Source organism: Triticum urartu, chromosome 4A, assembly GCF_056163025.1.
Source record: "Triticum urartu cultivar PI428250 chromosome 4A, HENAU_Tu73, whole genome shotgun sequence".
Taxonomy (NCBI): domain Eukaryota; kingdom Viridiplantae; phylum Streptophyta; class Magnoliopsida; order Poales; family Poaceae; genus Triticum; species Triticum urartu.
The window spans coordinates 75,530,266-75,601,745 of record NC_141876.1 but is presented as its reverse complement, the minus strand read 5'-3'; the positions used below and the strand labels follow the sequence as shown (position 1 = coordinate 75,601,745).

Here is a 71,480-nt window from a genome sequence, read left to right as displayed (position 1 = left end):
TCTTCTTTTATTTTGGTTCCGTAGTCGTACCTTGATTGTATCTAAATGATGTAATGCTTTATTCATGTAATTGTGTGAAGTGGAGATTGTAAGCCAACTATGTATCTCTTTCCCTTATGTATTATATGGGTTGTGTGAAGATTACCTCACTTGCGACATTGCTTTCAATGCGGTTATGCCTCTAAGTCGTGCTTCGACACGTGGGGGATATAGCTGCATCGAGGGCATTACAATGTTGTGGTGTTCCAGGTGGCGCGAGTTGTGAAACTATTTCGCATTGTTTCAAATGAAGTCCAAACTCATAACTCAAATATTCACCTCCACGATCAGATCGCAGAAACTTGATTTTCTTGTTACGATGATTTTCCACTTCACTCTGAAATTCTTTAAACTTTACAAATGTTTCAGACTTATGTTTCATTAAGTAGATATACCCATATCTGCTTAAATCATCTGTGAAGGTGAGAAAATAACGATATCCGCCGCGAGCCTCAATATTCATTGAACCACATACATCAGTATATATGATTTCCAATAACTCGGTTGCTTGCTCCATTGTTCCGGAGAACAGAGTTTTAGTCATCTTTCCCATGAGCCATGGTTCGCAAGTACCAAATGATTCATAATTAAGTGATTCCAGAAGTCCATCAGAATGGAGTTTCTTCATGCGCTTTACACCAATATGACCTAAACGGCAGTGCCACAAATAATTTGCACTATCATTATCAACTATGCATCTTTTGGCTTCAATACTGTGAACATGTGTATCACTACTATCAAGATTTAGTAAAAATAGACCACTCGTCAAGGGTGCATGACCATAAAAGATATTACTCATACTAATCGAATGCCCATGCGTTGCCACGGGACATAAAATATGATGTGAAACGATAACTCCACAGAGTGATAGCATGGACTTGGGTATTTAGACAAATGCTTCTTATGGACTACAACCCAACACCCGAACAATGTCAAAGATGATCCAACAGTGTAGGTACATTATTGTTGTTCTTCTATTTGTGTTACCCGCCATTTAATTCAACAGAACTAACTCTCTAACTGATTCAAACAGAAAAATAAAATCTATAATAAAATGGTATTTTCATTTCACAATGCATGCACACACTAGTTCAAATCAAGGTGTATTATCTCCTGCTACACACATCTTCATCTCATCTTCATACCTCTCACCTCTGTCCATCAGCCGACCCATCTCCACTCCAAATCTCCACCATCATCACTTTCTAGATATTCCCATCCTATCACCGTGTGCACATCCTACTTCCTTCCGGTTGTCTTCTATGGGTTCACTTTATTTGATTCGCTTCTCAAACTTTAAGAATTTCTTGCCGTCGTGGATGTTACTTGACAAATAATGGCAACATCTATATATAATGAATATATATACTAAATGAGGTGAGGGCTACGCGATAATGATGAAATACATCGGCACACCATTGACATTTGGTGATGATGAGCGGCAACACCACCCCCTAGGCTTCACCTTTTAGCTATAACAGTTACACTCCACTATCCTCGCCGGCTCACACTCTCAACGCTACAGTCCACCTCTAGGCGTACGTCTAAATAAATTTAACATTTTGTTTATCCACAAACTTGTAAATCTAGATGATTTTTTTCTTAAACTGGAAGGATGAACTACCGCTAGCATAATATACCAATTAGGAACATAAAAATGATTTTATGAACAATCAAGCGAGGAAAAGGGAGATTGTACAACTTGTTGATATAATTTGGTCTGATTAGGAAGAGGGTCACAAATCACAAATAAAATATTTCGATGCCAGTAAAAAATTTCAGTGAAAAGAAAAATAGCATGCTACATAACAGTTTGTTGAAAAGGCACCCCTTAAAGTATGATCTATTAGGTTGAAGAGATATATAATAAAAGAATTCAGACTAATGCTAGCAAAAGAAACACCAGCTTTGTCCTCACGTAGCACCTTCAAATGACAGTCTTATCTATAGATGGCTGCTATCGGAAAAAAGGCACAAAATATGATCAAGAAAAGAGCGAGAACACATCTTCAGGTTACTGTCTTACATTTAGATAATTGCTAGCTAGATACATGGTCAGACCATAATTAATTATCAGCACTCTTACTCTTCATATCCATGTACAACATATATAAACTCTCCCAAAAACATTTATAAATTCTAAAATGAATAAACTGAAGCACAATCATAACTCTTGACCAGATTCATTGCCGCTATCGTAGGGATAAAGATCCTGCCATCTGACTGACTTTAGTCACGCCACTTTATTCCGTTCATGATGCGGTTACTCTCACAATCATAGATCCATCATTTTTCTTTTTTTAAGAAAATCAGGATGGTGGTGCAATTACCCATGTCAAGAGAAAATAGATCAGATGACATAATCATATACAATGCATTGTATTGGAAGAGGCCTTTGTGATCACTATAAATATTGTGATACCTCAATTATACATCCATCCTCTATGTCATTAAGAAACAAATAACATGACACATTGTGCAACGGATTAAGATACTAATCTCTGCTATTAAAGCTACGACTACCTAGCCTTCTCCCATAGAAAAGAAAAATACTACCTAGCCTTATCTTGGAGTTATCTACCACCGAAGCGCTATGCTATCTGAGTACAGGGCTATGGCCAGTTTAGCTATAAATCATTATTAAAGTTATTCTACCTCTGAAGTGCTATGTTATCTGAAAACAGGGCACCAAGCATCTCAAAGTAGCCAGACAAAACTTTAATTCGTTTATGTTTACATTCAATGGCCTTGAGAAACATATCTTGGAAAAATTCACAGAAAATCTACAGGGAACATGCACACACTTTGTGAGATCCCTATACCCCCATGGAGTACATGTTATGCTTACCCACTCCTTTCTCTCATGAGTGTAAGGAGTCACGAACTCTTGACCACACAATATGATTACCCACTCCGTTCTCTCATGATCACATATTTCTCTACTATTGGCATCTATCAGAATTGGTCCGACGGTGAAGATAAGAATACTGGTAAATGTGTGTGCTCACCTGAAGGTGGTGTCTGACACCCTTATAGAGAAATCCATGCTGCCTCCCATGCTCAAGCATGTACAACCTTACATTTCAATCTGTAGAATTACACAATAAGCAATTATGTTAAGCCCTAAGACCATAATTCCCTCTAGGAGGAAAAATACTTCCTCTGCATAAAGAAATTGCATTATTTACGACCAGGTTCAGTGTCAAGAAAATGTCTTTTTTCCGAAACCTTAACCCTAGATAAATGATTTTGATGCATAGCGATCACGGCATATACTTGGCTCTAAGAGTTTGATGACCATTATATGCTACAAAGGTAAATGCTCTGCAAGGCCTGAACAAAAAGGTACACAAATTAGGGTAAAGCATAAATTGTTAACAAAACAAAATTTTAGTTCTAACATGCTTCCATGGCAGACATTTTAGTAAAATAAAACAGTGCATGTCTATTACTGTCCTTCTTTTGTTAAATAGTAACTGGCAAGTTTGATAAAGAAAAGAGAAAAATACAACACATGACATTTTACTGATCCAAATACACGCTCATCCTTTAGGGCAGCCTTATTTCTGTATCACCATATGTAATCAATAGCTTGATGAGAAATTAAGAAACAAACGTTATAAGTGTGCCCACAAGTTAATTTTGTATGTAAGGGATACTTTTCCACAACAGAACCATGCTCTGTTCAGTATTACCATTAACAAATAACAACAAATGCCCATTATTACTTCACTGTCGCATTTAATAGTTCGCATGCAAAATTGCATGAAATGCTAACAAGCATGATAAAGAAAACCAGCTAACAAGATCAATGTAGAAAGATAAGAATACTTGGTGGATAGCAAAATCAATGTAGTTCTTCAGCTCTTGGATTACGGCTGCAGATTATATATCAAATTCAAGAGTAGCTTCATAGAAGAAAATACCCAACATCTTTAAGTCAGCTGAAAGGAAATAGAGTTTAAGCAGTAGGTTGTGCCTAATTATTAATTAAGCTAGTCCCGTAGTTGCCCTGAACACCACATCAAAATCCGATTCCGTCAGCAAGTTGATCAATGTCAAACTCCAAGGAAATAGCGAGAGCGTGCCAGTTATCTACCTTTGTAGATGTCACCGAAGCCGTCGCCGGTCGCCGAGCTCTCGACTGTCGCTAAAGTCACCGATGGCCACCTCCAGCTCCTCGTAGGTGAATTGATGTGTCTGCAGCTTGTGGACGCCGCCGGACTGCAGGTCGCTGCTGCCTGTGGAGCAGGGTGTCCCGCGCCAGAGTTACTGTACTTGAGGAGCCTAGACAAGGAGCCTAGACAAGTTCTATCTCTAGTCAGACACGGCTTCGATTCAAACATAGTATGGAGTAGAGAATATGACAAATGTGGAGCATTTCAGGGAATTGTCCAGTTTACACTTCACAGTACTACCTTGTTTGTGTTTATGCCACTATCATACTTAATTCGTTCTGATTTCCTATAGACAAAAAGAGTCAGACGTACTTGTAGATGAAGTGTCAGCATCAAAGAAGAGAAGTCTTCCATCACCTGTAAATAGACTGGTCGGGAATTATCAACTATTGGGTACCTGAACCTGACGAATGAGTAGGAAACAACCTGCTAGCCTGACCGCCGGGTAGAAGAACATGTGTTATTCTGGCGCCCCGCTGGTCATGCCTGCAGCGCCCTTCGGAGGCCTCGCACACGCTGCAACATCCGTCGCCGGCCTTCTGCGGCACCGAGAACCCCGCCCCGACGGCGTCCCTGAGTGTGGCGTTCCCGGCAGCCAACATGTCCTCCGGCGCCAACGTGCCATTGGATAGCCTGCAGTACGAGTACGACCACCCCCGGCGATGCAGGCAAAGGCATTGTACACCAATGGAGAATTTCTTGATGGGACTCCTATCGCCGACGGCCAGCACCGCGACCATGCGGCGGAAGCCGCAGAAAAAAATTCTGGGGACCGGAGAGAGAGACGGGATCGGGAGCGACGGGGTGTGGGAGATGAGGAAGTCGCCTGCCCGTGGGACGTGCGTTCGTGGATCGTGGGTTTTCTTTTTTTTTTCTTTTTTCTCAGGCGGGAAGGAGAGAACCAATGGGTGGGACGTGGGAGGAGAGATCGTACGTGGGGTGGGAGGAGGTATCGATAGGAGGGAGATCGAAGGAGGTGGGGTATTGTGGTGGAATTGTCACGACAGATGTCCTAGTGTGAGGACTTAGTCGCGAGGCCAACGCATCTATGTGGTAGCTTAAGAGGGGTTGGTCGGGACAAGAGACGCAAGGCGGATTATCACACAAGACGAGGATTTAGACAGCTTCGGGCCCCGGGAAATATCATCCGGAATAGCCCTACATGCTGTTTGTGGCTAGCTCTCATTATGCTCATGAGAGAGTCGCCGCATAAGCCGGCTCCCCTTTGTGTCTAGCCCTAGATATTGTTTCTTGTTGCTTGTCCCTCTTTGGGGAGCCATACCCCTCCTTATATAAGTTAAAGGGGTGGGTTACATGTGGAGTCCTATTAGAATTAGGACTAGTCTATTACAAGTGAAATCCTACTCTGCCCCTTAAGAGAAAACTCCTTATGCCTTTCCTCGTAAACCGGCCCACCATAACATGAGTCGGCCTTCTGGGCCTTGGGCCTAGTCTTCTATCTGACCCGCCGTTAGGGCCATCCGTGAGTCGCCACTCCGGCGGGTTACCAATAAAAACGCCAAGCCCGGCCGGGTCATACCGCGGGGTATATCCCCGACATTAGCCCCCAGTTTAATTTGGATTTATCCATGTTAAACTGATCATGTAAAACAAACACAAGAACAAACTTGATAGGTTGTGCTTCGGGTTAAATATTTTCCTAAACCGGCACCTGATCATCTTTAAGTCCTTGTCATTTCCTCCTGGATGCATACTCAAGATCTTATAGCAAATCTCCTTTAACAGATATGTCCAAACCTTGCCAATGCAAAAATCCAGGCACTTCTTCTAAAAAAATCCGGGTCAATAGGCCAGCTTCATAACCAATTTGCTGACATTGGCTCTTGTAGAGAAACATTATAAGAAATAATCCATTTGAGTCGTCCTTCAATGCTCTGACTTGACAAAAATATGGGTCTTGAAATATTCAACTGATATTTAGCCGGCTTAAAGATATAGATCTTGTCGATTTATGATTGCCAAAATTGTTGGGTTATAAATAAATGATACCGGGTCATGATTGTTGCAGACACCGGGTTAATCTGGTCTACTCCAAACTGAGAATTTGAAGACTTTTTCCCTTTATATCCATATTACCTGTAGTCCCCAAGTCTTGAGCAGAACAAAGTGATGGCTTTAAGACTTGCTTCAATATAAATACTGCCACTTTGAAGAAATCCATGTTGTTCATCTCAGTCACCAGTAAATACTGAACACTCCATATACGTAGCCCCCAAGTGTCGGGTTGTCATGCTTGCAGCAACCTGGGACTTGTAATTGCTTTTAACTTATAAAAACTTCAACCAGTGTAGCCCCCAAGGGTCGGGTCATTATGCAATAATAAGCAGGGACTTTAATGTAGACTTGAACAGCAACATGTAGCCCCCAAGGGCCGGCTCAGTAAGATAATATTGAGCTGGGAATTTATATATACTTCATTGAAAATAACATCATATGATGTAACCCCCATCATAAGGCTTGAACCCATATCCACAAGGTTAAGAGCTTTGTGCTTTACCAACTGAGCAGTGGATCCTTTAATATAATGGACTGAGGCTTGTGTACTTTGAATTTTTGACAGGAGCAATTGGTAGCCCTCAAGGGCCGGCTCATTATGATGTGATGAGCCGAGTCTTCAATAATAAGGCCAGTAAAAAATGACTTTGCATTAGCCCCCAAGTGCCATGGTGCATGCTAGCAGTGACATGGGACTTGCATATTTGATGTAATCTCAACTTGAATAATATAGCTCCCAAGTGCCGGGTCGTAAGCCTGCAACGACTCGAGACTATTCCTTCCATTATAAAATAAATTATATCCATTGATAAAATAATATCCATTGCGCTGAAGCGACTTTGAAAACCTCATTCGTAATATTGGTTATTGATAATCATAATAAAAATCCAGCCATGTTGGCTATTAAAGATTTGAATAATATAACCTGGTTTGAAAAACCGGTTCCTATGATATTGAATCATACTGCCGGTTTAGGATACCTGTGCAGTAAGGCTGATAACCCAATCTTTAGAAGCCAAAACTTCCAAATGTTTATGATTGTCATATATGGCGACTTATCATCTAAAGTCAAGCCGGGTTAATCGAAACCACATATATGCTCCAGATATGAAGAAAAAGGTCTCAAGACAAAACCAAAGATTGTTTGCCAAAACTAAAACCAAATAAAAATCGAGGTTTTTGATTTGAATACGACCAGTAAACCGTTCCAAAGGGGTTAAGCTAGGATTCGAATATGATCATGTCACCCCCAGTGGCTTTGGCATTGCGCCGATCAAGAGGGTACCGACAGCTATGTTCTCTTTGGTTCGAATACAGCCTATGTTTGAACAGAAAGCCCCCAAATGACCTTGAGAGGTTTTTAACGACCCTGATTCGAATACGATCCAAGTCGGACCCAAAAGGGGTTAAGCTATGATTCGAATACGATCAAGAAGCCCCCTAGTGAGTTTGGCAGTGTGCCGATCAAGAGGGTACCGATAGCTATGTTCTCTTTGGTTTGAATACGACCTATGTTTGAACAGGAAGCCCCCAAGTGACCATATAAAGTTTGTCATCGCGCCGATCAAGAGGGTACCGACAGCTATGCTCGATGAGCAGGAAGCCCCCAAGTGACCATAATAAAGTAAGCCGTAAGGCAGGGTACCCATGTTTGAATCGCGCATCATGGCAGCAAGTTCTCTTTGGCAACCTTTAATTTTTCTGAGAACTCGAATCTTGCGAGAGATTAATTCTTTTTGAACCGGAACTTTAAACCGGATTTAAATGCTTCAAAACTTTGTGGGAGATAGATTGTCCTTGAGCCGGATGTTTGAACCGGATTTGAGAGATTAAAAGCTTTGTAGGAGACAAATTTACCTTGAGCCGGATGTTTGAACCGGATTTGAGAGCTTCAAAGCTTTACGGGAGAGAGATGTCTCTTGAACCGGATTTTAAACTGGAATCTTTATTTTAAACCGACAATTTTCTAACGGCCTTTAAATTTTCATCAATATGGCGGTGTCCTCCGGAACCGGGTTATCATTCCCTCCAATGACCCGGAGTTCCCGAGTCATGTCATTGTAGTCCCCGAGTCTTAAGATGACTTGAGGAGTTGTCTTGGGATTCTCCACATTTGACCGTGATATAAACCGGTACGAGTCATTCAACGTCTCAGTGATATAACTTGTCCTGCACTGATACGTCAGGTCAGTAATTATCACCGCGGAGTTGATGATCACCATGATGAAGCTGAAATCAATCACGGCCGAGCTGGCCGCGGGAGCCGATAGATGAGTCGGCCGTGGTGTTGTAAGACGGTGTGGACGAGCAAGTTGTCCTCCTCGTTGTAAGCCGGCGCGGACGCGTGAACCAGCCGCGAAAGCGGACGGGCGAGTTGTCCGTGGTGTTGCAAGCCGGTGCGGATGAGAGAGTCGACCGCCGCGTTGGAAACGGCACAGACGCAGGCGAGTAAGCTTTGTAATGAATAATGATTCTGTGAAAAAATATTATAAACCAGAGTAATTGTTTTCAAACAATTTAATATATATTGATAAATGAACTGAATGAATATCACCTGATGTATTTGGATGGGAGATGTCCGTATAGACTGATCAAATGGCTCCGTGGTCAAAATACAGGCTAGCGTACTAGTACTTCATCTGGTGATTTTTGTCCATCTTCATACGGGTGTTTGGTGCCGTTCCTTCTCCTTCATCAGTTACCCAGACCCGTTGAGGCAACCGACGGCGCGGCAGGCAGCTGGTAAAAGGTACTTCGGCGATGGCGGGTCACCGCGGTGGCGGCTGAGTGAGGCGGGAGCGGCTTGACGCTAGAAGGAAGGCGACTCAATGCGGCGCGGTCGCGACAGCGGAGAGGCGCCGGCGGCTCAGAAGGTCCTGGTGAGCCCGCAGCGGAGACAACGACGGCGGCCCTTACGGCAGGGGCATACAGACGGAGGCCACCTCGGCGGGTCACAGAGGCGGCAGCAGCGGCTCAACACCTGCTCTGGCGAGGGCGGCGCGAGGCCAAGGCAGAGGCCGGGTCAGGCCTGACGGCGGCGGCTTAGAACTGTAGCGACATGCGGCAGACGAGGTGACCCGGTGAAGGCGACTTTGATGACGGACGTGTTAATGGAGGACCGGAGCGGCCGCTTGTTGACGGTGGTCGTGGCCGGTTGAGCAAACCCAGTACAAATCTTAGGCCTGCGCTCGGCCGAGTCGTAGGAGGCTGGTGCGTAGCCCGCGGCCGTGGGTGGCGGAAGTGATAGACCAAGATGGCCAGTGACAACAACGAGTCCGGCTCAAGAACAAGGCCACGGTCCCCGCGGCCGGCGGCTCAATACACGTCGTCAATTGACTCCTCGGCAGGCAGGGGTTTGCAAGATTGTCCATCTCTCCGAGTCAACAGGAACACAAAGCGACTCCCAGGTTGAGAACCCCGTAGTGTAGTTTAGTCAATCCAAAGTCAATATTTATTGGCAGATACGTGAGTCCCATTGCAGCTTGCACCAAGCTCAACTAGCGATCTGAAAAAATCGGCTGAACAAGTTACAGGCGAGTGCAATGAGTGCAACGGAAGCCCGCAAGCGGCTCACAGCCGCGGGTTAAAGCAGTGGAGATCGCGGCGGGTCGAACGGGGCCAAGGCAGGCACAGCCGCAGAGGCGTGTGGCGGCTCAAGGCGAGGCCAAGGCAGGCACAGCCGCAGAGGCGTGTGGAGGCAGGGCCGGCTCGAAGCCGCAGCTTGTAGCCTCAGAGACAGTAACGGCGGGCTTAGAACGACCGCGGTGGCCCGAACGGCGGAGGCGTGCTCGGTGGCGACTCAGAGGCCGGGTCGTAATCGGTTTGACTCCCCTTGTAGTTTTTCCTTTTCTTGATTGTTTCTTCAGATCCGACTTGTACTAGTAGCACTTGATATCTTCTTTTCACGTACATAGCAAGCGGGGATCAAACTAGTACTGCTTGATAATTTGGTATGGGCTAGCTGACTAGCTCAGTCTCCACGCGGCCGGTTCAGACGGCACAACAGACACAGGCGGCTCATCTTGGAGCAGGCGACCGCGACCCAGCGTGCAACAAGAGTCATCCGAGTCCGTGCTCACTCCTGGTCCCTTCTCCAAGTCGCGGCCGGTTTGACCAATCCATCCCAGTCATGGTTGATCTCCGATTTTGTGCTTGACTGTACGCGTGTGGATTCGATCGGCCGCGTGTCTTCTTAATGAATAGTAGTACTCAAGTAGTACTTGTTGATTGAGGTAATAGCACTCGAGGTATCCTAACTTGCACACAATGTGATGATTTAGTCTCAAATTTGTAAAACTTGACCAAACCATACCTCAACTTGCACTTCATGTGATGATTTAGTCACAGGTCAATCATAACTCGCCAATTGGCTGCCAGGTGGCTGGACCGGTCAACGCGCGCACTTTGCACAAAACCCTCTGCTCTTTCCCTGAATCAACCCGCAGTATAGCACACCTGAATTAAATATGTGCTCGACGAAATTCCGCTGAGAAGTTGGTGCTTGCGCGCGCAGTTCCCGCTCATGTCCAAGAGCCGCAAGATCGGCCGCATGCTTGCCGAGCAGGACGAGCAGCGTCCAGCGGGCCAGCGGCGGCGTGGGCATGGGAGTTCTGAAGGCAATGTCGAAGAGCATGCTGCGGCGGAAACAGAGATTGAGGACGCAGAGGAGGAGGACGGGGACGAGGAGCAGCAGCATATTAGGATGCATGACGGCAAGTCGTACCGCATCACCTTCCCGGACTTTCCCGGCGGGCCGGGCACCTTCGAGGCGGCGACCAAGTTCTGCTACGGCGTCCGCGTCGAGCTCACGCCCTGGAACGTCGCCCCACTGCGGTGCGCGGCCGAGTACCTGGAGATGACGGAGGAGCACTCCGAGGACAACCTGGCCGCGCGTGCCGAGGCCTACCTCTCGCAATCCGTGCTCCGCCACCCCGGCGAGGCCACCAAGGCGCTCAAGTCCTGCGAGGAGCTGCTGCCGCACGCCGAGGAGCTCGGCATTGTCGCCCGCTGCGTGGACGCCATCGCCGCGCGCTCGTCGGCGACGTCGCGCTCCTGGTTCGGCGACCTGGCCGTGCTCGGCCTGCACATGTACAAGCGGGTAATGGCGGCCATGGCCGCGCGCAAGGACGTGAGGACGGAGGCTTTGGAGGGTTGCCTCGTGTCCTACGCCAAGTCCACCCTCCCGGGGCTGTCGAGGTCCATGAGGTGGCGTCGCGCGTCCGCGCCGGTCTCGTCGGAGGTGGAGCAGAGAGACCTCCTGGAGGCGGTGGTCGCGAGCCTCCCCGCGGACAAGGGCTCGGGGAGCGTGGTGACCGCGAAGTTCCTGTTCGCGCTGCTGCGCACGGCGCACATCCTGCGCGCTTGGCGATCGAGCGGAAGGCCGCGACGCATATGGAACAGGCAACGGTGGAGGACGTGCTCATCCCGAGCTACTCCGGCGCCGCGGAGACGCTCTACGACATGGACTACGTCGAGCGGGTGGTCAGGAACTTCCAGGCCGAGGAGGAGGTGGGCGAGGACGAGGCGTCGTCGTCAGCTGCAATCACTGAGGAGGAAGCGGTGGCGAGGACGACGGCGTCGCGTCCGTCGGCCGTGGCAATGGTGCAGGTGGGCAAGCTGGTGGACAACTACCTGGCAGAGGTAGCGTCCGACGCCAACCTGAAGCCAACCAAGTTCTGCGAGCTCGCGCTGGCAATGCCGGACCACGCACACATCTACGACGATGGCGTCTACCGCGCCGTCGACATCTACCTCAAGGTACGTACATTCCCCGATTTGTCATTGACTGCTTCTGACAAGTCAAGGAAGAATGCATGTTTGTCGAGTAGCAGTTTGTTGCCGACTCCATGGCTCGTGACTGGTGCATGCATGCGCAGGCGCATCCGCGGCTGACGGCGGAGGAGCGGGACAGGGTGTGCGGCGTGGTGGACTGCAGGAAGCTGACGGTGGAGGCGTGCACGCACGCGGCGCAGAACGAGCGGCTCCCGCTGCGCGCGGTGCTGCAGGTGCTCTTCTTCGAGCAGCTGCTGCTCCGGCGCGCCATCACGGGCACGCTGCTGGCGTCCACGGCTTCCCCGCGAGCGCGGCATCCGAATCCTCATCCGTAGCGGCGGTGCGTCACGCCGCTGGCCCGAGCGAGGCGTGGCGGACGACGGTGCAGGAGAGCCAGACGCTGCGGGTGGACATGGACGGCATGAGGAGCCGGGTGCAGGGCCTGGAGAGGGAGTGCTCCAGCATGCGAAGGGCGATCAAGAAGATCGACGGCGGTGGCGCGGCGTCGCAAGGCAGCGGCAGCCCAGACGCGGCCGCCCCGGCGGGCTAGCGGTCGAGGTACCGGTGCAAGTTCAGCACGCAGGTGTGCGACTCACAGGCGCGCAACGCGGTTGTGTCCAGGGCGTCTAGGATGGGGATGAGCCCATGACCGACCGAACCATGATGGCGCCAAATCTCCCATCCCGTTCGAACGCGACATGTTTCACGATCAGAGAAGAGCTCGACAGTCGAGATGAAAATTGTTCCAAGATGTCACGGCTAGCCAGACGAGAGAGAGTGAAAACCCGAGATCGAGCGCGGCAAAAATTTCTCACCCCTTGTCATCTCGTCCGTCCGTTGATAAAAGGAAACGGCAGGGGGTTCTGTGGAAAACTGCATGCGCTGACCAGTCCAGCCACCTGGCAGCCAATTGGCGAGCTGTGATTGGCCTAGAACTAAATGCAAGTTGGGGTATGGTGGAGTCAAGTTTTGCAAGTTTGGGACTAAATCATCACATTGTGTGCAAGTTAGGGTACCTGGGGTGCTATTACCTCTTCTTGATTAATCTTGACGGGAGTAGTTGGAATAAACAATAGATTTGATTGACGGCCGTAACTCAGACTCAGCGGAATCTCCACGACGCATGAGGCGGCTGCACGATCTGTAACCCCTAAACAATCTCAATCTCATATCCGCCGCCGCAAGAACACTTCGTCAATCTTGACTGTTGAACTCATTGTTAATGTGAATTTTTCCACACCGGTTTTTGTTGAGCCGGAAAATTGCGAACTTCTCAAACCCTAAATAAGATCCCTTCAAGAACACAACACCACTGTGCGCAGGACCCATGGTGGGCGCCAACTGTCGTGGAATTGTCACGGTAGATGTCCTAGTGTAAGGACTTAGTCGCGAGGCCAACGCATCTATGTGGTAGTTTAAGAGGGGTTGGTCGGGACGAGAGATGCGAGGCGGATCATCACACAAGACGAGGATTTAGACAGCTTCGGGCCCCGGGAAACATCATCCGGAATAGCCCTACATGATGTTTGTGGCTAGGTCTCATTATGCTCATGAGGGAGTCGCCGCATAAGCCGGCTCCCCTTTGTGTCTAGCCCTAGATATTGTTTCTTGTTGCTTGTCCCTCTTTGAGGAGCCCTGCCCCTTCTTATATAAGTTAAAGGGGTGGGTTACATGTGGAGTCCTATTAGGATTAGGACTAGTCTATTACAAGTGGAATCCTACTCTGCCCCTTAAGGGAAAACTCCTTATGCCTTTCCTCGTAAACCGGCCCACCATAACATGAGCCGGCCTTCTGGGCCTTGGGCCTAGTCTTCTATCTGACCCGCCTTAGGGCCATCCATGAGTCGCCACTCCGGTGGGTTACCAATGAAAACGCCAAGCCCGGCCGGGTCATACCGCGGGGTATATCCCCGACAGGTATCGAAGGAGGTCGAACCATCACGACGTTCGATCCCCCTTTAATAGTAGAGATAAATAGAACAACCATTATTCTCTGATTTAAATGAATAACCGTCTCGCATCAAACAAGATCCAGATACAATGTTCATGCTCAACGCTGGCACTAAATAACAATTATTTAGGTCTAAAACTAATCCCGAAGGTAGATGTAGAGGTAGCGTGACGACGACGATCACATCGGCTTTGGAACCATTTCCCACGCGCATCGTCACCTCGTCCTTAGCGAATCTTCGCTTAATCCGTAGCCCCTGTTTTGAGTTGCAGATATTAGCAACTGAACCAGTATCAAATACCCAGGCACTACTACGAGCATTAGTAAGGTACAGATCAATAACATGTATATCAAATATACATTTCACTTTGCCATCCTTCTCCGCCAAATACTTGGGGCAGTTTTGCTTCCAGTGACCAGTTCCTTTGTAGTAGAAACACTCAGTCTCAGGCTTAGGTCCAGACTTGGGTTTTTCACTTGAGCAGCAACTGGCTTGCTGTTCTTTTTGAAGTTCTACTTCTTCCCTTTACTCTTTTTCTTGAAACTGGTGGTCTTGTTGACCATCAACACTTGATGCTCCTTCTTGATTTCTACCTCCGCAGCTTTTAGGATTGTGAAGAGCACATGAATCGTCTTATCCATCCCTTGCATATTATAGTTCATCGCGAAGCTCTTGTAGCTTGGTGGCAATGACTGAAGAACTCTGTCAATAACACTATCATCAGGAAGATTAACTCCCAGTTGAGTCAAGTGGTTGTGGTACCCAGACATTTTGAGTATATGTTCACTGACAGAACTATTCTCCTCCATCTTGCAGCTGTAGAACTTATTGGAGACTTCATATCTCTCAATCCGGGCATTTGTTTGAAATATTAACTTCAACTCCTGAAACATCTCATATGCTCCATGACGTTCAAAACATCGTTGAAGTCCCGGTTCTAAGCCGTAAAGCATGGCACACTGAACTATCGAGTAGTCATCAGCTTTGCTCTGCCAGGTGTGCATAACATCTGGCGTCGCTCCTGCAGCGGGTTTGTCACCTAGCGGTGCTTCCAGAACGAAATTCTTCTATGCAGCAATGAGGATAATCCTTAAGTTACGGATCCAGTCCGTGTAGTTACTACCATCATCTTTCAACTTAGCTTTCTCTAGGAACGCATTAAACTTCAATGGAACAACAGCACGGGCCATCTATCTACAACAACATAGACATGCAAAATACTATCAGGTACTAAGTTCATGATAAATTAAAGTTCAATTAATCAAATTACTTAAGAACTCCCACTTAGATAGACATCTCTCTAATCATTTAAGTGATCACGTGATCCATATCAACTAAACCATGTCCGATCATCACGTGAGATGGAGTAGTTTTCAATGGTGAACATCATTATGTTGATCATATCTACAATATGATTCATGCTCGACCTTTCGGTCTCCAGTGTTCCGAGGCCATATCTGCATATTCTAGGCTCGTCAAGTTTAACCCGAGCATTCCGCGTGTGCAAAACTGGCTTGCACCCATTGTATGTGAACGTAGAGATTATCACACTCGATCATCACGTGGTGCCTCGACACGACGAACTGTAGCAACGGTGCATACTCAGGGAGAACACTTATACCTTGAAATTTAGTGAGAGATCATCTTATAATGCTTCCGCCAAACTAAGTAAAATAAGATGCATAAAGGATAAACATCACATGCAATCCATATAAGTGATATGATATGGCCATCATTGATACGTCTCCGTCGTATCTATAATTTTTTATTGTTCCATGACAATATTCTACAACTTTCATATACTTTTGGCAACTTTTTATACTATTTCTGGGACTAACATATTGATCTAGTGCGCAGTGCCAGTTCCTATTTGTTGCATGTTTTTTGTTTCGCAGAATATCCATATAAAACAGAGTCCAAACGGGATAAAAACTGACGGAGATTTTTTTGAAATATATATGATTTTTGGGAAGAAAAATCCACGCGAGACGGTGCCTGAGGTGGCCATGCGGCAGGGGGCGCGCCTGCCCCCCTGGGCGCGCCTCTGACCCTCGTGGGCCACCCATAAGGCGGTTAGTGCCCTTCTTTCGCCGCAAGAAAGCTAATATCCGGATAGAGATCGTGTTAAAATTTCAGCCCAATCGGAGTTACGATCTCCGGGAATATAAGAAACGGTGAAAGGGAAGAATATGAGAAAGCAGAAACAGAGAGAGACAGATCCAATCTCGGAGGGGCTCTCGCCCCTCCCGTGCCATGGAGGCCATGTACCAGAGGGGAAACCCTTCTCCCATCTAGGGAGGAGGTCAAGGAAGAAGAATAAGGAGGGGGCTCTCTCCCCCTTGCTTCTGGTGGCACCGGAGTGCCACCGGGGGCCATCATCATCACCGCGATCTACACCAACACCTCCGCCATCTTCACCAACATCTCCATCACCTTCCTCCCTCTATCTACAGCGGACCACTCTCCCGCAACCCGCTGTACCCTCTACTTGAACATGGTGCTTTATGCTTCATATTATTATCCAATGATGTGTTGCCATCCTATGATGTCTGAGTAGATTTTCATTGTCCTATCGGTGGTTGATGAATTGCTATGATTGATTTAATTTGCTTGTGGTTATGTTGCTGTACTTTGGTGCCCATCATATGATTGCGCGCGTGGATCACACCCTAGGGTTAGTTGTATGTTGATAGGACTATGTATTGGAGGGCAAGAGCGACACAAGCTTCAACCTAGCATAGAAATTGATGCATACTGGATTGAAGGGGGACCAATACATCTTAATGCTATGGTTGGGTTTTACCTTAATGAACATTAGTGGTTGCGGATGCTTGCTAATAGTTCCAATCATAAGTGCATAGAATTCCAAGTCAGGGATGACATGCTAGCAGTGGCCTCTCCCACATAATACTTGCTATCGTCTAGTAAGGTAGTCAATTGCTTAGGGGAAATTTCGCAACTCCTGCCACCACTTTTCCACACTCGCTATATTTACTTTATTGTTTCTTTATCTAAACAGCCCCTACTTTTTATTTACTTGCTCTTTATTATCTTGCAAACCTATCCAACAACACCTACAAAATACTTCTAGTTTCATACTTGTTCTAGGTAAAGCGAACGTCAAGCGTGCGTAGAGTTGTATCGGTGGTCGATAGAACTTGAGGGAATATTTGTTCTGCCTTTAGCTCCGCGTTGGGTTCGACACTCTTACTTATTGAAAACTGTTGCGATCCCTATACTTGTGGGTTATCAAGACCTTTTTCTGGCACCGTTGCCGGGGAGCAATAGCGTGGGGTGAATATTCTCGTGTGTGCTTGTTTGCTTTATCACTAAGTAATTTTTGTTTGCTGTTATTAGTTGTTATTTATCTTTAGTTATGGATATGGAACACGAAATACCAAAAAAAATTAGGTGTACTTGCTACTCATGGAGATGGGGAACCTCCTAAAACCCTCGATGCTGGTTTTGTGAAAAATATTATGTACTACTTTAATAATCCTGAGAAAACCCCATTCAATTATGTAATGGGAGTAATGTTGGATCAACGTGAATACTTTAGGGATTACCGCTTGACACAAAAAGGGAAACTATTATGGGATCAAATTCATATATTGAATTGGTACGCTAGGCAACTATGCTTGAGATATGATTATACTTGTTGCTCTAAGGTGAAGGCTCCACACCTTCCCTTTTCATGTGAATTTAATGATAATGAAACCTTAGCTTCTTATTATGCTAATGGTATATATGATTACTATGATGTGGAACAAATAGAAGAATTTGTCGCTTTTAAGGGTGCTTATGAAATTGAATCTTTGTTTGAAAAGCATGAAGCTTATGATGATGTTTATAGGCCTGAAAATTTAGCTATCTTAAAATATTGCTATGATAATTATGAATATAATTCCTATATTAATGCGCTTATTGATAAAGTCTCCCTGTCCAAGAAGAGACTAATATTTTGCAGGAGTCTATGAAAGAAGAAATTGATGAAACTGTGAGCTCATTGGATGAAAAAGATGAGGAGGGGAGTGAAGAAAAAAAGGAGGAAGAGCGGATTAGCTACCCGTGCCCACCTTCTAATGAGAGTAACTCTTCAACTCATACATTGTTTAATTTCCCTTCGTGCTTACCGAAGGATGATTGCTATGATGATTGTTATGATCCCGTTGATTCTTTTGAAATATCCCTTTTTGATGATGCTTGCTATGCTTGTGGCCAAGATGCCAATATGAATTATGCTTATGGAGATGAACTTGCTATAGTTCCTTATGTTAATCATGAAATTGTTGCTATTGCACCCACGCATGATAGTCCAATTATCTTTTTGAATTCTCCAAACTACACTATATCGGAGAAGTTTGCTCTTATTAAGGAATATATTGATGGGTTGCCTTTTACCATTGCACATGATGATTTTGATGAATCTAATATGCATGTGCTTGCTGCTTCTACTTGCAATTATTATGAGAGAGGAACTATATCTCCACCTCTCTATGTTTCCAATATGATAAAATTGCAAGAAACTGTTTATACTATGCATTGGCCTTTACTTTATGTGCATGAATTGTTCTTTTATGCCATGCCGATGCATAGGAAGAGAGTTAGACTTCTTCATTACATGATATATGTTACCTTGTGCTTACCACTAAATTACAAATCATTGTTAATTAAAATTGGCTTTGATATACCTTGGGATCCGGGTGGATCCATTACTTGAGCACTATATGCATAGCTTAATGGCTTTAAAGAAAGCGCTGCCACGGAGACAACCCGGAAGTTTTAGAGAGTCATTTATTTCTGTTTAGTGCTTTCATATAGTTTAAAAACAACAAAAATAAAGAGGGGAACCCAAAAATTTTTCAAAAAGGAAAGCGAAAGTGAGAAAGACAAGCATTGTTGAAGTGGGAGCTAGCCTTGAACTTTGTTCATGCTCATGGAAACTTTGTGAATCTTGATTACAAAAACTTTTAAATAAAAATAATTATCCCCTTGTACAATTCCATTGTATTATAAAAATAATGTGCCAAGGTTTGCCTTTAGGATGTTTACATTTGCTTGATGGTTTGTACGGTGCAGGACATAAACTTTGGCTGTAGTGCGCGATTATATATTTTTTTCTGGAACATTAAATGGTTCTGATTCTTTTTGCACTGTCTTCCTATACAAATTGTTTATTTTTCTTAATTTTGGTAGAATTTTTCAAGTATCATAAGTATGGTGAATGTTCAGATTATTACAGACTGTTCTGTTGTAGACAGATTCTGTTTTTGATGCATAGTTTGCTTGTTTTGATGAAACTATCAATTTATATTAGTGGATTAAGCCATGAAAAAGTTATACTACAGTAGACACAATGCAAAAACAAAATATGAATTGGTTTGCAATAGTACTTATAGTAGTGATTTTCTTTATTATACTAACGGATCTTGCCGAGTTTTCTGTTGAAGTTTTGTGTGGATGAAGTGTTTGATGATCGAGAAGGTCTCGATGTGAGAAGAAGGAAGAGAGGCAAGAGCTCAAGCTTGGGGATTCCCGAGGCACCCCAAGTAAATATTCAAGGAGACTCAAGCGTCTAAGCTTGGGGATGCCCCGGAAGGCATCCCCTCTTTCTTCAACAAGTATCGGTATGTTTTCGGATTCGTTTCGTTCATGCGATATGTGCAATCTTGGAGCGTCTTTTGCTTTTAGTTTTCATTTTTCTTTTATGCACCATGCTGGTATGAGATAGTCCTTGGTTGATTTATAGAATGCTCTATGCACTTCACTTATATCTTTTCAGTATGGCTTTATAGAATGCTTCATGTGCTTCACTTATATCATTTGAAGCTCGGATTGCCTGTTTCTCTTTACATAGAAAACCGCCATTTGTAGAATGCTCTTTTGCTTCACTTATATTTGTTAGAGCGTGGGCATACCTTTTGTAGAAAGAATTAAACTCTCTTGCTTCACTTATATCTATTTAGAGAGATGACAGGAATTGGTCATTCACATGGGTAGTCATAAAATCCTACATAAAACTTGTAGACCACTGAATATGATACGTTTGATTCCTTGCAATAGTTTTGCGATATAAAGATGGTGATATTAGAGTCATGCTAGTGGGTAGTTGTGGATTGTAGAAATACTTGTGTTCAGGTTTGTGATTCCCGTAGCATGCACGTATGGTGAACCGTTATGTAACGAAGTCGGAGCATGATTTATTTATTGATTGTATTCCTTATGAGTGGTGGTCGGGAACGAGCGATGGTCTTTTCCTACCAATATATCCCCCTAGGAGCATGAGCGTAGTACTTTGTTTCGATGACTAATAGATTTTTGCAATAAGTATGTGAGTTCTTTATGACTAATGTTGAGTCCATGGATTATACGCACTCTCACCCTCCACCATTGCTAGCCTCTCTAGTATCGCGCAACTTTTGTCGGTAACATAAACCCACCATATACCTTCCTCAAAACAGCCACCATACCAACCTATCATGGCATTTCCATAGCCATTCCGAGATATATTTCCATGCAACTTCCATCATCATCATATACATGACTTGAGCATTCATTGTCATATTGCTTTGCATGATCGTAAGATAGCTAGCATGACGTTTTCATGGCTTGTCCATTTTTTGATGTCATTGCTACGCTAGATCATTGGACATCCCGGTACGCCACCGGAGGCATCCATATAGAGTCATACTTTATTCTAGACATTGAGTTGTAATATTGAGTTGTAAGTAAATAAAAGTGTGATGATTATCATTATTAGAGCATTGCCCCAGTGAGGAAAGGATGATGGAGACTATGATTCCCCCAGAAGTCGGGAGGAGACTCCGGACTTTACAAAAAAATAAAAGAGGCCAAAGAAGCCCAAATAAAAAAAGAGGCCAAAGAAGCCCACCAAAAAAATAAAAAATGAGAGAAAAAGAGAGAAGGGGCGGTGCTACTATCCTTTTTCCACACTTGTGCTTCAAAGTAGCACCATGTTCTTCATATAGAGAGTCTCTTGAGTTATCACTTTCATATACTAGTGGGAATTTTCATTATAGAACTTGGCTTGTATATTCCGATGATGGGCTTCCTCAAATTCCCGAGGTCTTCATGAGCAAGCAAGTTGGATGCACACCCACTTAGTTTCAGTTGGAGCTTTCATACACTTATAGCTCTAGTGCATCCGTTGCATGGCAATCCCTACTCACTCACATTGATATTTATTGATGGGCATCTCCATAGCCCGTTGATACGCCTAGTTGATGTGAGACTATCTTCTCCTTTTTGTCTTCTCCACAACCACCATTCTATTCCACCTATAGTGCTATGTCCATGACTCACGCTCATGTATTGCGTGAAAGTTGAAAAGGTTTGAGAACATCAAAAGTATGAAACAATTGCTTGGCTTGTCATCGGGGTTGTGCATGATGTGAATATTTCGTGTGGTGAAGATGGTGCATAGCCAGACTATATGATTTTGTAGGGATAACTTTCTTTGGCCTTGTTATTTTGAAAAGACATGATTGCTTTATTAGTGGGCTTGAAGTATTATTGTTTTATGTCAAATGATAGACTATTGCTTTGAATCACTCATATCTTAATATTCATGCCATGATTAGATATGTGATCATGATTATGCTAGGTAGCATTCCACATCAAAAATTATCTTTTTTATCATTTACCTACTCGAGGACGAGCAGGAATTAAGTTTGGGGATGTTGATACGTCTCCGTCGTATCTATAATTCTTGATAGTTCCAAGCCAATATTCTACAACTTTCATATACTTTTGGCAACTTTTTATACTATTTTTTGGACTAACATATTGATCCAGTGCCCAGTGCTAGTTCCTGTTTGTTGCATGTTTTTTGTTTCGCAGAATATCCATATCAAATGGAGTCCAAACGGGATAAAAACTAACGGAGATTTTTTGGAATATATATGATTTTTGGGAAGAAAAATCCACGCCGGACGATGCCCGAGGTGGCCACTAGGCAGGGGGCGTGCTTGCCCCCCGTGGGCACGCCCTGACCCTCATGGGCCACCCGTAAGGCGGTTGGTGCCCTTCTTTCACCGCAAGAAAGCTAATATCCGGATAGAGATCGTGTTAAAATTTCAGCCCAATCGGAGTTACGGATCTCCGAAAATATAAGAAACGGTGAAAGGGAAGAATATGAGAACGCAGAAACAGAGAGAGATAGAGAGACATATCCAATCTCGAAGGGGCTCTCGCCCCTCCCATGCCATGGAGGCCATGGACCAGCGGGGAAACCCTTCTCCCATCTAGGGAAGAGGTCAAGGAAGAAGAAGGAGGGGGCTCTCTCCCCCTCGCTTCCGGTGGCACCGGAGTGCCACCAGGGGCCATCATCATCACCGCGATCTACACCAACACCTCCGCCATCTTCACCAACATCTCCAGCACCTTCCCCCTCTATCTACAGCGGTCCACTCTCCCGCAACCCTCTGAACCCTCTACTTGAACATGGTGCTTTATGCTTCGTATTATTATCCAATGATGTGTTGCCATCCTATGATGTCTGAGTAGATTTTCATTGTCCTATCGGTGGTTGATGAATTGCTATGATTGATTTAATTTGCTTGTGGTTATGTTGTTGTAACGCCCCGAGACCGATGTGCTAGTTGTCCTCCAGTATTCGCTATTGTTGCCTTGTCATTGCTTGCGTGTCATGCATTGCATATCATGTCATCATGTGCATTTCATTTGCATACATGTTCGTCTCATGCATCCGAGCATTTTCCCCATTGTCCGTTTTGTAATCCGACGCTCCTATGTCAGCCGGTGCCCCTTTCCACCTCTTTTCGTGCATGGGTGTTAAACGTTTTTGGATTGGACCGAGACTTGCCATGTGGCCTTGGTTTACTACCGGTAGACCGCCTGTCAAGTTTCGTGCCATTTGGACTTCGTTTGATACTCCAACGGTTAACCGAGGAACCGAAAAGGCCTCATGTGTGTTGCAGCCCAACACCTCTCCAAAGTGGCCCAAACCCCACCTAAGACCTCTCCATCATCTCGGTCGTTCGATCACGATCACGTGGCCGAAAACCGCACCTCATTTGGACTCTCCTAGCTCCCTCTACCTATAAATATGCCATCTCCGTCCATTTTCGCGGACGAAACCCTAGATCCATCGTCCCTACGCCGCCGGACATGTCCGCCCGGTGGCCGGACATGTCCGCCGTCTCCAGCACCCTATCCGCAGCTGCCACCTGTCCTCCGCCGCCGTCTCCACCACGCCGGCCCGCGGAGCCCATCGCGGGCCCGCGGGAGCCCGCGCCACCGCCGTCGTCCGCCCATTTCGGCCCACGCCTCAGCGCCCCGTCTCCGTTGCCGGAACCCTAGCGCCGCCCCGTGTGCCGCTCGCCATCTCCGTCGCCGGCGACCTCCGCCACGTCGCCCCGCTCGACTTCCTCTGCCGCCCGCGCGCCTGGTCGCCTCCGAGCCGCCGCGCCCCGCCTGCCTCTCCTCGCCGCCGACGTCCCGCTCCGCCACGTCGAACGCCCTTCGCATCGCCGGCGACCTCGTCGACTCGCCGCCGCCGTCGCTTGCTTTGCCGCGCCACCCAACGTGCTCCGCCGCCTCATCGCCGCTCCACCACGCCGCTCGCCGCCTTCGTCGCGCCTCCCGGCCGCCTCCCCTCGCCGCTGCGTGCTCCGGCAACCGCGCCGGCGTACGTCACCGGAGCTCGCCGGTTTTTCCTCGCCGGAGCCCGTCCCGGCCGGATCTGCTCCGGTGGATGAGATCCACCAGGAGTTGAACCAAACGCCGCGCGCCCTCGTCCCCGGATCCCTCCGTCTCGGATATCCTCGTCCCGTTGACTTTTCGAGAGGTGAAATATGACTAAGTCCCGAAATCTGCTATGTTTTTTATGCAATATTCACCGCATTATAGCTCTGCATCTGTAGCTCCGATTCGTGCGTGTAGCATATCAAAATGTTCGCCTCGACGAGTACATCATTTAATCTCATTGCATAATTTTCATTTGAGCTCATATTGATGCCCGAAATGCTATTGGAAGAGGGCTATGTGAGTAATTTGTCAGATCTGTTTCAGCAAATGGCATTTTATCTTTTTTGCCATGATTAATGTGTGCATGATATGATCTTGAGCTCTACATGTGTTTTTTTAAATGCCATCCATCTTTACATAGGTGCTTGCCATGTATTTTTGTGATCTATGTGGTGACTAGCACAAGCTTGCAAAGTAGCGTAATCGGTAATGCTGATATAAGGGACTTAGAATCTCACTAAGTCCTTGTCCTGATTTTGTCGTTATGCGATATGTTCATGTTGTTTCCTAGTGATCCGTGCCTCTTTTGAGGATGATCAGTAGTAATGTTTTGTTAACATTGTGGTGCTCTACCCATCCATGTCTTTTTTTGCAATTATGGAGCACCTTATCTTGAGTCAATCGAGCTCTACTTTTGCTATAAAGTTAATCCTGGCAGATTGTTGACATGTTTAGCGATTTTGCCGAGGATGTTGCTATTGATCCGTGCAAGCTATGATGTTGTTCTTGCCATGTCTAGCTTCTATGCCATGTATTCTTAATGGGTGTATGCTTAGTTTGTCATGCCATGCTCTGTAGTGAGTGCATCGAGTTCGTAAACATGCCTACTCGTTAACTGTTTTGCATGCTCCAGTTTTTCACTAAGTCTGAATCTGTTTATGTTTTTGCCATGTTCACATGCTTGCAATTGTATTTTATGATCCCTTTTGGCTCAATGTCACTAAGGGACTTTTGTTAAGTGCTTTGAGTAGCTTCATGCCATGCCTTTCTTTGCCATGTTAAGTTCCTGTAGCATATAGTTTTCATGCTCCGAAGATTGCTTCCTGATGTTAAATTCCAGACGTGTTATTTTCACTAAGTCTGAAACCTGTTATCATTTGCACTTTTGCCATGCTTATTTGAGCCTGTTAATGAGTGAATTAGTCGTAGCTCAGTGTTCATCTTTTGTCAGGCATCATGAGTGGATCCCTGCCATGTATTTTGTTGTCATGTTTGAGTGCTGTAGCATATTTGTCTTGATGCATTTAGCAGGCTACTTGCTGTTTATCGCAGACCGGTGCCATATTTGTTTTGCTTGCCATTTCCAAACCGTGCATCCGATTCCGGTGATACTTATATCGATTTCAACCAAAATCATATCACCTTTCTAGTGGCACTCTTGGATTCCCAAGTTGAGGCCAGGTTCAATCATTCTTTTGCAAATCATGCATATGCACCGCATACCGCATCTCGCATATCATACCATGTTCGTGTGTTGGTTGTTTACTATGTTGTGTGCTTCTTTCCGGTGTTGCTTCTTCGGGTTGGTTCCGATAAGTCGCGTTTGTGAGGACCCGTTCAACTACGTCCGTTTTTCTTCTTCATGGACTTGTTCTTCTTCCTTGTGGGATTTCAGGCAAGATGACCATACCCTCGAAATCACTTCTATCTTTGCTTGCTAGTTGCTCGCTTTTTTTGCTATGCCTATGCTGCGATACCTACCACTTGCTTATCATGCCTCCCATATTGTTGAACCAAGCCTCTAACCCACCTTGTCCTAGCAAATCGTTGTTTGGCTATGTTACCGCTTTGCTCAGCCCCTCTTATAGCGTTGTTAGTTGCAGGTGAAGATTGGAGTTTGTTCCATGTTGGAACATGGATATTTTGTTGGGATATCACAATATATCTTATTTAATTAATGCATCTATATACTTGGTAAAGGGTGGAAGGCTCGGCCTTATGCCTGGTGTTTTGTTCTACTCTTGCCGCCCTAGTTTCCGTCATATCGGTGTTATGTTCCCGGATTTTGCGTTCCTTACGCGGTTGGGTTGTAATGGGAACCCCTTGACAGTTCGCCTTGAATAAAACTCCTCCAGCAAGGCCCAACATTGGTTTTACCATTCGCCACCTAGCCTTTTCTTTCCCTTGGGTTCTGCAGACTCAAGGGTCATCTTTATTTAAACCCTCGGGCCAGTGCTCCTCTTGAGTGTTGGTCCAACCTGTCAGCTGCCGGTGGCCACCAGGGGCAACTCTGGGCTGGCCTACCGGAACCTTGGACAATCCGGTGTGCCCTGAGAACGAGATATGTGCAGCTCCTATCGGGATTTGTCGGCACATCTGGGTGGCTTTGCTGGACTTGTTTTACCATTGTCGAGGATGTCTTGTAACCTGGATGCCGAGCCTGATCGGATTGTCTTGGGGGAAGGAATATCCTTCGTTGACCGTCAGAGCTTGTGATGGGCTAAGTTGGGACACCCCTGCAGGGATTTGAACTTTCAAAAGCCGTGCCCGCGGTTATGGGCAGATGGAAATTTGTTAATGTCCGGTTGTAGAAAACCTAAAGTTGACCTTAATTAAAATGCATCAACCACGTGTGTAACCGTGATGGTTTCTTCTCGGCGGAGTCCAGGAAGTGAACACGGTGTTGGAGTTATGCTTGACGTAGGTTGTTCTAGGATCACTTCTTGATCATAGTTTCTCGAACGTGCTTTGCCTTCTCTTCTCGCTCTCATTTGCGTATGTTAGCCACCATATATGCTAGTGGCTTGCTGCAGCTCCACCTCATACCTTTTACCCTTCCTATAAGCTTAAATAGTCTTGATCGCGAGGGTGTGAGATTGCTGAGTTCCCGTGACTCACAGATACTTCCAAAACCAGTTTGTAGGTGCCGTTGAACCGTGCAGATGACGCACCCAAGCTCAAGGAGGAGCTTGATGAAGATCTCGTTCTTTGTGTTGTTCCGTTTCCAGTTGATCATTAGGGGAGCGCAGTCGGGACGGCCGGGTATCAATGTAGCAGTTAGGGTAGTCTTCTTTTATTTTGGTTCCGTAGTCGGACCTTGATTGTATCTGGATGTTGTAATGCTTTATTCATGTAATTGTGTGAAGTGGCGATTGTAAGCCAACTATGTATCTCTTTCCCTTATGTATTACATGGGTTGTGTGAAGATTACCTCATTTGCGACATTGCTTTCAATGCGGTTATGCCTCTAAGTCGTGCTTCGACACGTGGGAGATATAGCCACATCGAGGGCATTACAAGTTGGTATCAGAGCCTTCCCCGACCTCAGGAGCCCCCTGCTTGATCGAATAGTTGGCGTTGTTGAGTCTAGAAAAAAATATTTTGAGTCATTTAGGAATTATATATATCGGAGAGTTAGGAATTCTTTTTACTCCTCAGTTCCTTCGTCGCTCTGGTGAGGCATCCTGACGTATAGTTTTGACTCTTCTCTTCTCAAATTTCACTAAAAAAATTTTAGGATCACGCGGGTATCTTGGAATCGTTCCAATGGTTTTGTGACGAGAACATTGTTCTTGGTGCCACCTGTCATTTAGGGGTTGTGGCAGTGTCCCGGGGAGTTGAGCTCCGAGGTGTTGTCATCACAATTTTATCGTTGGTGTTCTGGAATACCTGAGTTTAGTTTCACCGACATCGAAAATCTCTTTTATGCAGTTGTTGGTGAGATAACCTCGACGCCACCCAGTACTGGGGCGGGAGTTCAGGAGTATTGCCATAACTTGTATAACGGATGCTTTTCGAAGGTTGAGGTAGACGATTTTCGAAGGTTTCTTGGTTATGTGTTGAAGGATGGATATAGCTGGATGTAGGATTTGCTAGTTTTGGGTGAGATATTATGCTTCCCCTGTATCCCCAACACCTGATTGCATAACCGGAAAATTTCGGGAGTTTATAAGTGGGAATTCAAGTAGCTCTTAGGATATCTTTCCATCAGATGTATGATATGAAATTGGGGTTCGACGTCTAGTGGTCCGCCTATCCACGGTTGGTTTTACAGTGGTCTCATTGTGTCTTAAAGAGTCCTTGGCTATGCTGACTCGGGGACGCTTCGTATGTCATGTGCACTGCCTTGTACATGATGGTGCTGTACGATCGAGCCCGTGTAGGCCCCACCATGAAAACTTCAGACGAAATCTCTATCATATGTTTGTTCCGGCTTATTCTGCAAGCCAATCCTTTGTTTTGCTTTGAGTTGTGGTATTCGAGTTGCTTCGAAGTAAAGTGTTGATTCCATACCTTCCCCAAATGGTGTTCTCATACTCCGATGCGAATACTAATCCTTCTTGATAATCGAGATTGTCATGTCAAACCTTTTCAACTGGCGTGTTTTCTCTTCAAGGGGATCCGATCATTTCAACATCCGCAAGATCAATTATCAGTTATTCTCAACGGTGTTTGTTTCATCCGTCTCCAAGTTGCCTTTGTTTTTCCCGCCCACCCACCCCTTTTTCTTCAAGGATTCAGATTTTTTAATCAAGTATCCATTTTATTCTTGTGAAGTCTCTCCATTCTTTTCCGTCAATGTTCTTACCCGGTGATTTTCATGAAGATCCTAACGGAACCTCAAGTACATCTTTACCCATTCTAATTCTTCTCCGGTGGTTTCAATCCAAGCTTTCGGTGTTGATCATATATTTTTCCTCGTTTCAAATGCCTTCTCATACCGATGCACCTCTTAATCATTCACCTCTCGCTATTCATTTGTTCCGGAGTGCTCAAGATATATCGAAGATTCGTGTTTTCATTCCTAATCCGTTCAAGTTATTTTGAGGTTGTTATCTTATTCAAGCCATTTAATTCAATCGGTGCAATCTCCTTTTCAAGAAATCGTTCAACGATGTATCTTTTCAGTGAGCCCTAACCCACAGATTTTTCCCAGGATCTTACCTGACTCTTCTTAGTTTCCTGGAGGTAACCTCAATTTCATTTCGAAGTTTGACGTAAGAATGAAGTTTTCATCAGTCAGATGTATTTCTCCAAGATCTCTCAATTTCTTATCATCGTTGGATCAACCTTTCCATTCTTCATCCCGGAGTATCTCAACAATTTGGTGGTGTTTCTCATCGTCATTCTCAGATTTTGAAGACCGAAGAAGAGTTTTACCTCCATTTCTTATACGTTCTCCCAGAGATTCGTGATTCTAGTTTGAGCCCATCCTCTCATAATTGTTTTCGATTGTCAGAATTCTTTCACCTATCCGGAGCAATTCAAGATTCTGTCAGTTTGATTCTCTGAAGGCCATCATCTCAGAATTATTCATTTTCAGATTTCAGCTATTGTTCTCCAAATCTTACCGGTGCATCAGTCAAGTATTCTCTAATCAGTTCATGAACTATTCATCTTCTTGTATCTAAATTCTCTCAAGTATCTTCGTTCATTTCATAATTCTTCCCGGTGTTCCTTTATCTTTTCTTCGGCCATTTTAATTCTTACGGTGGTTCATTCAGGATTCTCTTCCTTCGTTTATCATATCAATTCATTCGTTCTTTCCAATCCTACCGGTGGATCATTGAAGGCCTCTTCAAGTTTGCGCTATATCTATCTTAATCCTTTTCAACGAGAATAAGTAGTATGTCAAATCCGTTGCTTGTCATCAATTTAATTTGGTGAAGGTTAAGCATAATGTAATTCTTATTCTTGTTTCATCCATATGTTAATCTTTTCTTCTGGAGTTTGTTCACGATGATTAAATTCTTGGTTTCAAGTGCTCGTCTTTCTTCCCCGGAGTTCCAAGCTCTAATTATCACGGAGATCCATCTAAATCATTGCAAGTATTCACCTTGTGTTTCCAACTTCTTTTTTATTTTCGTTATTCTTTTGTTTACCGGAGTTCTTCATGAAGTTTCTGCATGATGGTCCATAAAGGACTTAATCCGTTCTCGAAACATTCATCAAGATTATTTTCAGAGGAGTTCAAGCTTTCTTCTTCTTGCAATCCGGAGTGCAATTCGTTCTTCCGTATCATTAGAGGTGGTATTATGTCATTCTTGATAATTTGAGTTCATGTTCCATGATTCACATGTTGTTAAGAATGAGATATCTTAAATCCATCACCCTCTTCATTGGAGTTATCTTGTGTCATGTTTCACCTAAAGCTTTCCCTAAGGATTGTTGCTATTAATGGTGACAATAAATGACCCAAGTTCTTCATTTATCCTCCCGGTGAATAAGTTTCTCGTCTCCTTGTTGATATCAATCCAATCAAATCTTTTCCGTGAGTGGCAGAATTTCACCTCATAATTTTGAGTTGTCTTCCATAAGCCCACAATAAGATTATTCTTTTCTTTGTTGGTTTTTCCAACAACTCCGTTCTAGCATTTGTTGTAAGCGTGCTCTCTCAAGATCGTGTTTCCCTTCGTTCATTCCATTCCATTCTTACTTTTGTTCCGGAGGCATTGTGATGTTGCTCTCTTCAACCCATCTTCTTGTTTTGTCAGGATCGTGTTCTTTTCTTGGTTTATCCATTTAACCGAAGCGTTGTGTCCTCTGCTCAAATTCTTTCATCTTATCAAGTTGCATATCACTTTTCAACCGGAGTGCTACCCGAATCAGTTCTTTCTTTTCCTCTGTCTTAACGGAGTGTTTTCAACTTCGTTCATATCCGTTGCTTTCTTTCCTTAAATTTTGCTCAACCTCGCAAGGTTCGTGGTTTCACTCGTTTGTCAAAGAAGCAACTTAGTTTTACCTCTGCTCTTTCTATTCCGTTTTCCCCTCCGGTGCCATTCTAGATCTTGGGACGATATCCTCTCGTAGTGGTGGAGTGTTGTAACGCCCCGAGACCGATGTGCCAGGTGTCCTCCAGTATTCGTTGTTGTTTCCTAGTCATTGCTTGCGTATCATGCATTGCATATCATGTCATCATGTGCATTTCATTTGCATACATGTTCGTCTCATGCATCCGAGCATTTTCCCCGTTGTCCGTTTTGTAATCCGGCGCTCCTATGTCACCCGGTGCCCCTTTCTACCTTTTTTCGTGTGCGGGTGTTAAACGTTTTCGGATTGGACCGAGACTTGCCATGCGGCCTTGGTTTACTACCGGTAGACCGCCTGTCAAGTTTCGTGCCATTTGGACTTCGTTTGATACTCCAACAGTTAACTAAGGAACCGAAAAGGCCTCGTGTGTGTTGCAGCCCAACACCTCTCCAAAGTGGCCCAAAACCCACCTAAGACCTCTCCATCATCTCGGTCGTTCGATCACGATCGCGTGGCCGAAAACCGCACCTCATTTGGACTCTCCTAGCTCCCTCTACCTATAAATATGCCATCCCCGTCCATTTTCGCGGACGAAACCCTAGATACATCGTCCCCGCGCCGCCGGACATGTCCGCCCGGTGGCCGGACACGTCCGCCGCCTCCCGCGCACTATCCGCAGCTACCACCTATCCTCCGCCGCAGTCTCCACCGCGCCAGCCCGCGGAGCCCATCGCGGGCCCGCGCGAGCCCGCGCGAGCCCGCGCCGCCGCCGTCGTTCGCCCGTTTCGGCCCGCGCCTCAGCGCCCCGTCTCCGTCGCTGGAACCCTAGCGCCGCCCCGTGCGCCGCTCGCCGTCTCCGTCGCCGGCGACCTCCGCCACGCCGCCCCGCTCGACTTCCTCTGCCGCCCGCGCGCCCGGCCGCCTCCGAGCCGCCGCACCCCGCCTGCCTCTCCTCGCCGCCGACGTCCCGCTCCGCCGCGCCGGACGCCCTTCGCATCGCCGGCGACCACGCCGACTCGCCGCCGCCGTCGCTTGCTCTGCCACGCCGCCTGGCGTGCTCCGCCGCTCCACCGTGCTACTAGCCGCCTTCGTCGCGCCTCCCGGCCGCCTCCCCTCGCCGCTGCGTGCTCCGGCAACCGCGCCGGCATACGTCGCCGGAGCTCGCCGGTTTTTCCTCGCCGGAGCCCATCCCGACCGGATCTACTCCGGTGGATGAGATCCACCGGGAGTTGAACCAAACGCCGCGCGCCCTCGTCCCCGGATCCTTCCGTCCCGGATATCCTCGTCCCGTTGACTTTTCGAGAGGTGAAATATGACTAAGTCCCCAGATCTGATATGTTTTTTATGCAATCTTCATCGCATTATAGCTCTGTATCCGTAGCTCCGATTCGTGCGTGTAGCATATCAAAATGTTCGCCTCGACGAGTATATCATTTCATCTCATTGCATCATTTTCATTTGAGATCATCTTAATGCCCGAAATGCTCTTGGAAGAGGGCTATGTGAGTAATTTGTCAGATCTGTTTCAGCAAATGGCATTTTGTCATTTTTGCCATGATTAATGTGTGCATGATATGATCTTGAGCTCTACATGTGTTTTGTTAAATGCCATGCCATCTTTACAGAGGTGATTTCCATGTATTTTTGTGATCTATGTGGTGACTAGCACAAGCTTGCAAAGTAGCATAATCGGTAATGCTGATTTCAGGGACTTAGAATTTCACTAAGTCCTTGTCCTGATTTTGTCGTTATGCGATATGTTCATGTTGTTTCCTAGTGATCCGTGCCTCTTTTGAGGATGATCAGTAGCGATGTTTTGTTAACATTGTGGTGCTCTACCCATCCATGTCTTTTTTTGCAATTATGGAGCACCTTATCTTGAGTCAATCGAGCTCTACTTTTGCTATAAAGTAAATCCTGGCAGATTGTTGACATGTTTAGCGATTTTGCCGAGGATGTTGCTATTGATCCGTGCAAGCTATGATGTTGTTCTTGCCATGTCTAGCTTCTATGCCATGTATTCTTAATGGGTGTATGCTTAGTTTGTCATGCCATGCTCTGTAGTGAGTGCACCGAGTTCGTACACATGCCTACTCGTTAACTGTTTTGCATGCTCCAGTTTTTCACTAAGTCTGAATCTGTTTATGTTTTTGCCATGTTCACATGCTTGCAATTGTATTTTATGATCCCTTTTGGCTCAATGTCACTAAGGGACTTCTGTTAAGTGCTTTGAGTAGCTTCATGCCATGCCTTTCTTTGCCATGTTAAGTTCCTGTAGCATATAGTTTTCATGCTCCGAAGATTGCTTCCTGATGTTAAATTCCAGACGTGTTATTTTCACCAAGTCTGAAACCTGTTATCATTTGCACTTTTGCCATGCTTGTTTGAGCCTGTTAATGAGTGAATTAGTCGTAGCTCAGTGTTCATCTTTTGTCAGGCATCATGAGTGGATCCCTGCCATGTATTTTGTTGTCATGTTTGAGTGTTGTAGCATATTTGTCTTGATGCATTTAGCAGGCTACTTGCTGTTTATCGCAGACCGGTGCCATATTTGTTTTGCTTGCCATTTCCAAACCGTGCATCCGATTCCGGTGATACTTATATCGATTTCAACCAAAATCATATCACCTTTCTAGTGGCACTCTTGGATTCCCAAGTTGAGGCCAGGTTCAATCATTCTTTTGCAAATCATGCATATGCACCGCATACCGCATCTTGCATATCATACCATGTTCGTGTGTTGGTTGTTTACTATGTTGTGTGCTTCTTTCCGGTGTTGCTTCTTCGGGTTGGTTCCGATAAGTCGCGTTTGTGAGGACCCTTTCAACTACGTCCGTTTGTCTTCTTCATGGACTTGTTCTTCTTCCTTGCGGGATTTCAGGCAAGATGACCATACCCTCGAAATCACTTCTATCTTTGCTTGCTAGTTGCTCGCTTTTTTTGCTATGCCTATGCTGCGATACCTACCACTTGCTTATCATGCCTCCCATATTGTTGAACCAAGCCTCTAACCCACCTTGTCCTAGCAAACCGTTGTTTGGCTATGTTACCGCTTTGCTCAGCCCCTCTTATAGCGTTGTTAGTTGCACGTGAAGATTGGAGTTTGTTCCATGTAGGAACATGGATATTTTGTTGGGATATCACAATATCTCTTATTTAATTAATGCATCTATATACTTGGTAAAGGGTGAAAGGCTCTGCCTTATGTCTGGTGTTTTGTTCTACTCTTGCCGCCCTAGTTTCCGTCATATCGGTGTTATGTTCCCGGATTTTGCGTTCCTTACGCGGTTGGGTTATAATGGGAACCCATTGACAGTTCGCCTTGAATAAAACTCCTCCAGCAAGGCCCAACATTGGTTTTACCATTCGCCACCTAGCCTTTTCTTTCCCTTGGGTTCTGCAGACTCAAGGGTCATCTTTATTTAAACCCCCGGGCCAGTGCTCCTCTGAGTGTTGGTCCAACCTATCAGCTGCCGGTGGCCACCAGGGGCAACTCTGGGCTGGCCTACCGGAACCTTGGACAATCCGGTGTGCCCTGAGAACGAGATATGTGCAGCTCCTATCGGGATTTGTCGGCACATCTGGGTGGCTTTTCTGGACTTGTTTTACCATTGTCGAGGATGTCTTGTAACCTGGATGCCGAGCCTGATCGGATTGTCTTGGGAGAAGGAATATCCTTTGTTGACCGTGAGAGCTTGTGATGGGCTAAGTTGGGACACCCCTGCAGGGATTTGAACTTTCGAAAGCCGTGCCCGTGGTTATGGGCAGATGGGAATTTATTAATGTCTGGTTGTAGAAAACCTGAAGTTGACCTTAATTAAAATGCATCAACCGCGTGTGTAACCGTGATGGTCTCTTCTCGGCGGAGTCCGGGAAGTGAACACGGTGTTGGAGATATGCTTGACGTAGGTTGTTCTAGGATCTCTTCTTGATCACAGTTTCTCAAACGTGCGTTGCCTTCTCTTCTCGCTCTCATTTGCGTATGTTAGCCACCATATATGCTAGTCGCTTGCTGCAGCTCCACCTCATACCTTTTACCCTTCTTATAAGCTTAAATAGTCTTGATCGCGAGGGTGTGAGATTGCTGAGTCCCCGTGACTCACAGATACTTGCAAAACCAGTTTGCAGGTGCCGTTGAACCGTGCAGATGACGCACCCAAGCTCAAGGAGGAGCTCGATGAAGATCTCGTTCTTTGTGTTGTTCCGTTTCCAGTTGATCAGTAGTGGAGCCCAGTCAGGATGATCGGGGATCTATGTAGCAGTCGGGGTAGTCTTCTTTTATTTTGGTTCCGTAGTCAGACCTTGATTGTATCTGGATGTTGTAATGCTTTATTCATGTAATTGTGTGAAGTGGCGATTGTAAGCCAACTATGTATCTCTTTCCCTTATGTATTACATGGGTTGTGTGAAGTTTACCTCACTTGCGACATTGCTTTCAATGCGGTTATGCCTCTAAGTCGTGGTTCAACATGTGGGAGATATAGCCGCATCGAGGGCGTTACAGTTGCTGTCCTTTGGTGCCCATCATATGATTGCGCGCGTGGATCACACCCTAGGGTTAGTTGTATGTTGATATGACTATGTATTGGAGGGCAAGAGTGACAGAAGCTTCAACCTAGCATAGAAATTGATGCATACGGGATTGAAGGGGGACCAATATATCTTAATGCTATGGTTGGGTTTTACCTTAATGAACATTAGTAGTTGCGGATGCTTGCTAATAGTTCCAATCATAAGTGCATAGAATTCCAAGTCAGGGATGACATGCTAGCAGTGGCCTCTCCCACATAATACTTGCTATCGTCTAGTAAAGTAGTCAATTGCTTAGGGGCAATTTCGCAACTCCTACCACCACTTTTCCACACTCTCTATATTTACTTTATTGTTTCTTTATCTAAACAGCCCCTATTATTTACTTGCTCATTATTATCTTGCAAACCTATCCAAACAACACCTACAAAATACTTCTAGTTTCATACTTGTTCTAGGTAAAGCGAACGTCAAGCGTGCGTAGAGTTGTATCGGTGGTTGATAGAACTTGAGGGAATATTTGTTCTGCCTTTAGCTCCTCGTTGGGTTCGACACTCTTACTTATCGAAAACTGTTGCGATCCCCTATACTTGTGGGTTATCAATCATCATCTTGTGCATTTGATCTCCATCTCCAAAGCACCGTCATGATCACAATCGTCACCGGCTTGACACCTTGATCTCCATCGAAGCATCATTGTCGTCTCGCCAACTATTTCTTCTATGACTATCGCTAACGTTTAGTGATAAAGTAAAGCAATTACATGGCGATTGTATTTCATACAATAAACCGACAACCATATGGCTCCTGCCAGTTGCCGATAACTGTGTTACAAAACATGATCATTTCAAACAATAAAATTTAGCATCATGTCTTGACCATATCACATCACAACATGCCCTGCAAAAACAAGTTAGACGTCCACTACTTTGTTGTTGCAAGTTTTATGTGGCTGCTACGGGCTGAGCAAGAACCGTTCTTACCTACTCATCAAAAACCACAATGCGGTATAGTGATTGCTTTTGATCTTCAGAAAGAACCCTGTTCATTGAATCCGATTCAACTAAAGTTGGAGAAACTGACACCCACCAGCCACCTGTGTGCCAAGCACGTCGGTAGAACCAGTCTCGCGTAAGCGTACGCGTAATGTCGGTCTGAGCGGCTTCATCCAACAATGCTGCTGAATCAAGAATCAACTAGTGACGACAAGCAATATGTATATACCCATGCCCATAACTCCTTTGTGTTCTACTCGTGCATATAACATCTACGCATAAACCTGGCTCGGATGCCACTGTTGGGTAACGCAGTAATTTCAAATTTTTCCTATGCACACGCAAGATCATGGTGATGCATAGCAACGAGAGGGAAGAGTATCGTCTACGTACCTTCGTAGACCGTAAGCAGAAGTGTTTTATCAACACGGTTGATGTAGTCGTACACCTTCACGATCCGTCCCGATCAAGTACCGAACGTACGGCACCTCCGCGTTCAGCACACGTTCAGCTCGATGACGTCCTCTCCTTCTTGATCCAGCAAGACGGTCGAAGTAGTAGATGAGTTCCGGTAGCACGACGGCATGGTGACGGTGTTGGTGAAGAACAATCTTCGCAGGGCTTCACCTAAGCACTACGAAAACTATGACGGAGGATAAACTAGAGGGGACGGGGTTGCCGGCACACGGCTTGGTGTTTCTTGATGTGTCTTGGGTGCTAGCCATGCCCCTCTATTTATATGTTGAGCCTTGGGGTCGAAACTTGGAGTAAAAGCCTCCACAAAGTCGGTTTCACCCGAAAGGAAAGGGTCCTTCTCGGACTCCAGGGCCAAACGCCAGGGTTCCCGGCGCCTGCACCCAGACGCCAGGGACCCTGGCGTCTGGCCCCTGGACTCCGCAAAACTTCCTTTTGCGCTTTCCAAAAACCTTGTGGGTTTTCCCCTTTGGCCCAAATAAAGTGTTCTCGTACCCAAACATTTTGGGAAACATCCGAAACCCCTTCTGGTGAATTCCGTAAACCTTCCAGAGACCAAACATTATTATCCCATATATCAATCTTTATCTCCAGATCATTCTGGAGTTCCTCGTCATGTCCGTGATCTCATCCCGGACTCTGAACAACATTCGGTCATCAACATACATAACTCATATAGTACTATATCATCAACGAACGTTAAGTGTGTGGACCCTACGGGTTCGAGAACTATGTAGAAATGACCGAGATACCTCTCTGATCAATAACGAATAGCGGAACCTTGACGCCCATATTGGCTCCTACATATTCTACAAAGATCTTTATCGGTCGAACCGCATAACAACATACGTTGTTCCCTTTGTCATCGGTATGTTACTTGCCCGAGATTCCATCGTCGGTATCTCAATACCTAGTTCAATCTCATTACTGGCAAGTCTCTTTACACGTTCCGTAATGCTACATCCTATAACTAACTCATTAGCTACATTGCTTGCAAGGCTTATTGTGATGTACATTACCGAGAGGGCCGAGAGATACCTCTCCGACAATCGGAGTGACAAATCCTAATCTTGTTCCATGCCAACTCAACAAACACCATCGGAGACACCTATAGAGCACCTTTATAATCACCCAGTTACGTTGTGACGTTTGGTAGCACACAAAGTGTTCCTCCGGTATTCGGGAGTTGCATGATCTCATAGTCATAGGAACATGTATAGTTATGGAGAAAGCAATAGCAACAAACTAAACGATCATCGTGCTAAGCTAACGGAAGGGTCAAGTCAATCACATCATTCTCTAATGATGTGATCCCGTTAATCAAATGACAACTCATGTCTATGGTTAGGAAACATAACCATCATTGATTCAACGAGCTAGTCAAGTAGAGGCAAACTAGTGACACTCTGTTTGTCTATGTATTCACACATGTACTAAGTTTCCGGTTAATACAATTCTAGCATGAATAATAAACATTTATCACGATATAAGGAAATATAAATAACAACTTTATTATTGCCTCTAGCTAGGGCATATATCCTTCAGCGGCGTACTTGGAGGAGTAGAGCGGAGTGGGCGGAGCTGCGCGCCGAGCGGGAAGGGCCGGCGACGTTGCCGGTGCTGCGTTGATGGGTGCCGGGTGCTGATAAAGTGGATCCGCAGCTGCCGGAACTGCCTTGGTCGACGACTGAATGCCTCAATGCAATGCGGAGGGAGACCTCCTCCACATCGCCGGGGTCCGCTTTGCGCAGCAGGCTAGACCAGTCATCGTCGGAGCTGGAGTCCCCACCGAAGGAAGCGCTGCTTCGGTCGCCGGCCATCGGATGCCTTTGGAGGGGATCGGAAGTGGAGTGGACGGAGAGGGGAGTGAAGTGGAGTTCGGATTGACCGTGGTCTAGGGTTTTTCGGACGACAATATTTGTGGGGCATGCATGGGCCAGGCTGGGCCAAGTTGATGTGGCGGGCGCACCCGGACGCGCCCCGACCGCCCCATAGCCGCCCTATATTTGGGCTGGATATGCGGGGTGCCGGTCAGTCCGGGCATTTGAGGGCGGTTTGAGAGGCTCGATTGGGTCAAAATTTCGTGACCGGTCAGTGACCGGGCGGCCTATCCGTGCATTTGAGACGGGCTTGAGAGGTCCGATTATAGATACTCTAAGACATCAAAGGAATAATTGAGTAAACGTACAGATTGCAATTACCCCCTGTGCGGGGAAACTGAAACAACTGATCATCTTTTGTTTTGATGTACCATTGCTATCTTTGTCTGCTCTTTGATCGTGCAAGAGCAGACAACCCATCACGAGAATGAGGGACGGGGCGACGCCGCAGGCGACGATGGGGGTGATCTCTCCTACCAGGGATCGGCGGGTTGGAGGCCGTTTCTGGGCATTATGCGACGACGCCGGCGATGCGGAAGATGAGAATGGGGACTCCGGCGGCGAAAAGTCTCCGACGAGTTCGCCGACGCCATCCGATGCGATCTGCGAGGCATTCCGAGTGGGTTACTCTAAGAAGGATGTGGCGAAGCTCGTAGACTTGGTGATTCCCCTTGATGATCCGGCATGGCAGGGAGTTGAAGACGATGCCGTTGAGGTTGTCCGTCGGGTTGTTCATCGGCGCACGTCGGCGGCGGTGATCCGACCATGGCGAGGGCCTCTTCCAAAGGTATGTCTCCCTAAACCTACGTCGTCAGATTTCTTCGAGGCCGGGGTGTGGAAAGTAGTTCAGAGAAAGAAGAAACCGAGGTCGGCAACGGCAATGGCCGCGCCGGTGCCGGCGTCCGGCGGATCAGTCGAGATCCGAGCCGCCAGGGCTCTTCGTTTCAATTCACTTTTTGGCCTGGGTGGGCTCGAACAGTGTGGTATGGCTCTGGGCCGGCCTGAGGATGGGTATGAGGCCCATCACCAGGCAATGCAGTGTGGGCCGGGGTTAGCCGGGTATGAGGCCCAGGCTAACCCGGATCCTATGTCTGCTGGACCTGACGGCCTGTGCATGCGATCGACAAATCGTTCCTCGTTGTGCCCCGTGTTGCTGCCGTCGTTGTGCCCTAGGGCTCGTCGTCGTGGGGGGCCGTCAGGTTTTTCCAGCTGCGGTCCGGGGCGGGCCACTCGAATCCCTCCCCTGATGGCGGGTCGGGGTGATGCTGCAGCGCCCGGTCCGAAGTTCCCGGTCATTGTCGGGGCGGCGCCGGCTGGCCGTGGTGCCGGGGTGCCTCAAGGGCAGCAGCCTGCATTGCCGACAGGTTGGGGCGCGTCGCCGGGGCCGCGGCCTGCGATGGTTGCTGGGCGCGGTGCCCCGCCAGGGCCGCGACCTGCGCCGGCTGTGGGGGCAGTGCCGGCCGCTGGGCATGGCGGGCACGGCCTCAGGCCACCAGCGCCGACTGCTTCTTCTGCTGCTTTGGGCCGCGGTGCTAATCCGCCGAGACCGCCGACGCCCGGGGCGGCTGTGGTTGCACCTCGCAAGCAGGCTTCAGTGCCGATTCAGCCGCCGCATGCCGCGCCTCCGCCACATTACGTTGCTAGGCCGCCTCAGAAGCGCGGCGTGATAGCACAGATTTCGCCAGCGCTACCTTCGGCGGGCGAGGGTGGTGCAGATGCAGCTCGGGCGCCGGCTACTCGCGGCGGTAATGGTCCACCCCGAGGAAAGTGGGGCGATGATGGATACAATGCTTATGGAGACGGGCAGCATCGTGGCTCCTCGTCTACAGGGGGTGGGCGTGGCCATGCATGGCAGGGTGATGGGTCAGCTGAGCGACCTTTCTACGACCCTCCGGGAGGTTTTGTCGAGGGGGCGTCTGGCCCTGACTACAGGCATCAAGGCGGCTACCGAGGTCATCGTGGGGGTCGCAGTGGTCGTGGTGGTAGGCACCGATACCGCCAGCCTCCACCGCCTGCTGTGGTGGAACCGACGGCATCCTTGGAGGTCGATGCTCTCGGTCAGACGACTTAGCTATCCGGGCAGGCTATGGATCTGGTGACTGCTCTGGCTTCTGCGGACGTGCCGCTGACGGAACCCTTAGTGACGGGGGTTGTTGACAAGACTGACGCAGATAGAGCCGCCAAGTGGGCGTGTAAAAAGGAGAAGATGTTGTGGTACCGTTGTGGCGAGAGAGGTCACTTTATTGCTGAGTGTGAGACCGACCTTTGTGATACATGTCTCAAGCCCGCGCATGAATCGGGAAAGTGCCCCATTCTACGAGATTAGATGTCGAGTATCACCATCTATGGAGTGTATTGTGCTGAACTGATGTTTTTTGAGTCTCCCAGTGCGAGGGAGATACCTGACGAACCCCAGAGCACAACTACAGGGATTGTCAAAGTCACTAAGAGTGAGGTGTCTAAGGCGCAAATCATACACAGACTCACTGAGTTAGTTCTAGGTAACTTTGTGTGGGAGCTCACTCGCCTCGAGGATAACACTTATAAGGTTGACTTTCCTACCTCAGAGGACTTGGAATGTATGTTGAGTTTTGGGTTATGCTGAGTACCTGGTACTGAGTGCATCCTCGAGTTCCATGAGTGGAAGCGAGTTGAGCCGCAGGGCAAGCCCCTCACCCAGGTTTGGTTGCGATTCTCAGGAGCTCCTTCCAAGCCACTTCACGATGCTCGAGTTGCTGCTAGCTTGGGATTTTTTGGTCGGGAAAACCAAGAAGATAGACATGGCGTTCACCAGAGCTAATGGAGTGGTCCGCTTGCTGGTGACTGTCCTCGACATTGAGTTTGTGCCTAACGTGGTCAAGTGGACCTACAGGGGCGAGGTTTTTGACCTTGAGATTGAGTTTGAGGATACGGAGCTTTTTGCCGAGGCTTTGGCAGGGACGTATGTGGATATGCATGATAAGGATGATGGTTTGGGTAATACGGAAGCCCGAGAGGATGATGTTGAGCATCAGTCAGCCAACGGGTCGAGCTCCACCTTGCAGGCGCCTGGATCTGGAGCTGCTTCGCCTGGTACGGTACCTATGAGCACACTGAGATTCGGTTCTTTTGAGCCTGCTTCTGCACCTCCCAGGCTTTGGAGCGATCGGGTGGAGTCTGACGACGTGCTAGAGGGCACGCTTCCCCATTAGACTATGCAGGGATTGACGGCTCTACCGAGAGGGGGGAGGATCGTGGGCAGGTAGCTCCTTCTTCCCCTTCTCTTTTCGATACTTCGCCACGATTGAGGACCGAGGTGGAGGTGTCTCCAGTGCCGTTCGGAGATGTGCCGAGGTTGACAGGGAGCCCGGGGAAGGAGGCCTCGGCTCTTTCTTCTACAGCGGTGGTCAGGCCAACCTCACATGTGACATATGTTGGCTCCGAGGGCCGGCAGTCACCTGCTTTGCCGCAGGGGGTGGTCCTACCATCGCCGGCTTTCGTGGGTGCATCACCCGCCGGTTTGACTACTGGTCTTGGAGAGGAGCGGGGGCAGGCGGCCCCTGTTCTCACCTCCCCTTGCCAGATTTTGGGCGGGTCGTCGCCTGAGTTGCCCACGTCAGGTAGGGAGCGTGGGCAGGAGGCACAGCGCTCTTCACCCATGCGCTCGTCGGGGCCGGTGCCGGCGCCGGGTCCTGGGGATACTCTGCATTCGCGCGGTGGGGGTGGGGCGGGAGGCCTTACCCCTATTGAGGCTACGAGGGAGGAGGTCATAGCTTTTGGAGGCATCCCGAATCCTTTGTCTGAGGGGCGGCAGATGAGCTGTCGCATCCAGGACCAGCCGGATGTTGATGACATGCAGCTGAGGTGCGCCAGGCGGGCGGCCAAGCTTCGTGATATTGAGGTCACAACTGGTATGTCGGTCAATACCTCCAATTCTATTCTGCATTTTTATGATGTTGAGATTATTCATAATGCTAATCAGCTAGGAGTTTCTCTAGGTGGTAATGATAATGAAATCTCACATTAGGTTAATGATCTATTGGATCTTGAAGCGGATCGTGCTTTAGATATGATTCGCAATTTAGCATCTATTAAACCTATGAATGATTTCGAATTGCTCAGTTGGGAGTCAGGGTCTTAGATACGCTTTGTGCAGATATTGCCCCTCCCCTCCCTAAGACCGAGGAGGAGGAATATTCTTTACCTCTTGGGGATAGTGAACCTATAGGGGATCCTTGCGATAGACCCACTGACCCCGGTTGTGAGGTCCGGGTGGAGGACTTACCCAAGCCTAAACGCAAAATTTATCCAGCATCGGCAGTGCGTAGAAGTGCTAGAAACCGGGTGACCAAAAAATTTCATGATGAGTTATGAGAGGAATTTTTTGGAATAGCAGAGGTCTGAGGGACTTGGCTAAAAGAAGGTTTCTAGCAGAGTCTTCTATCGAGCATAGGTTGGATTTTATTGCTCTTTCTGAAACAGGAAGAGGCAATTTCTCTCCTCAATTCCTAAATACGTTATCGGGAGGTGTCGATTTTGATTGGCATTGTCTCCCCCCGAGAGGAAGATCAGTGGAATCTTACTTGGGGTTAGATGCGAAACATTGGAAGTTTGGAGTGTGGTCATGGGAGATTTTGCAGTCAAATTTTGGGTGAGGTCGAAGGTCGACGGGTTTAGTTGGGCCCTGGTGGCGATGTATGGGGCCGCACAGCCAGAACTCAAACTGGACTTTTTGGCAGACCTAGTCCGTATTTACGGATCTGAGCAGCTTCCAATCTTAGTAGGGGTGATTTCAATATCATTAGAAGGAGAGATGAAAAGAACAACGATAATTTTGATGGCAGATGGTCGTTTATGTTGAACACCATTATTGAGAGGTTGGATCTGAGAGAGATAGAGCTTTTGGGTAGAAAATTCACATGGGCTAATACTTTGCCCACTCCTACGTTTGAGAAGTTAGACCGTGTCCTCGCGAGCGTTGACTGGGAACAGAAGTTTCCTCTAGTTACCGTCCAGGCATTATCGCGCGGAATCTCGGACCACACACCTTTACTAGTTGACTCTGGTGAGGCAGCACATGTGGGGAATAAGAATACTTTCTCATTCGAATTAGCGTGGTTTGAGAGAGAAGGTTTTTTTGATCTTATAGCCAGGGAATGGGCTAAAGATACAGGAGGAACAGCGTCAATTGAGAGATGGCAGAATAAGATATGACACTTGCGAAGTTTCTTGCATGGGTGGGCTAAGCATCTCAATGGGATTTATAAGGTTGAAAAGGAAAGGCTCCTTTCCCTTATTCAGGCCTTAGATGTAACAGCCGAGTCCACGATACTGGATTCAACGGAACTTCATGTTAAATTAGATGCGGAGATGAGATTGAAAGAACTCCTGCGAGAAGAAGAATTGAAGTGGGAATTGCGGGCGAAGGTTCGCAAAGTGGTCCAGGGGGACGCCAGCACTCAATTCTTTCATATGATCGCCAATGGCAAGCATAGAAAGAAAAGGATCTTTCATCTTGAGCAAGACGAAGGGATGATTGTAGGGCAGGAGAACTTAAAATTATACATCACTAATTATTATAAGCAACTTTTTGGGCCTCCCGAGGATAATTTCATAACTCTAGATGAGTCGCGGAATGAGGATGTCCCTCAGCTTGCTTCAGATGAGAACTATTTTAACTGCCCCGTTTGCGGAGAAAGAGGTGTTTGAAGCTATTTCTCAGATGAAGAATAATAAAGCTCCGGGGCCGGATGGATTTCCAACAGAGTTTTATAAGAGGTGTTGGCATATTATCAAAGGGGATTTGCTTCCAATGTTCCAGGATTTATTGCTGGACAGCTTCAATTGTTTCATCTGAATTTTGGAACCATCACTTTGCTTCCTAGGAAAATAGAGGCGGTACAAATTGAGCAATTCAGGCTCATCTATGTTTTGAATGTAAGTTTCAAAAATTTTACCAAGGTTGGGACAAATAGACTTACGCAGATTGCGCATTCTGTGGTGTAGCCGTCCCAAACTGCTTTCATGCCGGATAGAAACATCCTTAAAGGGGTGGTGGTCCTGCATGAAACGCTCCATGAAATTCATACGAAAAAACTAGATGGGGTAGTTTTCAAAGTGGATTTCAAAAAAACGTACGACAAAGTCAAATGGCCATTCCTCCAACAAGCGTTAAGGATGAAAGGTTTTGATCAAGCCTGGAGACAACAGGTAGAATCTTTCACGCAAAAAGGAAGTGTTGGAATTAAAGTGAATGATGATATAGGTCACTATTTCCAAACACATAAGGGCTTGAGACAAGGAGATCCGATGTCACCTATTCTATTCAACATTGTAGTTGACATGTTGACGATTCTAATAGGGAGAGCTAAGGATGTTGGCCAAGTAGGTAGTTTGGTACCTCATCTAGTTGATGGAGGTGTCTCTGTCCTACAGTACGCAGATGATACAATCATCTTTATGGAGCATGACTTGGCAAAAGCGAGAAACATGAAGCTGGTGTTATGCTTATTTGAACAATTGACCGGACTAAAAATCAATTTCCACAAGAGCGAATTGTTCTGTTTTGGAAGAGCCAATGAGGAACAAGAGGCGTATAAGGGATTGTTCGGTTGTGAATTGGAGGCTTTACCTTTCACGTATTTAGGTGTACCCATTCATCATCGTAAGCTAACAAATAGCGAATGGAAGTGCATTGAGGATCGTTTTGAGAAGAAATTGGGCTGCTGGAAGGGCAAACTGATGTCGTATGAAGGCCGTTTAATTCTGATTAATTCGGTTCTCACAAGTATGCCCATGTTTCTGTTGTCTTTTTTCAAGGTACCAGTGGGCGTTCGGAAAAGACTAGATTTCTATCGATCCCGTTTTTTCTGACAAAGTGATGAGCTGAAGAGGAATTATAGATTAGCTAAATGGGACATTATTTGTCGGCCGAAGGACCAAGGGGGTCTAGGTATCAAAAATTTTGAGGTAAAGAACAAATGTCTTCTTAGCAAATGGTTGTATAAGCTTTCTCGAGAAATCGAGGCCACTTGGGCACAGATTCTGCGTAATAAGTACCTTCATTCCAAAACTTTATCCCAGGTGACAGTGAGGCCAATGGATTCGCCTTTCTGAAAAGGACTGATGAGAGTTAAACCAATCTTTTTTAATAGGACCAAGGTTGTAGTTGGTAACGGTACTTCTACGATATTCTGGGAAGATACTTGGCTAGGGGATGTGCCTCTCGCGCTTCAGTATCCTTCCCTCTATAGTATTGTTCAACGGCGAGATGCAACCGTTGAGTCAGTATGTCAGTCCATGCCTCTAAATATCAGCTTCAAGAGAGCGTTAGCCGGCAACCGTTGGAAAGTTTGGCTCCATCTTGTGAGAAGATTGATAGATGTTCAACTCTCTCAACTTCCGGATCAGTTGTGTTGGAAGCTTACTAGGAATGGAGAATTCGCGGTTAAATCCATGTATATGGATGTTATTAATTCTAGCTCTATTCCTACTTCGAAACATGTGTGGCAAGTCAAAGTTCCCTTGAGAGTTAAAGTGTTTATGTGATTTGTTCACAAACAAGTCATTTTAATTAAGAATAACTTGATTAAACGCAACTGGATCGGTTCCTCGAGATGTAGTTTTTATGGCAGGGATGAAACAATCAAACACCCCTTTCTCGATTGTCCTTTGGCAAAGATTCTTTGGCAATCAGTGAACATAGTCTTCAATATTACTCCTCCGAATAATATTAACACGTTATTTGGGACGTGATTGGATGGGATTGAGCCCCAAATAACGAGACACATTCGTGTAGGAGTTTGTGCTTTATTATGGGCTATCTGGAATTGCAGAAATGATTTGGTCTTTAACAGAACAACAAATACTCATTTTTTGTAGGTTATCTTCCGAGCTACTGCGCTGATCCGTATGTGGTCATTACTCACTACGACGGAGGCCAGGGAGCGTTTGGTTATTGGATCTATCCGATGGGAGATGATAGCACGTGATATTTTCAGCCGGTTTGGATGACGGTCATGTAATAGGATAGGCAATTAGTTTTTATATCTTTTTTATGCCAGCCGGTTGTGGCCTTTTTTATTTTGTTCCTTTGCTCTGTGTGAGCAGTTTTTGTTTAAAACCCGAAGACTTTTGTTGAACCTTTTTGCTTACTTAATAAAGATGATCGTATGCATCATATTGATGCAAAGGCCGGGGATATCCCCTTTTCTAAAAAAACAGGACTGCTGTACAGACGACGTTTCACGGACGATTTAGGACAACACTCCATATCACACCATCTATTTCAAAACCCAATGTACAGAAAGTTTCATTGAGTAAATTAACGCTATGTGCAAAACTTGTACTTCTACCAATTTAATCGCTTGGTGTGTGACCGTGGGCAAGTTGCCTATGGGTTTTGGAATAGCCGGCGAGCTTCCCCAGCCCATGTCCGTCCCGGCACTCTCCTTTGCCAACCCCAACTTCCCCTGTTTCGTGCGCTGGTACAAGAAGGCCAACTGTGAGACACCGAGCACGAGCCGACATGGGAAGACGCCGTTGTTCTCCCGGCTTGCGGCTGTGACACAGCGAGCACGAGCACGAGCACTGGTCTCCCGATGTTCGGGCTTGCGGCTTCTTTTACATCTGCTCTCTCTGCTTCTTCTTTGGCGTTCCTTCGTAGCTAGTACCTCATTCATGTAACCCGAACTCTAATCAACTGGTACCTATCAAGCTGTGCCTAAACTTCTCCATGTCATTTTACCGGTGGACACATACCGAAAAAGGCTTCGCCCCGGTGGGCACATACATGCCCTCGCTATGGCTTGCCGTGTCTGGTGAGGATAGTGACTAGAGACTGGATGCCATATGCCCATGTGTTTGAACTTTGAAAGAGTCGGAGTCGACTTCTAGTTGCAATTAATACAAGAATAAACGAAGAGACAAGTGGCTAAAATTCTCAGACCGCAGAATGAAGCAAGTGGTCATACAGCGGATCAATCATATCCCTCGGGGCACTCCTGACCTTGGCATCCAGGTCCTCACTAACCAGGCTTCGCTTCACTGCCGTCAACCACTGCCGTCAGCCACACAACGAGGTTTGCATATTCTGTCATGAATTCTAGCAGATCTATGGACATCTTATGGCTCCTCTGATGAACTATTTCGCAAGCGATTGCAGTTTTGTCAAGTTTTCTGCATCTGCTCGCCAAATCGTGGTTTAAGCCCGGGTGTTTTATCCATTTGCACCGAAGGAATATCGGGCCTTTCCGAATCAGCAAACATCCGCCGACTTGGTTCTTCGCACCAGTTGACTTCATCCGGCGACGATTCTGAAGGTTTAATTCACGACGAGGGTAGATTGTTTTCATTCACTTATTGGCTGTATTCGGTACTTTGCAGATCACTTTTAACACCTTAAAGTTGATCCGGCAGTCTTCTCTATGCATACTATTTTTGAGGGAGGACTGTGCGTTTATGTTGTTTTTAGGTTGATTTTGCGGGGTTGGACACAAGAGGAAAACTAGGCCTCGTCCGTAGGTTGTTTTCTTCAAACTTTTCCTTTTTAAAAAAAGGAGGATGACTCTCTGCCTCTGTATCTGGGCGATGCATACGACCACTTTATTAATTATTCTCATAAGACCTTACAAAGTAATACAACAGAAAGCCTAAAGCCGCCGTCTAAGCAATTCTATCCAGTTAATGAAGGGGCACAGATAGCCTGGGCCTAATACTAAACAAACATCGCAGCCAAACCTAACATCTAAGACCCGAGGTCCCATCCAGGACGCCTGCCGGGTATGGGTCTCACCGATCCGGCGTGCACTCAGAGACCGTCGCCGCCAACTGCCACCGCTCCATCTCCAGAACTGTACTGATGCATCAACCTTGCTCGGTCCAGCTATCGTCGATGCCACCACGGCGCCCAACGACACCTCCTCCCTGCGCGCAAACAACTGAGCACGTCACGGTCGCCACTGATACACCTCAGCACCATGCTGCCAAGTACCACCAACCGACACAACTTGAAGTCTTTGAAAGATCTGTCGTGCGTAGCACCTGCCGACCAGGCATGACAAAGCGTAGCATCTGTCGGACAGGCATGACTTTACATCTCCACCGAAGCTCCGTGCAAGATGAAGCCGCTCCACCTCCAGCCTCTCTGAACGGGACGGGAGCACCCCAGAGAAGACACGGCGAAGAGTTGAGCACCACAATCACCACGAGAGCCGGACCAGCCGACCGCCATGGCGAAGCGACGCCAATAAAGAGAACCGCCGCCATCAGGAATGCCAAGAACGCGCTGCAGCTGTCCCACCTCCCCGCGGACCCAAAGCGGCGCCTTCAAGAAGGTGACAGAGCCGGGCACCGCCGCTGCCCAACCAAAGTTGTGGGTTTTCACCCGGGTGCAGGGGGGACGAGGAAGAGGGAGCTGGATCTCGAAGCCGCCTTCAAGAAGGAAACAGCGCATGGAGCGCCGCCGGCGTCGTGGCCGCCGCAACCGGCCAAGAAATTACTCCGATCCAGAGCTCCCAACCCCACATCCGCGCAGTCCGCCACCGGATCCGGCCGGACTGACGAGGAGGAAGTAGCAGCATGGGGGCACCGTCTTCAGATCTGGCGAAGGAGAGCAGTAGGGGATCCCTCCACGCGGCGCCCGCGTCCACCGCCAACTCGCCGCCCGCGCGGTCGAGTAGACGCGGCCCTCAACTCCGGCTAGCGCCGCCTGCCGCCAGGACGATGCCGCCCTCACTAGCAGAGGCCACCGCCTCAAACCCTAGGCCCGAGCCCGAGCGGCGTCACGGCCGAGGGCCTCGCCGCCACCCTCATCGGCGGCCGCGCGGGGGACCCGGCGCCCGTCTCCAGCGGCGGCGAGGACAGGAATCAAGAAGGGGAGGAGGCGGACGGGGGGGGGGGGGGGAGGGGGAGGGGGGTTGGTCGCCCCCGAGTCATCCTCAAGAGGGCGACGCGAGGGAGGGGGGGTTCTACCTTTCAACAATTTTCTGGCCACTTAAAATGTTTTTTATGTTGATTATACATTTCATATGCACACTAGTAGTGATTTATTTTTTTTATTTTTTATTTTGGAAAAGGAGGACATCTTCCAGCCTCTGCATTAGAATGATGCATACGGCCATTTTATTTAAATCAGTGATTTAATAAGCTTGCTCTTATTTTCACTTTCCAGGATATTGTGGCATATAATTCCAAATGGATCGTCATTCAACTCCTACACGAAGCGACCTGGAGTGCATGCTACGTGATGAAAAGGCAGAACCGAAGGCCCTGCCATTATCACTCCTGGAAGATATCACTAATGGATTTTCTGAGGAGCGGGAAATTGGCAGAGGTGGATTTGCAGTGGTCTATAAGGTACGTCAACTCTCGAATGTCATAGTTTTAACCACAGTTGATCTCGAGACTTTCGTTGATAGCATGCAAATTATTGCAAATGTAGGGAATGCTTGAGAATGGGGCGGCCGTTGCGGTGAAGAGGATATCCATACCATTTATGTTTGAGAAAGAATTTCACCGAGAGGTTGAATGTCTGATAAAGGCAAGTCACCAAAATGTGATACGATTTATTGGATATTGTGCTGACTCACAAGGGAAAGCTGAAAGCTACGATGGAAAATTTGTGATGGCAGATGTACAACAAAGATTACTCTGCTTTGAATATCTACCCCACGGAACTCTCGATAAGTATATCACTGGTAGGATCATATGGCGAATAAAATTTAATTTACATATTATTTCTACTACCGGCCATTCAAAATATTTAAGGTTTGAATGAATGTGAAATGATATTGAACCACCTTTCTCTTCTCCTCCACATAGATGTATCTTGTGGACTTGACTGGAGAAAACGTTACAGGATAATCAATGGGATTTGCAAGGGATTACACTACCTCCATGAAAATCGAATTCTTCACCTGGATCTTAAACCTCCAAACATTTTGTTGGATCATAATATGCTACCAAAAATTGCTGATTTTGGTTTATCAAGACGCTTTGATGAAAAGCAAAGCCGGGCTATTACTGCGAATATGTGTGGAACATTGTAAGTTTGCTAAGACTTCTGAGAGTCAAGCTTCATTTTTCCAATGAATTATACAAGCATTGTATTCCCTTGCTCATTTTAATCAATCATATGGATATTTATTTATGCAGTGGATATTTGGCACCAGAATTCGTTAATGGTGTAATCACGTACCGGTTTGATCTGTACAGTCTTGGTGTGATAATTATAGAGATACTCACCGGAAAGAAGGGGTACCACGATGTTGATGATGTAAGAACAGTTTGGGTCCTCTTTCAGAAAAGAGCTCGACTTCAAAACTAATGCATTACTTTCTACATTGTAGTTTTTCTATTTTTAGACGCGACATAATATCACTCATTTATTTTTTGTAAAATATACATTATGGACCATATATTTGACCGAAAGACTTAAGAGAGCCTACGGAATTATAAATGTATGAAAACTTGAAAAGTAGGATTTGTACCTCTGGTGGGATAGAAGGAAAACTGCCTCCCGGGTCGCACGTTCGGGCGACTCCGGAGGCCCCCACGAACCTAGCCAGCAGCACATCCTTCCAAGATCTGTACTCGCTGCCGTCGTTGCCGGCCGCAGGTGGCGGCGGCGGCGGCGCTGCCCTTTCACCGAAGGTGGAGGGTGTGTGGTGGCTCCAGCCTACCTTCTCTGCGAGCGCAGAGGACAACGGCATCAAATGGAGCTGTTTGGCGGAGGCGGAGGCGCTCGCCGCTGTGGGCTCTGTGCTGTGGCTTGGATCGTAGCCCGTCGCCGGCGCGCGGCGTCGTTGGGCCGTGTGGCCTGGGCGTCGTCCTCCCGCGGTCCCGCCCAAGGATCTGGATGTGCTGGCCCCTGATTTGTGCTGTGCGGGTGGGGCCCTCGGACGGGCATGACCGACGGCTAATGGTAATCCGGCTAATGGCTGGTGCGGGGAAGCTCGGTCTGCCCAGGTCATCACTGCCCTCACTGCTGCCGCGGCCACGCGGGAGTCCAGGAATCCTCGTCCATGCGGATGGCGCGGCGGCCAGGTCTGTTGTTAGGCAGCCGCAGCTTTGGCGTCCTTCGTGATCGATCCGATGTGACTACCTTGATTCATATCTGGATAGCTTGGTTGCGGTGATCCATATCCAATTGGTTGTGTGCTGCAGCGACTCCTACGGCTCCACGATGTCGACGGTCATCAAAACGTCTATTTTCCAGGCTAATTGTTGACTTCGACGGTGAAATGAAAACTATGGGCAGCGACTTGACACAAAGGAATGGTTATGCAACGACATCAATCACATCGCATGTAGTTGTTGGGATCGTGGAGAAGTGGTGGCGACAACACATGAGTGACTTCGATGGTGGTGCTACTTGTGCACCCGGTCTCGAGCTCCGGGGTGAAAGCCTAGGTCTGGCCAATTGTTATACCTGGCAATGGCGATATTTTTCTTACATCGTTACCTTGTTGAAAGCATTGTTCGGTTATGCTCGGACTGATTCTTCAGGGTGAAAATCTAGATTCTAGCATTTGTTGTTGGATCCGGTGACGATGGTGCATGAGCGTTACTCCCTTCCTGAAGGCGTTGCTGTTGAAAAAATTCGTTGTCCGTGTGGTGTCATGAGATAGTTGGTGCAGATATGGTCATTGTCGTAATTTGCTGATCATGGATATGATCGCTTGGGTTTTTTATTTTTCATCGCCTACGCATAGCTTTGGTCGCGTGTGACTTTGCTATTTGCTGGCGTGTTGTGTGTGTTGGTGTTGGCTGTGTGTATCCTAGTTATGCAGAGGCCAGGTGTGTGCTTATTGTGTTTGTATCCTCTTGATGCTTCATTATGAGCTAATAAAATCCATCCTTTATGGAAAAAAAAGGATTTGTACCTCTGGTGGGTGGTGGACACCCAGAACTCTACTGAACTTCATCCTATATTTGGAAGAGAAAGACACGTTGAAGTAAATATGTAAGCCTTATCATGCTGCACCAATATATAGCACTTCAAAATCACACACATTAACAGGCAGATTGAAATCATGATTTTATATGTACAACTTAGTGCAAATGGTGTATTTTTAAGAGCATGGTTTAACATGTTATTAGTAACAAATAAATTTTCTATTGACGATTCAGCCCTTTCTTTTCTCGTTGCTAAATACATTCATTCAACACATCAAACAACGGCTAGCTAGCGAAAACTAGGCGCTCAAGGATAAAACAACATTTCTTCCCGACTTCCCGACCATCACGATAACACCGACATTGAGAAATGAAAAAAAAAATGAGCATCTAACAGACACCACTAGCTAGTAGTATTACGAAAGTACTCATGTGATCCCGAGCTCTAGTGATCCTAGATGAATAGTAAAATCCAAAAAATAGTAATTTAAAAAAATGCTTTTTTTGGCAAGAAACATTTATGTTTTGTCTGCATGCATGCAAATTTTCATGATGAACTTGCATTTGTCGAGGTGTGGGCCAAAAAAACAAAATTGATGTTCCAAAGTGATTCCAAAAGCACTTTTTTTTGGATTTTACTGTTCATCCGGAACACATACTCCATGTCCGTAGTATTAAAGATATTGAAAATGGAAACAAGAGGCATCAAACTACTTGTCGGATGAGTAATTTCCAGAAAGGTATCTTCCATGCATAAATATTCCTTTTGATAAACCCAAAAATGCAAATTTACATGCCATGTGTGTGATAACGAAAAGAAGGTCCAGCTATTTCTTTTTTGTGGGAAGTGGTTGAACATTGTCATCATCCATCTACTTGTAGTGTTGAACCATTATTTCGATGCATATTTCTTTATTTATGCCCGCAAAAAAAATATTTCTTTGTTTATTGAATTTGGACCTAGTTTATTTTGATATGTGAGAAGAAATTAGGGGCGCGCACAAACTAAGGGTCAGTTTGGATTGCATGGCTTGAACGTCTGCCTGAAGTGCACCTGGAGTCTGTTTGGTAGGTACCCTGGTTTTCTCTCTGGTACAGTACGTGGCAGCACGCCCAGATGCCTAGGCACCAGACAATTGCTTTCCTCTTTCTGATCTTGTCCTTTTTTATTTTGATCACATGATCCACAATTCCTTTGCCATTGCAACCAAAAGCATAGTACATATTTTCTCAGTCCAGGACAGCAAGCACACCGCATCCCCACCGTGCCTGGCCAGGCAGAAATTATTGCATTTTCAGGCGACACCAATGTTTGCCTGGCATGGAGCCCAGGACTCCATCCAAACTGACCCTAAGTTCTTGATGAATTTTGTTGTTATTTTGAAGTCTTAATTGATGCGATTTTGTGAAAGCTTGTTAACTTTGTGTATGGGCCTACAGTACTACATACTTGAATTTCATATCTAAAAAGAGTGTGCTTCTTTAGATAACTCACAATTTCAATTTGTAGGTAGTTCAAAAATGGAGTGACAGGTTGGAGAAATCACAGAGCAGCATACAGTTGGAACAAGTGCGAATATGTGCCGAGATAGGAATTGAATGCACCAACTCCAACCCGATGAAGAGACCTAGTACACAACATATAATCAATAGACTCGCTGAAACAGAAAGTACGGGGGGTTATACCAAAACTGGCATGATTACATCAGAACAGGTACAAGTATGTGCTGAGATAGGAATAGAATGCTCTGGCTGCAACCCGATGAAGAGATCTAGTACACAGCATATAATCAATGGACTGAATGAAACCGATAGTATGGGGGTTTATACTGAAATTGGCATGAGTACATCACCACAGGTAAGTTCACTCTCGTGCCATCCATGACACCGTCTACAAACTTAATCCTGAGAACTGGTGTATGTCTCCAATGCATTTTGTAAGATGAGCTGAAGTATCCATAATTGGTTGTTTGAACAGGCACAAAATGCTCCGAGTGAACTGCATCATGATACGTCTAAGGCGCAAAGAGAGACAAGCTCTGAGGTAAATTTTCGTGTGATCCTACTTGTAACTATTTATAAATTTAAGATATGCATAGGTATTTATGTTCCTCCACCCTTTGCTAACACATGGTAAGATATTTCCAATAAATATCTTCTCAGGCAAAAGAAAAAGATTGGTCAAAAGAAAATAGTGTTGTTAAATTGATCATGACTGCTATTCATAATATAACCAATTTACAATTTAATACCAATATAATTAGCTGAAAATAATCAGGTTGGAAACTTAAAAAAAATCGTAGATTTATGTCAATTTTTCATAATATTATAACTTTCTTGGTTATACATATACTATAATAGAAACTGGTGGTCTAGATTATATTCTAAAGAGTGTGTGAATGTAGCTTCACTTTATTTGTGTAACAGAGGGTAGTATTTATTTTCAAGAAAATAAAGATCTTTCTGTATGACGTTTTCTCCAACACCGTAGATGTAGTAGTACAATAGTTTTTGGAGAAAAGTATACTTTTCATCCCTCAATTCTTGGCGGAGTCTAGATTTGGTCCCTCAACTCCAAAACCGGACAACTTGCACCCTTAACTTCTCAAACCGGACAAGATTCATCCCTGGTCACGGTTTTGACCGGTTTTGGTGCTGTCCCACCCTGGTTTTGACCGTTCCGACTCAAATTTGCCTACCTTTTCCAAGTCCACGTACTGTTTTCAAATTCGGTTACTTTTTTTAAATACGTGAACCTTTTTAAAATGTGTGTACTTTTTTTAAATCGGTGTAATTTTTTCCAAGTTCATGTACTTTTTCAAATATGCATATTTTTTAAAGTTCATTTATTTTTTAAGTTCATCTAATTTTTTAAAATTGATGCACCTTTCATATTCGAGTACATTTTTTCTGAAAGAGTTCATGAATTTGAAAATTTTATGCGAACTTGAAAAAAGTACGCGGATATGGACTTCTTTTGCGCAAAAATATGTGGATTTCAAAAATTATTTCAACTTGAAACAAGTACGTGAATTTCATACAAAGTTCATGGATTATAAAAGCAACACGGATTTGAAAAAAAATGCAGACTTTGGAAAGCATGTGGATTTGAAATAAGTATGCGAATTTCAGAAACAATTCATGGCTTTGAAAAATACTTGGATTTGATAAAATTACACAAACTTGGGAAAATACGGGGATTTGGAAAAAGTACGTAAATGTTAAAAAATCATGGATTTGAAAAAAGTACGCGAATTTCAGAATAGTTCGCTGATTTGAAAAAAGGCATGTTTATTTTTTTTAAATACGCGACCTTGAAAAAACTACGCGGAGTTGAAAAGTGTACGTGAATTTCAAAAAGTTCACAGATATAAAAAAATTACAGGAATATGAATGAGCACCGGTCAAAACCGGGGTGAGTCAACACCAAAAACCGGTCAAAACCGAGTCCAGGGGCGAACCTTGTCCGGTTTCGGTAGTTGGGGGTGCAAGTTGTCCAGTTTTGAAGTTGAGGGACCAAATCTAGACTTCACCGAAAGTTGAGGGACGAAAAGTATATTTTTCTCTAGTTTTTGCCACATTCCTGCGCATTGCAACATTCATTTTGAGTCATCTTGTATTGCTTTTTCTGCACATTACTAATTCTTTTTGTTGCTACCAGAATTTCTTATATTCATGGTCATCAAATTCATTCTGGGATCAAAGGCAGCCAGGTATTCATACTACATATCTAGTTCAAACCAAACATTTTCTTGAAAAGTACGACGCTGGTTTTGTGTGACACTGTGAAGGATCAAAGTGTTGTTGGTGGTTCAGCGGCTGACCGGCTGGCGTTGGGAAACATTGTCTGATTTGGTTAAAGTTTTGGAGAAGTCATCTTCGACTAAACTTTCAATAAATGGTCACACATTCATGGTTACATCAAACATATTCCTATCAACTGTTTATAAACAACTTCTAGAGTTAGTGTTAACACTTAAATCGTGCCAAATGGTTGGAATGATCTCTTTGATAAATAGATTGATACAGTATGATAGAAGGTGGTTATGAGAGAATATTCCTGTTCATATATGTCTGCATGAGCTAAGTTGTATGGAATTTGTTCTTCTACCACTTAATATGATTTGTGTCGTTGTTTTCCAGCACAAATGTCCGAGGTGGTACTCCCTTCTTTGGCAAAGATTAACTCCATTTTAGGCGATGAAGACAACATGGTTATCATAGCTAATCTCTCTAAAAAGGCTACCAGTATCAAGAAACTGCCACGACAAGTTGAGGAAATAGGGAAGCAACTGTCAGAGATGGGCATTGTAGTAAGACAAATAGGCACAATACAACTCACTGATGGAATTGTCAAGACTTGGATTGGGCAGGTCCGTAAATTGGCTTATCGTGTGGAGGATGTAATGGATAAATGCTCATACCATGTTGCTGAGCTCAAAGGAGGGTTCCTGAAGAAATTCGCCACCAAAGCAACTCATTATGTCAAAGTTTTCACTGAAATCGTGGATGAGGTGACTGAGGTAAACAAGGAGATCAAGCGAGTTATGCAAATGAAAGATCAGTGGTTGAAACCCTGCGAAGACAGCATCCCAGATTTTATCAAAGATGAAGATCTAATAGGAACTGAAGACAATAGGATATTGCTGACCGGATGGTTGTACTCTGAAGAGCCAGAGAACACTGTGATAACCGTATCAGGCATGGGTGGGTTAGGAAAATCTGCCCTGGCTTCAAATGTTTATGAATGTGAAAAGTTCAAATTCCCTGCACATGCATGGATCAATGTATCACAGGTTTACACCGTTGATGCGCTATTGAGGAAATTCGATACGCCGAAACACCATTGTCAGAAGGCATTGACACAACAGATGTCCATGGCTTGAAAAAGGATATACAACAGAGACTTGAAAATATAAAATATTTAATTGTACTGGATGACGTTGCGGATCAAGTTGTATACTTCCAAATACATGATGCTTTGCAGAATCTCCAAGGAAGTTGGATCATCATTACGGCACGGAAGGAACATGCCACCGGAATTTCTTCTCCCACCCGTCACCTTGAGCTCCAGCCATTGAGTAAGCTTGATGCAGATCGCCTCTTCTGCAGAAGGGCTTTATACAACCAGAAGGGCCACATGTGCCCTAAGGATCTTGAGCAGATTGCTACTTCTATTGTTGACAGGTGTCATGGCGTCCCGCTAGCAATTGTTAACATTGGCGGCATGTTGTCTTTAAGACAACGGTTAGACACTTGGACGCAAAAATACAATCAGCTTTGAGAGGTATCAACCAATGATCATGTCATGGACATTGTAAATTTGAGCTACCATGACCTATCAGGAGACCTCAGAAACTGCTTGGTGTACTGCAGTCTAGTCCCTGAAGGCTACCCCATGTCACGAGAGAGCCTCGTACGGATGTGGGTTGCTGAAGGCTTTGTGCTAAGTAAAGAAAAGAACACACCAGAGGTGATAGCTGAGGGAAATCTCATCGAACTGATCCACCGCAATATGCTTGAAGTTGTGGAGAATGATGAGCTCGGTAGGGTCAGCACCTGTAGGATGCAAGATTTTGTGCGTAAACTAGCTATTTCTGTCGCTAAAGAAGAGAGATTTGCTTCAGTGGGTGGTTACAGCACAATTACATTGGAATAGCCAGATGAGGATACCCGTCGTCTGTCATTACTTGGATGGATTGACGAGACTGCACTGAAAGTTGAACTTCCACATCTTCGAACAGTATTATCCCTTGGAGTAATTTCATCCTCTGCTAACATGTTATCTTCATTTTGGTCTGAATCTAACTACCTTACTGTTCTTGAGCTGCAAGGCTCTGAAGTCACTGAAGTGCCAACATCAATAGGGTCTCTGTTCAATCTACGTTACATCGGGTTACGACGCACCATGGTCAGGTCACTTCCCGACTCTATCGAGAATCTGTCTAACCTCCACACTCTAGATATCAAGCAAACCAGAATACGGAAGCTACCACGGGGAATTGTTAAGATAAAGAAGCTGCGGCACCTTTTAGCCGATAGATATGCTGATGAGAAGCAGATGGAGTTCCGGTACTTTATTGGAGTGCAAGCGCCTAAAGAGCTGTCCAACTTGGAAGAACTGCAAACTCTGGAGACTATGGAGTCCAGCTTTGACTTGGCTGAGCAACTCAAGAAACTGATGCAACTAAGAAGTGTGTGGATTGATAACATTAGTGCTGCTCATTGTGCAAATCTGTTTTCTACGCTGTCAACTATGCCGCTTCTTTCGACCTTGCTTCTTTCTGCAAGGGATGAGAATGAGGCACTCTGTTTCGAGGCTCTCAAACCAAGTTCTACATATCTGCACAGGTTGATTATCAGAGGACAATGGGCCATGGGGACATTAAATTGCCCGATCTTTCTCAGCCATGTGAAATACCTCAAGTATCTATCTCTAAGCTGGTGTCACCTTGGAGAAGATCCACTGGGGATGCTGGCACCGCACATGCTGAACCTCACATATCTGAGACTCAACAACATGAGCAGTGCAAAAACTTTGGTTCTTTCTGCAGATTCCTTTCCCAACCTGAAGACGCTTGTCTTGAAGGACATGCCTGATGTCAGTGAGCTAAAAATCATTGATGGCGCTCTTCCCTGCATTGAAGGTTTGTATATTGTGTCAATGTCGAAGCTCGATAAGGTCCCTCAAGGCATTGAATCCCTTCGCTCCCTTAAGAAGCTCTGGCTGTTGTATTTGCACAAGGATTTCAGAACTCAATGGGACACTGAAGGAATGCATCCGAAGATGCTACATGTTCCAGAGGTTCGTGTTTAGATGCGGCAAGTCGGGTTCTTTCTGCAGTGCCATTCTTGGAGTGCATCCAGTCCAACTGCATCGCACTTTTAATCATTCCAATAAGTTTGTGAAATCCCGGCACATTTGGTCGGTGCTTCTATACTGTAGCAAATTTATTCCTCAAAGATTGGTTGGTGTCCGTTGCCTTCCGGAGGCCTCTGTGCCGTATGTGTTTTTGGTTGACCGTGCTCTGTACCGTTTGTGTTGTTTAAGTTACATGCTTTGGCACTCATTTCATGTAACGGTATGTATTGTTTGTATCGAACATTTCACTTTATATCTTGATACCTTTTGATCTATGTCAATATATCACCCCATGATCTGATTCGCCAAGAGTTATCATTCATACATGGCTACACTGTCTTCTGATCCCCAAATTTCAGATCAATAAGATCTCTATCTTGTTTTTCATTTTCTTTTTCTTTTCAGCAGCACTTCTTTTGTGGGGATTTTCAATAGCACTTCTGTCTGTGAATTTCGCAGGTGTTTAGGTCTGCCAATTAACGGGGCTAAACTAGTAGTAGTATCATCTTGGTTCGTCTGATATGTTGTGTGCTACACTAGGAAAAAGGAACGCAAATTACATGTACCTTTTATGAATATGTGTTTTCCGTTCAGAATATGGAGTAGAAGACACTTTCTGTCGACCTTAATACATCGTCTTCTAAGATTGATATATCAGGCGATATTTTTTCTTGCTGCAGTTAAAGTCCCTGCTTCAGAGGCCAGGAGCCAAAGCTTGGCAGTAGTTCAACAAGGGCGCACTTTGCTAGATGATACAATTATCGATCATCTTTTCCTCTTAGTTTTGACACTAAAAGCTTTCTTTGGCAGCAATATATTTTTTCCTTTATGAAAAAGAAATCGATTACAAAAGGCAATATTTAGCTGGATATCACCAGAATTCAGAACTCAGAACATCTTCAGATGTCCACATGCAACTGCAGGCACTGAAGGGAGACCTCGAGTTCAGCTTCATAAAACAGATCCTCGTTTGAAGAGCATCAACTTGCACTAGCACAAATATGGAGAAGACGTACAGGGATGTGGATCAATAGAGTAGGAGATAAGATTCACCCCGCAAAAAAAGAGTTGTAGATGGTAAAGTGACGAAGAGGCTGGCGGTTTCAACCTCCTTTTCGAAAAAATGGAGATTTTTTTTCAGACATGGAGGTGGATCCCCGACCTCTACATCTGGACGATGCATGCAGCCACTTTATTAATTACTTACACAAGACCTTACAAAGTCATACAAAAGTAAGACTAAAGCCATCATCTAGACAACATCTGTCGCTACTCCTATCCAGTTGATGAAGGGATGCTGATAGTCTGGGCCTAATACCAAACAGACCTCGCAGCCAAACATAACATCTAAGACCTGAGGTCCCAATCAGGACGCCTGCCAGGTATGGGGCACCCACCAGTCCGGTGCACTCTTCAGCCTGGACGCCTGTCGGGTATGAGGCCGCCGCAGCCATCTGCCACCAATCCATCTTTAGTGTTGTACTGATGCATGTACCTTGCCCGGTCTAGCTGCCGTCGACGCCACCACGATGCCAGACAACGCCACCATCCTGCGCTCGTCCATCATCACACGCCCACCGGCGAGACCCCGCTGCTCCATGCCGCTGAGACCCGCCGTTGTCGACGTGTCAGATACCACGCCGCTCCTCCTCTTGTCCCCTCCAGCCAACACTTGCTCCAATACGATGCCCCCAGGAGGGATAACGACATCGAAACGTTGCCATCGTCCGATCCAGTAGATCCAGATCTAGGGTTTCCCCCGGAACCTTCCGATCAAGTTGACGTGACCTGCAGCGACGATGCCTCGAGAAGGGAACGACGTCCGAGACGCCGCCATCGTCTGCCATGACCGCGGTTAGGCGCGATTTTCATCAGAAGCCACGTCGTCCTGATCTCGCGGTTGGCTGGAACTGAGCGGTGCCCGCCACCTATCCGGTCACGCCACCGCTGTGCGACGCCCCCGATGGAGATCCCGATCGAGATCGAAGACGACCCCGACCGAAACCCCGCCACCAGCTCCGCGGCACCTCCTCCTAGCCCAGCCACCACCGGATCTAGCCGTCCCTGCCTCCGGGAGACCAGCCGGACGAGGCGCCCTTTGTCCCCGAACAGCTGACCCGTGCCGCCGCCACGAGGATCAGAGGAAGGAGGGAGTGCCTCGCCGTCGCCCGCGCCGCATGGGCTTCGCCCGGTGGGCGCACTCCGACGGCGGCGAGGGGAAGGAGATGTTGACGAGAGGGAGTCGCCGCCGGCTGATCTAGATCTCCTGAGACGGGAGACGGAAAAAAATGGAGATGCAACCAAAACATAAGACAATTCCGATGAGAATCAATGGTTTTCTATATCAACCAGAACTGATTCAACGTGAATTGCTAGCCAATAATGTTATTCCTAGGTTCATCATCTTCATACTGCAGTATCGTGCAATGCAGAAATCAGCATTTAAGTATGATCTCCTAGTGTTTTGTTCTATCAAAACTTCTGTTAAAACTGGAAGGAGTGTAATTCAGGGGTACACTATTGTATTATCAATTTCTCAAAGTGGTATATGACAAATCTGAAAACTCAATTTCAAGTGCGTACGTAACCTAGACAAGGAGAAAGAAAGTCGATCTAATCGCTCAAGCTAAGACAAGAAAAAGTTGATGCTGCCCTGATGAGGACATGACTACCTTGAATACGACCAAAAAATATTGCATACATGCATATTTGTCAGGTAATTTCTAGTGCAAACTATTCAATAATCTATTTTTGTTATCCAGAACAAAAATACTTTACACACTTTTGTGTTTTGTCTAATTGTGATGATACCACTTGATAGAGGCGAGGGTGTCCTGATCTTTCGGTGAGATGATAACTATCGATTTGGTGGAGACGACTTTGACGATCTGACTACAAACGTGCACGATGTTGCGCCTTAGCAATCGCTAAATCAATTTCCTGAGGTTACTGATGATGTCGGAAGCACGGTCAGCCTAACCACGAAGGTCTATTCCTGCAAGCAATGGAAGAACGAGCAAGAATATGATAGCAATCTGAATATTGCAAATATATATGAAGTATTAATGATGGTGGGGATCCGTAAGCAGTCTTGGTCTGGTCGTTGGACACAAACAAAGTACACAAAGTTGCAATGGCTAACTTTTAACTAAACAAATTCCAAGGAAAAAGCTATTAGATAGATCTACTTATATAGGAGCAAGGGGTGGCGGCCAAGGAGGTGGGAGGACGTCCCAAGGCAGCCTAAAACTAATCCTAGGTCGTACAAGGCTCATGGGCCCAAGTGGAGGTGATGCAACACCTTTGGGCTTGTAGTTTGACACGGATTCTGTTACAACATCAGATTGTTTCGTCCATATCTCAATGCTCCGGACGAATTTGAAGGTGAATCCAATTGGGTTGGAAAGAGCACGAAATCTAGTTTTCAACAAAAAAAAGAATCACCCAATTTGGAGTCCATATGAAAAAGTTGGTGTTTTGATTCAGGTATGTCTGTGCAGTCCGAATCTGAATCCAGAATGTGAAAGACTTGGACTCTATCTTCTCTTGGCCCGAAAGTGACGTGAGAGGACTTTTTGAACAGAACCTAAACTTCTCATTTTCCCTTATTTTCCCTTATCTTCATATGTAGATTGTACAAATATTCCATACATCTGCAATTAGACAGAACACAAAAGTGTGAAGTATTTTTGTTCTGGATAACATAAATAAATTATTAAATAGTTTGCATTAGAAATCACCTGACAAATATGCATGTATGCAATATTTCTGGTCGTATCCAAGGTAGTCATGTCCTCATCATGCCCTAACATTTTTTTCCCTGTTATATTTTATTTGTTTTACTACTGCCTTCAATTTGCAAAAACTGGTTCGATTTCGGCATGTGATGCCATACTAGCAGTGGTGTAGTATTACAGTGCCAATTCACAATGAATTTTGTAGCAGTGAGGCGATCACTTTCAAAACCCATCCTTAGGAAGACAGAATCGAACATCAACGTATCATCAAGACACGCTACATAAGCAAGGCGACTGAAAGATTCCGCAGTAGCCAAGGCCGAAACTATGAACACGCTACAGAGGCCTTCGTCGAAGCGGAATCGAACCAAATATGACGCCGTCTAAATTACAGCTAGTACAGGAAGTTACCGAATAAACTTATCACCCCGTCAGCCGCCGCCTACAAGGGTCAGCACGGTGAAGGGCGCCCACTGCTCGCCGCCCAGGCTGCCGTCGCCCCTGCGGCTGCGGCAGCTAATGCATTGAGTATATTTTGGGGGAGTATATCCACTCTCGTACAGCAGTACTAGGTTTTTTTAGGCCAACTAGTGCTATACTACTGGTGGCTGGGGCGCCACCTGGTGGCGCCTCTTGAGGTGTTACTGTGCGCACTAACCAAGCTACTGTAGTTATTAACGTGTTGACAGTGTAGATAAGCGGCACTGGTTAAAAATATAACACCATACCATCAATTATCAAGCAAGAACTCTGCTTCCATTAATTATAGTAACCGCTTGTCTTAGAAACAATTTTCTGCAACAGCACATGCATATAACCAATTAAAAATGACAGAGGAGATGCAATGAAATGTAAGCTATATGAATTGCTTCATAGGAGTGTGTTGTTACGTATATGAATAGGAGAAGATCCAGAGCACAACTGACAAGAAATATGATACGATCTCTCTCCTGGTGCCCTCAACTGCACAAGCAAGATATAAGATATTAAGCAATTTTACAAACACTTCATATCTATAAATTCAACGAGTACTCTCTAACATATACTTTGAAAAGAAGAGGTCTTATTCATCATTTCACAAACCTGCATATTAGTGTAGCAAGCAAAGACATGCAAAATATTTTATTTAATCTTTGAAGACATGCAAAACGCGAAGAAGACGGTGTCCCGGATCGGGCCATCATCACGGGGGGTCATGTCGCCACCATCATGCCGGCCATGAAGACATATGATTTTCTAAGAGAATTTACCTTAAGGTTTACTAATGAAAACATGACAAGAGAAGAACTAAAGATTAATTTAATTAACCTCTATGTTAGCTCTAAGCAATCTTGGTATATGGGTTAGACCGTAGGTCGCACCGATACCTAAAGTTCTTGTAGGTTGTTTGCAAAGATGAAGGATTGAATAATTACGAAGTTGCGACAAAATGATTTAAATACCAAGAGTTTTAAAACAGAGGAAAGGTGGGAAGGGAAGCGACCTGATTGGTGCTCTTCAGGTAGAGATGAAAGACAAAAAGACTGCCAAAAAACCACACACAAATAAAACAGTAGATGATCCGAATCACTCAGGCAGGTGTCTTCAACATTGCCCTCTAAATCGATGAATCCTCTGCATCTTTGATCTTAATTATGTACACCCAACAGAACCCAGACACATAGAGGCAGAGTAATGTGGTCAAGAATACAAACATATATAATAAACGATAATTACGCTGCACGAGAAAAGTTGGTAGTTAGCACCAAACATTGATTAATAGTTGCAATAGAGATTCACCATGCAGATTCGGATGACAATGAAATATATTAGACTATTAGGCATTAATATAGTTACCAGTCCTATGCATTGACCAACCCAAGGACAGTGATGATCAAAACGCTCCACACAGTTGTTACAGATAGAACAGTGAGAAGAACGAGGCGGCGGATGCTGCAGGCAGGTGTCATAGTACTTGACCTTTGCATCGGTTCCATTTACAGTATCATTGTTACGAGGCACCATACCAGGATCTCTACAGAGGTAAGAAGCAGCAGCGTCAAATCCTGGAAAATGAAAGGAACCAGCTTCAGACGAGTGTGAACACTACAACAGTGCATATTCATATGACCTGAGGAGAGGACAGAAGCATGAAAGATCACAAAATGTTTCACATGTATTCCCAAATAAGACTGTTGCTGAAACACATCCAAACTGCAGCTAATCAAGGGAAACAATAAAAGAATTTAAGCTGAGAAGAAGTAAAGATTAATTTAATTTACCTCTATGTCTGCTCCAAGAAATTTCTTTTGCATTTTAGCGCTTCATGCAAATAGCTTACAACAACAAGAACATTTCCGGTACCTTCTTCCATCATATCCACTTTTCAACAATTCAGTAAATGGCAGTCAGTTCCTAAATGATATTGTTCGCAAAGTAAACCCGGGAATGCCAAGTCTCCATCGACTGCTTGCGAAGGATTAAGATTCTGCTATTAGTAAGTAGGTACAGTACACATCTTGTCATGCAAACAACATCTGTTAAATTTCTAAATTAAAATAACAACCACATTACAGCAAAAAAGAAACACACATATATCTACCTCAATTACCAAAAGCACATATTTCCTGCGACTTAACTCTGTTAACCATAAAATATCAATTCAGGTTCAAAGCTTATTCAATAGAAATCCCACTGAATGGTCCCTACTGGAACAAAAAGAGATCACACATGATGCATACAGAAGGCAAATGATTTTCAAAGTGTAACCTAAGCAAGCGCCACAAAATACCGTACTGCAAGGGAGACTTGACTCAATTGGGTTTGACACTCGGTTCAAAAAGCAGTACCATTTTAGAGTTTTTGACAACAAGTTAACATTATTGGAGAACATCTCACGTGCCACATCTTCGTCAGATTATCTATTTTGTAGTACATTCTGTTTAGATATTACAACAAAAAGAGCATAGCAATGCCTTGGGCTTGATGATGTTGGATATGCAAAGCTTGAACATCTGCATTGGACCGGAATGCCACCGATGTTGCCACTTTCGGTAAGCCTCATATGACTCTGGTAGTTCGCATTGGCACTGCCCATAGTAAGGCAACCACATCAGATCAATTGAACTGGTCAGCAGAATTATCAAACTACATATTTATTCAAAAAAATTGGTCATATCAATACCTCGACGTTGTTCAGGACGAGCAATGTCCATGTCCTCCGCTATTGTCCGTTCCATCCACCCATGCAGGGTTGAGCAGGACGGGCATCTGATGACGATCTTGCGCTTCGCTTCCTCTTCGATCATGATCTCTTGGTCCCGGCACTCGGCACTGCAGAATGCCTTTTCACCGATGCAATGGCACACAACAATTAAATCAGTATGCCTTTCTGTCTGAAGATGCATAGAAAGAAACAGTTGTTGTGTCAAATAATGCAATTGGATGAATGATTACACCGAAGCAATATGTTCAGTTGCTGTACAAAGAAACAATTGGATGAATTTTTCAAGTTTTCACAAGGTTTCTTCCCCAAATGTATATGGGATGTTCCCAGGCGAACAACACCGCAATTATTGGTTGGATAAACTGTTTTCATTCAGGTGTAATCATCGGAGTATCTTCAAACTGAAACTCTGAAAGACTGGGCGTAGTGATAGATGTAAATGCAGTTTCCTTACAGCTTCTTGCAAGTGAAGCAGGAGCTCAAGAAGTCTGCTTGGCACTAGAGTGAGCGCCATCTGACCGAGCGGCCTCGGACCAGACTTCACATCCCCGTGCAAGAACTTGTTGAGGGCACCAACATGCCAGCGGTGGCCAGGCCGTACAGGAGATTATCTTGCCCCCAAGCTTTGGCTGCGATTGGCCGTCCCCGCCGCAGCCTTTGGTCGTGGAGGGGTGCAGCCATGCGTCCTGAGGTTCAGGCGCGGGCTGAGCAGGCAGCTCTTGGCAGCATTGACGCCCCACCGGGCGCGAGGGCACAACGACCACTTTGAGCCCGAGCCCCACAGGATCCATGGATCCGGATTGAGAAGAGAAAGGGGTAGGAGACGAGGCCACATAGAGAGAGAGGGGGGAGGGTGATTAGAAGGTGATGAAAATTTATGATCCCAATTTCTGAAAACATGCAAAGGCCATTTGGAATCATACACACATATCAACATTGTTCCATCCTTCCAGATCATGGTAGCTTTCCTTACTGAAATCCTTGAACATAGAGTCTACACGGTACCTAATGTATCCTTCCCATTGATGCAAGGAATCAACTGTCTGCGTCAGCTATAATAATAATATAAGGAGGAGGTGGGGACAGTATGTAACTTTCTTCTTGGATGGCAAAGACAAAAAATGTAACTGAAGGCCTGAAGCATCAAAATAGACACAGACATGATATCCATCAGACCATCAATTCAAAATGATTACAAAAATGGAGCAAAATCTCTCCCCAAATAAACATTTAGTTCATTCTCAAAGCTAAGATACCCTCAAAACATGAGAAGAGAGTGCTGATAATTAGTATTACCAAATCTGTTAGTTATCATTCGGCAGAGGAGACGCCACTGCTGACAATCCTTCTTCCCGAACATGGCGACATCGGGTTCGACGAGTTGAGTAGCTTGGCGATGATAATGGCCACTCCACAAAATAAGACGGGCCGGTTGCCCCACACAACCCTTCTTCAGCGCTCCACCCGTATCCACGCCTCACGCCTCCCGATCCCCTCCAGCTAGCATAGATGAGGTTAGGGAAGAGGAGATAAGAGAGCACTAAGTAGAAGAAAAGACCAGGAGCTAGCGGTGAGCAAATCCGCGGCGGCTTACCTCGACTTGCCATCCTCATCGACGTGTCCCTCTGCCGCAGTTTGTGGCAGTTCAGCCTCGTCCGGTTGAGCGCCAACAAGGAAGAAGGAGCAGAGCCCAGGCGGGGGCTGGAGGAGGTGGAGCTCAGGAGGGGACATGGAGAGGGGCGACCTCGAGCGAAGTGGGGGAGGGCGGCGGCGGCCACGTTTTTCCTAACCCTAGGAGGAAGACGCTGGGTGTGAGGGCCTGAGGGGCGAAAGAGTCGCTAGTCAATCCCGCAATTCGTGCGCTCGACCATACTCCTATCTCTTTTTTTTCTCTTCATTCCCGCGGCACTGTAAATCGACGTGGCCATCACGAGAGCTCGCCCTTTGCGCGACGATAAATGTGTGCGATGCTACAAACCGTTGAGGGGGGTGAGCGATTGGCAAGGGTCTCGTTGTTTTCCTCTCCTCCGTGCGGCTGGAATCCTAGCCGCGGTCAGGGAGGCCGATCTTCCAACGCCGTTCTCCGGCGGCTCCCCTCTACCGGCGACCTCGGTCGTCGGTGGTGAGAGGGGTCGCCGGATCCACGTATGTGGATTGTTTTTTTACTCCCTCGTAGTCTAGGTTTTTAGGTTGTTTATTGTTTTTACTTCAGCGGCAACGATGACAGCGTTGAATAAAGATTCTTGTGATTGGGGATGACAGCGTTTTCCTGACGAGGCCATCGGTCCTATGGTTGGGAATGGATTTGGAAACCAGTCTGTTCAAGTAAGGATGGCGTGGCGGCGGCGACATCCTTGTGGTGGACCTGTGTCCTCGTGCTCCGCCGTTGCGACGGCGTTTGCTCCAGCGTCGACACGGAGCTTGGGAGGTAGTCAAGGAGCGGATGCAGATTATGGTCTACAACGACGATATCTGGAAGACGGAGCATGTGTTGGGCTCGTGGTTCGTGGATGGCAGGTATGGTTTCCTCCTTCGGCGTTTTAGTCATGCTCGGGTGCCATATCTGGAGTTCGATGGTGTGTCCGGGGTGTTGTCCCGGTCTGATTCGTTCAACGGCAAGGGCTTCATTTTTGGTGAGCCACCTTGGAGGTCCGCAAAACTGCATATCAACGATGGAGCCGCGTCGAGCTCTAGTGAGGAGGTGAGTCGCCATTCTTTTCTTCGGTGGTTGCTTTGTGGTGCCGGAGGCAGGTGACAGGCGTTTATGTCAAGCTCAGAGATGTTCTACTATCTTTCCAGTTTTGTCATGTCGGTCTTTACGTGACTTGTACTTTGTTCGTTATGATATGAATGAGACATGTATTACCATGCAAAAAAAAAGTAGTGCTATACTAGGTAAGTTAGAGCGTCTCCTCCCCTGCCCCCGCGTCGCCTAACCTAGGTGACATGGGGGCGAGATCCGCCGCCGGCCCAAAGGCCTCCTCCCACGTCCTCTCTCCCATGTCGCCGCCGGAAGCCACACCCGTAGCCTAGCCGGTGATGGCGGCGGCAGGGCTTTCCCCCTCACGTGGTGGTTGCGTCCTCCCCTGGCGGCGGTGGCGCACAGAACTACAAGATACCGGCGGCGTGGTGCGGCTGGTTCCCGGCACCATGGTCCGGCGGCGAGTGTGACAGCGGTGTCAGCGCAGGCGCGATACCGCGGCAGAGGAGCCCCTATGGCGGAGGCCCATATCGCGAATCTCGCCGTACCGAGATGGGCTTCGGCGGGCCGACGGATCTGGTGAGTGTCTATAGGCGGGCATGGTAGGCCTGACGACGCCGGCCTAGGCACCATGGTGGTGCCGTGGCCGGTCAGGCGGCGGCGGCCTAGATTTTCCGTCTAGTCCCCGGCAGCGATGGTGGCGGTTCGTGTACAAGTTGCTTGATGGAGGTCCTCTGTTCAGAACCGGGTGAAAACCTGGCCAAGGCCGGCGGTGACGGTGCTGGTATGTGGTGTTTCCTTCTTGAAGGCATCGCCAAGGAGAAGTTCAAGACGACTATCTGCTACCTCCGAGGGAAACCATAGATAAGTAGATCGGATGACGGCGGCGGGTTGGTGTCGTTTCCTCCTTGGGGCGTCATTCTTGGAGGCGTGCATGAGATCGAGGGACCAGTGGGCGGCTTTCTTGGTGGAGCGGTGCTTCATCCTACACATTGATGACGGCGGATCTCGGCAGTGTGGCGTAGTGGAGACTCGGTGCCCGATGTACGAGGATGGACTCGCACAGGAGGACGACGCTGTCTGGCATCATGGTGGCGTCGATGGTAGAGAGACCTGGCACGGTAGATGCAACAGTACATCTCTGAAGATGGATTGGTGGCAGGTGGCTGCGGCGGCCTCATACCCGGCAGGCGTCCTGGTTGAGAAGTGCACCGGACTGATGGGTGCCCCATACCCGACAGGCGTCCTGCTTGGGACCTCAGGTCTTAGATGGTAGGTTTGGCTACGAGGTCTGTTTGGTATTAGGCCCAGACTATCAGCATCCCTACATCAACTGGATAGGAGTAGCGACAGATGTTGCCTAGACGATGGCTTTAGGCTTACTGTTGTATGACTTTGTAAGGTCTTATGTGAATTTTTAATAAAGTGACTACATGCATCGTCCAGATGCAGAGGCCGGGGGTCCTCCTCCATTTCTAAAAAAAGTTAAGTTAGAAAAAATCACTCATGTGCCAAACAACTGGAACTCTAGCCGTCGCCAGGAGAGGCCAATCTACCGGCGGCTCCCCTCCACCGACGACCGAGAGGTCGTCGGTTGTGAGGGGGGTCGTCGGATCCCGCGCGTGGGTCAAGTAGCTTTAGATATTATAGGTGAAGGAAATATGCCCTAGAGGCAATAATAAAGTTGTTATTTATATTTCCTTATATCATGATAAATGTTTATTATTAATGCTAGAATTGTATTAACCGGAAACTTAGTACATGTGTGAATACATAGACAAATAAAGTGTCACTAGTATGCCTCTACTTGACTAGCTCGTTGAATCAAAGATAGTTAAGTTTCCTGGCCATAGACATGAGTTGTCATTTGATTAACGGGATCACATCATTAGAGAATGATGTGATTGACTTGACCCATTCCATTAGCTTAGCACTTGATCGTTTAGTATATTGCTATTGCTTTCTTCATGACTTATACATGTTCCTATGACTATGAGATTATGCAACTCCCAAATACCGGAGGAACACTTTGTGTACTACCAAACGTCACAACGTAACTGGGTGATTATAAAGATGCTCTACAGGTGTCTCCGATGGTGTTTGTTGAGTTTGCATAGATCGATATTAGGATTTCTCACTCCGATTGTCGGAGAGGTATCTCTGGGCCCTCTCGGTAATGCACATCACTATAAGCCTTGCAAGCAATGTAACAAATAAATTAGTTGTGAGATGATGCATTACAGAACGAGTAAAGAGACTTGCCAGTAACGAGATTGAACTAGGTATTGAGATACCGACGATCGAATCTCAGGCAAGTAACATACCGATGACAAAGGGAACAACGTATGCTGTTATGCGGTTTGACCGATAAAGATCTTCGCAGAATATGTGGGAGCCAATATGAACATCTAGGTTCCGCTATTGATTATTGACCGGAGTCGTGTCTCGGTCATGTCTACATAGTTCTCGAACCCGTAGGGTCCGCACGCTTAAAGTTCTGTGATGATCGATATTATGAGTTTATATGTTTTGATGTACCGAAGGTAGTTCGGAGTCCCGGATATGATCACGGACATGACGAGGAGTCTTGAAATGGTCGAGACATAAAGATCGATATATTGGACGACTATGTTTGGACTCCGGAATGGTTCCGGGTAAGTTCGGGCAATTACCGGAGTACCGAGGGGTTACCGGAACCTCCCGCGGAGTATATGGGCCCTAATGGGCTTTAGTGGAGAGAGAGAGGGGCGGCCAGGGCAGGCCGCGAGCCCCCTCCCCCTTGGGT

General features: G+C 46.2%; 2 protein-coding genes, 2 long non-coding RNA genes, 1 other non-coding gene and 1 pseudogene across 9 annotated transcripts; 3 read left to right on the top strand and 3 right to left on the bottom strand.

The window, feature by feature from the left end:
• Positions 1-2,587: 2,587 nt before the first annotated feature.
• On the bottom strand, positions 2,588-4,975 carry LOC147974859 (uncharacterized). The gene is made up of 4 exons (XR_015601996.1): positions 4,644-4,975; positions 4,530-4,574; positions 4,139-4,339; positions 2,588-3,127 (listed from the first exon to the last, which is right to left on the bottom strand). It is a non-coding gene; the product is annotated as an uncharacterized LOC147974859 (long non-coding RNA).
• Positions 4,976-10,698: 5,723 nt separating this feature from the next.
• LOC125554623 (BTB/POZ domain-containing protein At5g66560 pseudogene) lies at positions 10,699-13,941 on the top strand (annotated as a pseudogene). Its single transcript, XR_015602250.1, has 2 exons — positions 10,699-11,990; positions 12,110-13,941. The product of XR_015602250.1 is annotated as a BTB/POZ domain-containing protein At5g66560 pseudogene (transcript).
• A 30,480-nt stretch (positions 13,942-44,421) lies between these two features.
• LOC125550796 (uncharacterized) lies at positions 44,422-57,849 on the top strand. The gene is made up of 12 exons (XM_048713887.2): positions 44,422-47,374; positions 47,458-47,614; positions 49,465-49,649; positions 49,735-49,990; positions 50,115-50,337; positions 50,448-50,568; positions 53,701-54,048; positions 54,169-54,234; positions 55,852-55,903; positions 56,334-56,986; positions 57,178-57,437; positions 57,567-57,849. Exons 3-12 carry the CDS (start codon positions 49,488-49,490, stop codon positions 57,847-57,849), a joined length of 2,424 nt encoding a protein of 807 aa, XP_048569844.2. The 5' UTR covers positions 44,422-47,374; positions 47,458-47,614; positions 49,465-49,487.
• Positions 57,850-57,917: 68 nt separating this feature from the next.
• LOC147974858 (disease resistance protein RPM1-like) lies at positions 57,918-59,260 on the top strand. Its single transcript, XM_087517821.1, has one exon. It carries the CDS (start codon positions 57,970-57,972, stop codon positions 59,005-59,007), a length of 1,038 nt encoding a protein of 345 aa, XP_087373947.1. The 5' UTR covers positions 57,918-57,969; the 3' UTR covers positions 59,008-59,260.
• A 2,911-nt stretch (positions 59,261-62,171) lies between these two features.
• On the bottom strand, positions 62,172-64,544 carry LOC125554625 (uncharacterized). The gene is made up of 2 exons (XR_015600353.1): positions 63,680-64,544; positions 62,172-63,584 (listed from the first exon to the last, which is right to left on the bottom strand). It is a non-coding gene; the product is annotated as an uncharacterized LOC125554625 (transcript).
• Positions 64,545-65,050: 506 nt separating this feature from the next.
• Positions 65,051-67,903, bottom strand: LOC125550799 (uncharacterized). 4 transcript variants are annotated; one of them, XR_015600352.1, is made up of 6 exons: positions 67,589-67,903; positions 67,291-67,494; positions 66,449-67,129; positions 65,953-66,163; positions 65,744-65,857; positions 65,051-65,234 (listed from the first exon to the last, which is right to left on the bottom strand). It is a non-coding gene; the product is annotated as an uncharacterized LOC125550799 (long non-coding RNA). The 4 variants fall into 4 exon arrangements; XR_015600351.1 differs by lacking the exon at positions 65,051-65,234 and having other exon boundaries at positions 65,577-65,857; XR_007301868.2 differs by lacking the exons at positions 65,051-65,234; positions 66,449-67,129 and having other exon boundaries at positions 65,577-65,857; positions 67,589-67,889.
• Between the last annotated feature and the right edge of the window lie 3,577 nt (positions 67,904-71,480).

Coding starts and splice junctions, on each gene's coding strand:
- LOC125550796 (XM_048713887.2), top strand. CDS start 49,488: ATGGATCGTCATTCAACTCCTACACGAAGCGACCTGGAGTGCATGCTA. Junction 49,991..50,114: donor TCTCGATAAGTATATCACTG/GTAGGATCATAT, acceptor TCCTCCACATAG/ATGTATCTTGTGGACTTGAC. Junction 55,904..56,333: donor CTGGGATCAAAGGCAGCCAG/GTATTCATACTA, acceptor GTTGTTTTCCAG/CACAAATGTCCGAGGTGGTA.
- LOC147974858 (XM_087517821.1), top strand. CDS start 57,970: ATGTTATCTTCATTTTGGTCTGAATCTAACTACCTTACTGTTCTTGAG.